This window comes from Nicotiana tabacum, chromosome 15, assembly GCF_000715075.1.
Source record: "Nicotiana tabacum cultivar K326 chromosome 15, ASM71507v2, whole genome shotgun sequence".
In the NCBI taxonomy this organism is placed as follows: Eukaryota; Viridiplantae; Streptophyta; class Magnoliopsida; order Solanales; family Solanaceae; genus Nicotiana; species Nicotiana tabacum.
In genome coordinates, this window is record NC_134094.1 from 120866892 (window position 1) to 120938980 (window position 72089).

A 72089-nucleotide genomic window follows, 5' to 3' on the forward strand; every position below is an offset into this window, starting at 1 on the left:
CACACACGCAAGTCATAATACATATCATAAAGTTGCACATGACCTTAAGTCGTTGAACGGGAGGCTAATCTTTAAAATGACAAGTCGGGTCGTTACAATGTGTGAGATTCTTCAGGCTAATGTTCTACTTGAAAAGGTTCCACCTTCTTGGAGTGATTACAGGAGTCAACTCAAACATAAGAAGAAAAACTTAACTCTTCAAGAACTAATCATTCATATGAGGACTAAGAAAGCAAACTGTCTCAAAGATGAAGAGTCTGAACGGCTTAAGGATAAGATGAAATCTCTCTATCTTAATTCTTCTAAAGCTAACCTTGTGGAGTCTTCTAGTACTTTTGTGAAAGATATGTTTAAAGGAAAACAGAAGAAAGGACATGTGAAGAAGCAAAATTACTTCAACAAGCCGGAGGGACATATTCAAAAGTCGAAAGGACCTTGCTATGTCTGCGGCAAAATTGGTCACAAGGCTTTTCAGTGTAACCAGAGACAATGACAAAGCTCAGAGCAGGGTGAAAAATCTCCAGTCCAAGCTAACCTTACTGAGGGTGGTGATGTCATTGTTGTTGTGGTCATTGAGGCGGACATGGTGGCTAAAAAGACTGATTGGATACTGGACACAGGCGCTTTAAGGCACCTCTGCGCCAACAAGGAGTTGTTTCACGACTTTGAGGAATCTGCTGATGGCGAGTGTGCTTACATGGGTAACTCCACTACAGCCGGAGTTATGGGTAAAAGAAAAATTCTCCTTAAGTTAACTTCTGGAAAAATCTTAGCCTTGAACAATATTCTGTATGTACCCTCCCTTCGTAGAAACTTAGTTTCTGGTGTGCTTCTCAACAAAGCAGGTCTTAAACTTATTTTTGAATCTGATAAAGTTATTATTTCTTGTGGGGGAGACTTTGTTGGTAAGGGTTACCTTAGTGGGGGTTTATTTGTACTGAACATTGCTCAAGAGATTACTAATAATGCAAGTACTTTAAATTCTGCTTATATTGTTGAGTTTATTGATTTGTGGCATGGTAGACTAGGTCATGTTAATATTTCTTCTATTAAAAGACTTAGAAAACTGGAATTAATTCCTACAGTTAATGTTAATAATTTTTCTAACTGTCCTATTTGTGTAGAAGCAAAATATACCAAAAAGCCTTTTAAGAATGTAACTAGTAGAAAGACATAATTGCTTGAACTAGTGCATTCAGACTTAGCATATTTCAAGAACACTGTTTGTAAGGGTGAAAAGAAATACTACATCACCTTTGTGGATGACTTTTCTAGATACACTAAGGTATATCTTCTTAAGTCAAAAGATGAAGCTGAAAGCATGTTTTTGAAATACAAGGCAGAAGTGAAAAATCAATTTGACAGAAAAATTAAGAGACTTAGGTCTGACAGGAGTAGTGAATATACTACTAATACTCTAGAAGACTTTTGTAAGAAAAATAATATTATACATGAGGTTAATGCTCACTATACTCCCCAACAAAATGGTATAGGCAAACGAAAAAATAGAACCCTTAAGGAAATTATGAATTCTATGCTTTTGAGTTCGGGTTTATCTGATAATATGTGGGAGAAGCTATTTTATCTGCATATTATGTTCTTAATAAAGTCCCTCAAAGAAGTTAGATAAACCCCATATGAGTTATGGAAAGGGTTTGCCCCTAACTTGAAAATTCTGAAAGTGTGCGGGTGTTTGGCTAAGGTTGGTCTACCTGATTTTAAATAAGTAACTGTTGGACCTAAGAGTTTAATGCTATTTTTATTGGTTATGCTCAAAATAGTGTTGCGTATAGATTTATGTATTTGAATGATAGTTCTATTTTATGAATCTAGATATGCAGAATTTTTTGAGCATATTTTTCCATTAAAAAATAATTTGCCTAATGATGTGCCTAATAATGCTTATACATCTATGTCTATTAATTCTCATATGTTGCCTTCTTCTAGTGTTACTACTAATGAGCATGAAAATGAACTTAGAAGGAGTAAGTGACGTAGAATTGAAGCTAGCTTTGGTTCTGACTTTATCACTACTTTCTTGACTGAAAATATTGATCTTGATATTTTGAGTGATGAATTAGTGTCAAGATATTTAACAGAAGAAGACCCTAAGACTTATAATGAAGCAATAAAGTCAATAGATGCTAGTTTTTAGAAAGAGGCCATTAAAAGTGAATTAGACTCTATAGTTTCTAATCACACTTGGGACTTGTCTGATTTGCCTAAAGGTTGTAAACCCATAAGTAGCAAGTGGATATTTAAGAAAAAAATGAGACTTGATGGTACAATTGCGAAATATAAGGCCAGACTTGTTATTAGGGGTTTTAACCAAAAGAAAGGCATTGATTACTTTGACACTTATTCTCCTGTGATGAAGATAGCGACTATTAGAACTCTTGTTGCTTTAGCCGCTATTCATAATTTAGTAATACATCAAATGGATGTTAAAACGGCTTTTCTAAATGGTGATTTAGAGGAAGATATCTATATGTTTCAACCTGAGGGATTTGTGATCCAAGAACAGGAGAATAAAGTATGCAAATTGAGAAAGTCTCTGTATGGTCTAAAGCAGGCACCTAACCAATGGTATGAAAAGTTTAATAGCACATTAGTGGGAAATAGTTTTATTGTTAATGTATCTGATACTTGTGTTTATTCCAAGATGATAGGATCAGATTGCGTGATTATATGTCTGTATATGAATGACATGTTAATATTTGGCCCTAATGTGAATGTTGTTAATGAGACTAAGAAATTTTTATCTTCTAAATTTGAAATGAAAGATCAAGAAGCAAATGTGATTTTAGGGATTAAAATCAAAAGAAATTCTATTGGGTTTTCGTTATCTCAGTCTCATTATATTGAGAAAATACTAAAAAGGTTTAATTGTTTTGATGTAGCACATGTGAGAACTCCTTATGATCCTATCATACACTTGAGAAAGAATAAGGAATCCAGTATTTTTTTTAAAACTGAATATGCTAAGATTATTGGTAGTGTAATGTTTCTCATGAATTATACACGGCCTGATATTGCTGATGCTATTAGTAAATTCGATAGATATACTCATAACCCAGTGAACACTGGAATTCTTTTCATCGTTTGTTAAGGTATTTAAGACGTACTATGGATTGATATTTACATTTTAATAAATTACATGCTGTTTTAGAAGCATTTTGGGATGCAAACTGGGTTACAGACAATGATGAAGTTAGCTCCACTAGTGGCTATGTGCTTTCTTTGGGTGCAGGTGCTATTTCATGGAAGTCTTCAAAACATACTTGTATAGCACGATCTACTTGAATTCACTGCTCTTAAGTTGACAAGGCAAGAAGCCGAGTGGTTGAGAAACTTATTGACAAATGTGCCTTTGTGGAAAAGACAAGCTTCACCAGTTTCTCTACATTGAGACTCACAGGTGGCAATTGGAATTGCCAAAAATAGTGTGTATTGTTATACCCTGTACGTTCCAAGGTGACGTATAATAAATATGAGACTTGTTAATCATTATTTAAATGAGTTTAAAGTCATAATATGACTATATATGATGTTTGGATAGAAAATATAAAGTTGCGGAAAAACCGACTAAGGATTTGCCTTGTAACAGAGCTTTTTGAGCAATATATTTTGTGTGCTATATGGGGTCTATTTTGGGGCATATTATATACCAAATTAAAGGTCTTGGAATGTAGTTTTCAATTCTATTAACCGTTCATTCATACGACATCCGTATAAAAAGATATAAGCGTCGGAAGATGGGCTAATGAGAGGGTGCCAAGCTAGCACCTCTTTGACTTTTCAAAAGTTGATATATAGGTCTTAACTCGCCTCTCTCTTCATTTTTATATAGAACCTGACCAGAGAACACCATAAAACTATCCTCGAGCTCTCTAATAGTATTTCAAAGAATACTAACATCCCGAGTACTAAATCGAGAAGCGATAACATCAGAACGATCCCTACAACGTAAGTATCATTATATCGCCTCTCTTTTTCTTTGTAGTTTGAGTATTGGAAGGTACTTCATAGTTAGGAAAATGTCTACTTTCTGTATTTAAGATTTAATATATCAAAGAAGGTGGATAAATTCATTTTCTAATATTTAGAACTCACGGGACGGTAATCGAAAGCCGTAAGTTCGATATATTTCACTTTTAGTGGACTATTTTTTAGTCCACTCGTGTTGGCCTATTGTGCTGCAGATTTATGGAGTTTGGAAGGATGTAGGGCATAGAGAAATGCCACATGTGGTAGGGTAGTAGGCTGGTCGCTCGTCGTTGCAATTTCAGGTTAATTGATAACTTATTGATTGGGTGTGTTATGGTATATTTGGGGTTTTTGTTGTATTGAAGGTCCTGAATTGTAGTTGGGATATTTTTGAGTTGTTGATTGTATTATGTTTGTATCTCTCCTATAGTAGGCTTGAGGGAGCAGTGAAATCAGGGGAAATACTGTCCGTTTTACTTTAGAATCGAGTTATCATTTGAGATATGTGATATACCACTGCCATCTAAGTTGTACACATATTTCTTTGTTATAGGGTTGGCGCGCTAGTTGTCATAAGCTTGTTATTGATTTGTATTGACGACTTGAGGTATGTTAAGGCTATCCATTTTTTTCGTTTGGCATGATCCATATGATACAAATGAAACATGCAAACGCGAAACTTTCATAAATGACTCTATTCATAAAAGTACTAGGGGTGCCTATGTTCTTGATTCCCCATGTGTCATATTATTATATCTTCTATTAATGGGTATCAGAAAAATACGTAAGTTGCTAAAGTTTATCCGAAGGCATATTCATCTTATGACATTCCAAGAAATTTTACTGACTTCATTATGCATTGCATTCATTTATACATGTACATTGACCCATAACCAGATAGCGTTATATACGTATATATTATATGTATATGGGATATGAAAAAAGGTTATGGCGTTATATACGCACCATCACCTGATCAGCTGGTATACGTTGATGATTTCGCCCACAGTGGCTGAGATGATATGATGGGATGCCCTCAGAGGCTTGATGATGTTATGTATGCATATACCTATGCATGGTATGGCATTTATATGCACATGTATGACATTATAAATTTTTCATGATTCACAAAGCTATTCAGAATTACAGGTTGAGTTCTTTACTCCATGTTTCTTTCATGTCTTTTATATACTACTTTCATGCCTTACATACTCGGTAGACAGGTTGAGAGTTCTCCTACTAGGCTATCAGCTCAGCGGAAGGTGTTTATGCACTCCACTTTCTCCGGAATTGCCTATTTGGTCAGTATAATTTGAATATGTATTGATTGGTATGGAAGGAACCTGTCCCGACCTTTATGATATTTATGTACTCTTAGAGACTTATAGACAAATGTCATGTATATGGATACTTGTATGGCCTTATCGGCCTATGTTTTGAGTATACAAATGATCATGACGGCCCTTCTGGCCTACTTACCCATGACGGTAGGATAAGAAAGATATGTTGGTACTCGGTTGTGTAAGGCACCGGGTTTCCGTCGTGACCCTGTGGTTTGGGTCGTGACAAAAGTTGTATCAGAGCAGTTCTGTCCTAGGGAGTCTACAAGCCGTGTCTAGTAGATTCTTGTTTATGGGTGTGTTGTGCACCACACTTATAAGCAGGAGGCTACAGGGCATTTAGGACTGTCACTCTTTTTTCTTACTCTAGATCGTATGGTAGAGCTCAATTGTAAGAATTCAAACTCCTAAATTTTATTTTATTCGTTATACAACGATATCTACATCTAGAAAGACAATTGGTAAGAGATTGAAAATGGTTGTGGAAGAGTTGAGTAAGAGGAACTCGATTTTGCATCATGCTTATGATGAGTAAATGTAAGGTCTTCAGCAGATCATGCATGTACTAAGATGTGTAAGCTTCTTGATAAGGAACCCTAAGGCATGAATATCTATCCACCCATATGGTAAAAAGAATCGAGAGAAGAGAAAAGGTAGATACAAGTTTCAACAAGTAAAAGAAGCAATGTGAAGAAGGATATGAGGTACCCAATTAATGAAGATTGTCAGTATTTACAATTCAAGAAGAGATATATAAGCATTCTGAGTTACTTTCAACAGTAACGGAGATATATACAATTGACCACACCCATCTCAATTATGCTTTATGGGAGCTGACAGAGACAGTTTGAGAGAAGGATGGTATATTAGGATCCATCTGGGGTTAGAGTAACCCAAAATTATGGATGGATTGTTATCATTAGCTCACATTTTTGAAGGATATTGCAAACGTGGTAATAGTTCTCCTTGTGAGACACCCAGATGGTGCACTCTAGAATAGTACAGTCAGACATGAATACTAGAATGTTCAAAAATTTCAGAAGATAGGAAGTAGAATCCTAGAAGGGATAAATATTTACCTTAGTATGACTTCCTCCCCTAGAAAAAAAGAGAGAATGCTAGGCGATCCGAAGAGCCAGTAAGATGAAGCAAGGGGAGCTAAAAGTGAAGGAATGTTTTGTTGAAGTTTTTAGAATAAAGTGATAGACAAAAATATTTGCAGCAGAATGAGAAGAGAGTAAATGAAGCATTATGAGTAAGATGTGATAAATGGATGATAACGGTAAATCAAAATATGACAAAATTACAGATTCTATAGTCAAGTGAAGGAAAAGACAAGAGTAGACATGCCTTAAGTCAATAAAAGAGTATAAGCCATAAAGTCATGCCCCCATTTAGAGAAATGAGTTGGTGACTCGTACGTGATTACCAGAAGGAAATGTTAGACCCCCGGAGTAATAGAAATCAGTATGGGCTAGTGAACAAGATAAACTTAACATGAATTAGGGATCGAAAGATTTGATAATAGTCAGCATCGTGAGAATTTTAGAGACCGTGTTCCGACAATAATGGACTAAGTGTGCCAGTTACACTTGGTGTCACCTTCGTGCATAAGAAATTAAATTATCCCTAGTACAGAAAGGTTACTGCAAGGCAAGTAAGAGTCCGTGAAGATGTGAAAGGACGCCAAATATGAAGAGGTGAAACATTTATAGGTAAATTTTCATAGCATTAAATGTTAATACTCCCCTAAAGGGGAAAAATGGTGTGATATGGTATTAAGTCAGAGTTATGTGGTTCATGTAACTATGGAATAGTAAAGGAAGAATGTGGTAGAAAGGTGAAAGGAATGAGATTGAAATTATTCAGATCCTACGGATATGATACGAGTCCAGAACATTATGTAAGCATGACGATGGGGAGAGGCAGTAAGGGTTCCATCACTAGATGTTACTGATAAATAAGTGCAAATGAACACTGGATACATAAAGAGCCAGTGTGCGGGGTAAGTTAAGACAAAGGATATAACCCAAGAGAGATTACGCAGAATATAGATATGAGAATGGACTAACGAGTAGTTAGTAGTTGATTTAGGAAGAGCCTAGCCATGGCTAAATAAGAGGATACATACAAATCAATAGGTTGTCAAGATAAACATAGTGAAACCCAACATAGGGAATTCAGTCTCGCAAATATGATGAAATTGTAATCCTTGAAAAATATTCAGATAGGAGTTGGGGTTGTTAAAGGTACCGTATAAGTGTTACGGAAATAAAAATATGAGACTTATAATGAATATGAGACTTATTAATTATAATTTAAATGAGTTTAAAGTCATAATATAACTATATATGATGTTTGGATAGAAAATATAAAGTTTGGGAAATGTCGGAGTTAAGTTGCGGAAAAACCGACTAAGGATTTGCCTTGTAACAGAGCTTTTTGAGCAATATATTTCGTGTGCTATATGGGGTCTCTTTTAAGACATATTATATACCAAATTGAAGGTATTGGAATGTAGTTTCCAATGCTATTAACCGTTCATTCATACGGAAATTTAGATAAAAAGATATAAACGTCGGAAGATGGGCCAATGAGAGGGTGCCAAGCTAGCACCTCTTTGACTTTTTAAAAGTTGATATATAGGTCTTAACTCGTCTCTCTCTTCATTTTTACATAGAACCCGACCAGAAAACACCATAAAACCTATCATTGAGCTCTCTAATAGTGTTTCAAAGAATACTAACATCTCGGGTACGAAATCAAGAAGCGATAACATCAGAACGATCCCTACATCGTAAGTATCATTATATCGCCTCTTTTTCTTTGTAGTTTGAGTTTGGAAGGTACTTAATAGTTAGGAAAATTTCAACTTTATGTATTTAAGCTTTTATATATCAAAGAAGGTTGATAAATTCATTTCCTAATATTTAGAACTCACGGGACGGTGATCGGAAACCGTGAGTTCGATTTATTTCACTTTTAGTGGACTATTTTGTAGTCCACTCGTGTTGGCCTATTGTGCTGTAGATTTATGGAGTTTGGAAGGATGAAGGGCATGGATAAACTCCACATGTGGTAGGGTAGTAGGCTGGTCGCTCGTCATTATAATTTTAGGTTAATTGATAATTATTGATTGGGTGTGTTATGGTATATTTGGGGGTTTTGTTGTATTGAAGGTCCCGAATTGTAGTTGGGTTATTTTTGAGTTGCTGATTGTATTGTGTTTGTATCTCACCTATAGTAGTCTTGAGGGAGCAGTGAAATAATGGGAAATGCTTCCCGTTTTATTTTAGAATCAAGTTATCATTTGAGATACGTGATATACCACCGCCATCTAAGTTGTACACGTATTTCTTTATTATAGGGTAGGCACGCTAGTTGTCATAAGCTTGTTGTTGAGTTGCATTGACGACTTGAGGTATGTTAAGGCTATCCATTCTTTCCATTTGTCATGATCCATATGATACAAATGAAACGTGCAAACGCGAAACTTTCATAAATGACTCTATTCATTAAAGTACTAGGGGTGCCTATGTTCTTGATTCCCCATGTGTCATATTATTATATCTTTTATTCATGGGTATCAGAAAAATACGTAAGTTGCTAAAGTTTATCCGAAGACATATTCATCTTATGACATTCTGAGAAATCTTATTGACTTACTTCATTATGCATTACATTCATTTATACATGTACAGTGACCCATGACCAGATGGCATTATATACGCGTATATATATGTATATGGGATATGGGAAAAGATTACGGCATTATATATGCACCACCACCTGATCAGCTGGTATACGTTGATGATTTCGCCTACAGTGGCTGAGATGATATGATGGGATGCCCTCAGAGGGTTGATGATATTATGTACGCATATACCTATGCATGATATGACATTTATACGCACATGTATGATATTATAAATTTTTCATGATTCACAGAGCTATTCAGAATTACAGGTTGAGTTTTTTACTCCATGTTTCTTTCATGTCTTTTATATACTACTTTCATGCCTTACATACTCGGTACTTTATTTGTACTGACGTCCTTTTGCCTGGAGACGCTGTGTTTCATGCCCGTAGGTCCCGATAGACAAGTTGAGAGTTCTCCTAATAGGCTATCAGCTCAACAGAATGTATTTGTGCACTCCACTTACTCCAGAGTTGCCTATTTGGTCAGTATAATTTGAATATATATTGATTGGTATGGCGGGGCCCTGTCCCGACCTTTATGACATTTATGTACTCTTAGAGGCTTGTAGACAAATGTCATGTATGTGGATACTTGTATGGCCTTATCGGCCTATGTTTTGAGTGTACAAATGATCATGTCGGCCCTTCTGGCCCACTTACCCATAACAGTAGGATAAGAAAGATATGTTATGTTGGTACTCGATTGTGTAAGACACCGAGTGCCCGTCGCGACCCTGTGATTTGGGTCGTGACATGTACAATGGAAAAAGAAGACATATCCGCATTAGACATGGTGTAGTATAACAATTGTTGAAACCTGGTGTTATTTGCTTGGAATATGTAAGATCCAAAAGAAATTTGGCGGATCCTTTAACCAAGGGTTTGGCAATAAGAGTTATCCTTGAAACGTCGAGGGGGATGTGACTAAAGTCCATGGATTGAGGAAGTATGGTGGATACCCGTTTGTGGTCAAATGAAGCCATATGAGACCTCAATATGAAGTATATTTCCTATCCCTATGGCGTGTGGTAGTGCTTTATAAGGTTGAGCTTATTGTGCTCTTAATGATTCCATAGCCTTAAGGTGGTCTATGTATAGATAGACTTGATGGAATCACCTACGTGAGTGTAAAGGTATGGTGGCCTTTTATTAAAGACTTGGGATGTCTTTCTAGAGTACTCATGAGATCCAAGGTATGTGCATGACCATAAAAGCACTTTGTTAGTATCGCGGAGTTTGCATAAAATTAAGGATATAGTATGTGTTGTGGGGGTCTCAACTAATGTCCATTCAGTTCAAGAGTACTTCACTTTGTAGATGTTAGTTGTTGCCTCATTTCACTACGTGTCAATTCAAATTGAAAGATATTGACACTTAAGTACATGTTCCTTCTTTTATCCAGAATTGTTTTATTTTGTTTTTGCATTAGTGGGGAATTGTTGGTATTATTATATTTGATATTGCAAAGCGAAAAATTTCTTTGAGGTCCCTTTTTTCTTCTTTACTTCTTTGTCTTTTGTGAAAGATAAAGTGTCCCTCATTAGTTGTGGAAAGTCTTTTTCTTCTCCTTATATTGAATTGCTCTTTGTTGGGCTTGTAAAGAGCTAGTAAAAGGGAGTGATCTTGCGCACATGAGAAATTGGTCCTAAAGGTAAAACGGGTCAATTTTCCCCCTCCCTACGTGCGAGATATACGTGAGGCCTAATTCAAATCTGGTTTTGCTAAAATTATTTTTTATTTTTTAAGCTTACCAGAAAAGTGTCCAAATACATGCTTACCAAAATTCATTATCTTTGAATTGAATTTTGTAACGTTGTAACAACTATACTTTAAATTGTGGTAACTGCTACTTGAATTCTTGTAACTCCTACTTTAATTCTGTAATAACTTGTTTATTTTCATAACCCCCAATTTAATTCTCCTTGTAACAGCTCTAGCATCTTATCTATATTAGGAGTTGTCTTGTGTAGTTTTCAAACACAGAAAAAACACCATCATTTTCTCTTCTTCTTCAACCGATTTCTGGGCAATTGTTTTGTGCAAATTCTAGACTTCCAGCCCCTAGTGCACGTGTTTGGAGATGTTGTGGAACCTTGGGGAGCGACCAGTCTTAACGATTTACATCCAGTCGGGCCAAAATCGCTTTTAAGGCAGTGGCTTGCCACGGCACAATATTATTCCTTCTTGTTCTTGGTCAATATTATCGACTCATTTTTTCTACACACATCAGTTCTTTCCCCTTAAGAGCTTCCTTGTCCTCAAGGAAGGAAATAAGGAAATTTAAACAATAGGGCATTGTAGTTTTCCCATTGGACTAAGACCTTAAACACAACCTCGTTCTCTTTTTGTACCATCCTTCTATCCAGAACTTTGAGTGGTTAAGGGCATTATAGATTAGAGGGAGCAACTACTGGGGGATAAGCAATTGTTGAAGGTAGAGAGTAACATGGTTTTAATAGTGAGACATAGAATGTAGGATATAGCAACAGTTGAGCAGGCAAGTTTAGTTTATAGGCTACTGATTCTATTTTCTACAAGATTTGGTAAGGTTCATTATGAGTGTTGTGATGTTTGCCACATTAGTTGAAATGTTTTTCGAACACCGAAAAACAAGTTCGTCGACATAGAAGACATCATGCAACCAATATCTCATATATACGCATGACTTTGCAACTTGATCGGCCCAATCGAAGGAATGGTGATAGGTATTGTATTTCAATACCGCAATGCATGCTCTCTCTTTTTTTATCAGATGTCACTTCACCTCCCCCTCTCCATCAATAGTTATTTGCGTCAAACTCGAAAAGCTTCCCAAAATAAAAACAAAATGGCATACTGTTCTCACGATCTCCATCGGCCACTCCAACCAAAGTTATGAAGAAAAGCTTTAAGCACTTTTTGATAGAAGCTCTTTTTTTCTTCAATTGTAGTGCTGAAGTTTTTGTGACTTTCTGGCAACAATTCCCTCATGAGTCGATCAAGAAGATACTGGTTGTTTTATGTCTTTTGAGTGCATTTGCTGTATTTTTTACGCTTATAGGGGACATATTATGTTTTGAAACAAAGAAGATTACAATTGAGGGTTAAAAATTGTGGGCTCAAGGAAATGTAGTCCAAAAACTTATCAAAATAGTGTGAACATATTTAAGCTTCTATATTTCAGTGAAAAATTTAGAATTTCTATTTGCTTGCTCCTAGTATTCATTAGTGCAGTAGAACTACTGATTAGGGATTTTTTATCTGAAGATAAATATTCTTTCCTCAAAAATGACTTTTCATTGGTTCCATTGATTCCATAATTCTTTTGCCGAAGCAGAAGAATATGTAGGAGAACAAAAAACCCTATTATGGTTAGCGCCATCTTAATTAGGGATACGAGAACAAAAAACCCTACTATGGTTAGCGCCATCTTAATTAGGGATACGAGAACAAAAAACCCTACTATGGTTAGCGCCATCTTAATTAGGGATACGATGACTGCCAATCAAGCTAATATGAGCTTAGCCACACCGTCTACACTATTTCATGGAATGCCGACACCCACGACCACACAGGCGGTATCTAACCCCAGATCTGTTTGAACTGAGGGGCTATAATGTTCAACTCAAGCAAGGAGATATATGGTTTAATATTCTCCACATACAAGGCTGCACAAACCAATTGGGAGAATGAAAATTCCCCATTACAGATTTTGTCTTGCTTCACATGGATTTAACGGCTCGTCAAAGCCTTTTGGTTGTTAGAGATGAATGGGCAGATTACGTGAATGAGCGTGCACCGGAAATATCGAAAATACTTGTGGGAAGCAAAAACGTTGCTAGAGATAGAAACATGGACAATGGACTAGATCATGTTGCTATTTCAACCTATGAGTGACTTTGACTAGTCCACCACATTGGAGCAGTGGCTTACGTGAAAGTGCATAATAATATCGGCATCACGGAATTGTTTCCAAAAATATTTGACCTAGCGTCTTAGTAGGAAAAGTGGAAATTAGAAAAAGTTTGGTGAAAACTACTTTTGTTCTTATTAATATCAATTCGGCCTTTTCTACAAGAGGACTTCGTTTTGTTGGTGCCTTTTTGATGGGAGGTACTCATATTTTTCCTTTGATTTCCAAAAAAAAAGAAAACAAATACCGCAATGCATTTTTTAGAAAAAAAAGTATTATCTAAACATATTCTATTGTTAATATCTAATAACATTTTATATGTACAAGTTAAACTTTATATCTATTCGTTATTAATAATAGATTGTATTACTATTAATTAATATTATTCCCACACCCAATTAGTTTAGGAATAACGTTTGTTAACTATCTATTTTATTTATATTGCCGTTGAATTGTAAATCAAAAAAAGTTTCACTTTAACATTTACACTTAATTTATAACGTTAGATTAACTTTTATAAATAATATGTATAAATATATTTTGATGCAATGTATTTTAAAGGATGGATGTTTTTTAAAACATATCTGAAACAATTTGCAACCTCAACTTTGTCCACCATCTCGTTGCTCCTAATTTCCTTCTCTTTATCTTCAACTCCTATATCTAAAATTATACATAATTTAGTGCAATTATATAGTACTTCACAAGATGATTGCAAAAACTTCATTTATTAATCAACTTAAAAATATCTCATTGACTGTGTGGTTGTTAAATCCTTTTGGCAAAGACTTGGTATTACTAGTATTCACACTCTTGGCAATCACCAACATTGGTTGGACACTATTGCAAACCTCCCTCTTACATTATCAAATGCAATCTACACATGGAAAGAATTATTTCCCTTTTGTCTTTGGCATATTTGGATCACTAGAAATAACAAATCTCTACAATAACCTCACAAACTCTGCTTCTTTTGATCTGGTACATATGCGAGCTACATATTATGTTGCTCTAGCAAGAAATGACAGCAACACCAAACCACCTCTAGCTCTCCACGTCAAATGGCATCCTCCTACACAAAATCACTTCAAACTCAATATTGATGGAGCATTTAAAGATGGAGCAGGAGGTATTGGCGGAGTTTTCCGATATAGCAAAGGGGATTGGGTGCTAGGCTACTAAATGCAGATTCCTCAATATGATCATACATATAGCGAGCTCATATCACTTCTACATGGTGTAAAATTAGCTTATGCCCATGGCCTTCCTCCTCTGGAGGTCGATACAGACTCAACAAATATTATTAACATGTTCACAACTAACTCCCACAATATACATCTATCTTACATGATTGCAGGATACTAAGGCAGCAGCTAGGAGATCCGGAATTAAAACATTATTTTTCAGGAGCAAAACTGTAATATGGACATTAATTTGGCTTCTTCTCAAGTGGGGGCCAAATTTTCATGATATTTGCCATGACATATTATCCACTATAATAAAATTTATGGATCATGATATTTGTCATGATATAATATCTACTATTAGGTCAAGAATTTCTTGCTATAAATAGAGGAGTTTTTCCTCATTTGTAAACACACCAATTTAAGAGCTTTTTACTCTTGTCTTTCTTTCTCATCCTTTATTTCATTCTAGAGTATTTTGTAAGAGAGTGAGTGTTAAAAAATACTTGTGCGAACCCTTTCTTTGAAGTGATCTTGTGAGGTTATTCTCTTGGGTATTTGGGACTAATTAGAGTATTTACTCTAATTTTGTACTCTCTTTTGTACTCTTGTTGGTATAGTAAAATTGTTCCTCTCCGCTTGTGAATGTAGGTCACCTTGACCGAACCACGTTAAATTTGTGTCTTCTTTATCTTCTTTAATTGCCGTTATTATCAACTTGCATTGTTTTTGTTATTGTCATTATAACGTTGTTTGGCTAAATTCTGCACTACCCGGTAACCCGATCCTACCAAATTGGTATTAGAGTCAGATCTAATCGGGTTAGTTTAAATAGCTAAAATGACTCCAACAAAGTCTTATGTTGAGAAATTTGACCGAAGTGCAAACTTTAGAATGTGGCAATTAAAGATGAAAGTTATCCTAATTCAGGATGACTTAGATTTGGCACTTCAAGGAAATAAAAAAATGCCGGATAAAATGACGGACGAGAAGTTTACTGTCATAGACAAAAAGGCAAAAACAGGTATTATTTTAAATCTTTCAAATGAGGTTTTGCGTGAAGTTGCAGCAGAAAGCTCAGCCAAAGGTATATGGAAAAAGCTTAAAACCATATATATGAAAAGAACGGTAGAAAACAGGCTTTACCTAAAGTAAAAACTCTACACTTTTCGTATGGCTGAAGGTACCTATATACTTACACATCTTGATACTTTTGATTCTCTTTTTATGGATTTAAGTAACATAGATGCTGAAATCAAAGATGAGGATCAAGCTGTGTTATTGTTTGTTTCCTTACCCCAGTCATTTAAACATATAAGAGATACTATGCTTTATGGAAAGGATAATATCACTTATAAAGATATCAAATCTATTTTGAAATCAAAAGAACAAATAGATAGAGATATTACTGGGAAAACTAGTTGGAACCAAGGGGAAGGCTTATTCATAAGAGGCAGATCCGATAAGAAAGATTCAAGTAGTGAGAAACCTAAATCAAGGTCAAAATCCAGATACAGAAATGTCATGTGCAAATATTGTCATAAGAAAGGTCACATTATTTCTAAATACTTTAAATTAAAAATTAAAGAAAAGTATACAGAAAAGAAAAATGAGCACAAAAATACTGACACTGCCGAAGTAAGTGTAGCTGCTGATGAGACTGAGGGAACTATTTTTTTAGCAACTAATAATAGTTTCAAATCTAAAAATGAGTGAATTTTAGATTCGTGTTGTTCTTATCATATGTGTCCCAATCGAAATTTATTTACCACATATGAATCTATTGGAGGTGGAGTTGTCTTGATGGGCAACAATGCTGCCTGCAAAGTTATTGGAAAAGGTACAGTCCGAATCAAAATACACGATGGTGTGGTGAGAACTCTCACCAATATTAGACATGTTCCTGACTTGAAGAAAAATCTCATCTCTTTGGGCACTCTAGAATCTCTTGGGTGCAAGTACACAGGTGAAGGTGGAGTTCTGAAAATTTCTTATGGTGCTCTTGTGATCATGAAAGCACGCAGATCTGGTACGTTGTATACTCTTTTGGGATCTACTGTTACAGGTGCTGCTGTAGTTTCAATATCAGATAAATCAGATTCTGACATCACCAAATTGTGGCATATGCGATTGGGGCATATGAGTGAAAAAGATCTTTCCATCCTCGGTAAAATAGGTCTCTTATGTGGCCAAAGTACCAGAAATATGGAGTTCTGTGAACATTGTGTGTTCGAAAAGCAGAAAAGAGTCAGCTTCAAATCTCTAGCGATTCATAGAACAAAAGGTACTTTGGATTACATTCATTCAGATCTTTGGGGTCCTTCACGTACCCCATCAAAAGGTGGTGCCAGGTATATGTTAACTTTCATTGATGATTATTCAAGGAAAGTTTGAGTTTATTTCCTGAAAAATAAAAGTGAAGTTTTCTTAAATTTCAAACAATGAAAAGTTTTGATTGAGAAACAAACAGTAAAACAGGTTAAGCGGCTTAGAACAGATAATGGCTTGGAATTTTGTAATGATGAATTCAACGAATTTTGCAAGAATGAAGGAATTGCTCGATATCGTACTGTGAGAATGACACATTAGCAAAATGGTGTGGCAGAAAGGATGAATAGAACTCTTTTGGAAAGGGCTCGTTGCATGATTTCAAATTCTGGGTTGAGAAACGCCTTTTGGGCAGAAGCTATCTCTACAGCTTGTTATATTGTCAATCGAGCTCTTTCTGCACCTTTGAACTTTAAGACTCTAGAGGAAATATGGTCATGTACTCTTGCTAATTATTATGATTTAAAGATATTTGGTTGCCCTGCATACATGCATGTAAATGATGAAAAATTGGAGCCAAGGGCTAAAGAGTGCATTTTCCTTGGGTATGCATCTGGGTGAAAGGATACCGACTATGGTATCCTCATCCCATGACACCAAAATTTATAATTAGCAGAGATGTAACCTTTGATGAATCCTCTATGTTACATTCTAGAAAAAAGTCTTCTAATTCTTGTAATACAGATAAAGGAAAGAGTATACAGAACCAGGTGGAGATTGAGATTGGCATTCCTTCTGAGCCAAGCTCATCAACTTTGGAGCAAAATACAGTTGAAACTCCTGAAGTTGAGACAGAGGCTGAAATTCCTGAAGTTGAGACTCCTGAAGTTGAACCAGAAGAAGAGGAGTATTCTATAACCAAACATAGACCAAGAAGAGACGGTAAACAACCATTAAGGTTTGGAGATTATGTTGCATTTGCTTTTTCAATTGCACAGGAAACTGAAGAAATTAGAGAACTATCAAAATATTCAGAAGCAGTTTCTGGTGCTGACTCAGCCAAGTGGCTGATTACAATGAATGAAGAAATTGAGTCTCTCCACAAGAATGATACTTGGTCTCTTGTGAAGATGCCATCAGGAAAAAGAATTATTGGTTGCAAATGGGTCTTCAAGAAAAAGGATGGCATTCCAGGGGTTGAAGATGCGAGGTATAAGGCACGATTAGTTGCAAAGGACTATAGTCAGGTACAAGGAGTTGATTTTAATGATATTTTCTCACCTGTTGTTAAACATAGCTCTATTCGTGTCTTGCTTGCCTTCGTTTCCATGTATGATTTGGAATTAGAACAACTTGATGTTAAGACAGCTTTCTTACATGGCGAACTTGAGGAACAAATATACATGCATCAACCCGAAGGATTTGAAGTTGAAGGAAAAGAAGATCATGTTTGCTTGTTAAAGAAATCCTTGTACGGATTAAAGCAGTCTCCAAGACAATGGTACAAAAGGTTTGATTCCTTTATGTTGGGTCATGGTTATTCGAGGAGCATGTATGATAGTTGCGTTATTAGCGTAAACTTTTTTTTTTGGTCAAAAGAGAAACTAGTATATAAATTTAAATATTGTTTGTACAACTAGACATGCTCCTCTGAGCATCAAAGTTACCAAAGTTGGCCAAAATATTAGAAACATTACTAGAGATAGATCTACAATATGTAGCTCCAGAAATATCCAACATAAGACTAGGAAAAATAGCAGATGGTGGTAGTACTAAAACAGCAGGACCACCAATTTTTCCAATTTTCAGTCCTTCATTAGCTACCAAGTCAGCCACTTTGTATTTGTTAGGATCGAGTTACCAGGTAGTGCAGAATTTAGCCAAAAACTGTTATAATGACAATAACAAAGACAATAAAATTTGATAAGAATTCGGCAATTAAAGAATATAAAGAAGACACAAATTTAACGTGGTTCGGTCAAGGTGACCTACATCCACAAGCGGAGAGGAGCAATTTTACTATACCAACAAGAGTACAAAAGAGAGTACAAAATTAGAGTAAATACTCTAATTAGTCCCAAATACCCCAAGAGAATAACCTCACAAGATCACTCCAAAGAAAGGGTTCACACAAGTGTTTCCCAACAACCACTCTCTTACAAAATACTCTATAATAAAATAAAAGAGGAGAAAGAAAGACAAGAGTAAAAAGCTCTTGAATTGGTGTGTTTACAAATGAGGAGAAGCTCCTCTATTTATAGCAAGAAATCCTCGGACTAATAGTGGATATTATGTCATGAAAAATGTCATGATCCACAAATTTTGTTATAGTGGATATTATGTCATGACAAATGTCATGAAAATTTGGCCCCGACTTGAGAAGAAGCAAAATTAATGGCCATATTACAAATCTCCACCTTGGCCTAATTTCGACTTATATATAGTAAATTTGATCCACCTTCTCCGCAAAAACTCCAATGGGCAAAATCATTATTCATAAATGCCAATCAAGCTTGAACTTGGACACTGAAAGAGATTTTGTGAACATGTCAGCAGGATTGTCTCTAGTGTTGATCTTCTGAACAGAGACTTTTCCTTCAGCAATGGTTTCTCGGATGAAATGATACTTTATATCAATGTTCTTCATCCTCTCGTAATACATATGATCTTTAGTCAAGTGAATGGCACTTTGACTATCACAGAAAATGATAAGACCACCTTGGTGTGAACTGAGTTCCGCAAATAGACCCTTCAATCATAAGGCTTCTTTGATTGCCTCGGTCACTGCCATATATTCTACTCCGGTAATAGATAAAGCTACGACATGTTGTAATGTAGCTTTTCAACTAATAGCACAACCACCAATGCAAAATACATAGCCTATCAGTGATCTTCTTTTGTCAAGATCACCTGCATAATCTGAGTCTACAAAACTAACCAAAGTGTTAGTATTTATCCCAAACTCCAAACGTGTGTTTGAAGTACCTCGCAAGTATCTGAGAATCCATTTCACATCCTGCCAATGTGCTTTACCAGGGCAAGCCATATACCGACTTACCACACTCACTGCTTGTGAAATATCTGGACGTGTACAAACCATTGCATACATAATACTGCCGACTGCACTGGAATAAGAAATTTGTTCCATGTACCTCTCTTCTTCCTCTGACTGCGGGAACTGAGCAGCTGATAACTTAAAATGAGCAGCAAGAGGAGTACTAACTGGTTTAGCATCTTTCATGCCAAACCTCTCTAAGACTTTCTCCAAGTACTTATTCTAGGTCAGGAATAGCCTGTTGGCTTTTCGATCTCTTTTGATCTCCATGCCAAGGATTTTCTTAGCTGCCCCCAAATCTTTCATCTCAAATTCACTTTTCAGCTGACTTTTCAAATTGTGAATTTCTATTAAATCCTTAGCTGAAATGAGCATGTCATCAACATAAAGTAATAAGTACACAAATGCACCATCATTTAACTTTCAGAAGTAACAATCATTGGTTTGTTGCAGTGTAAATTAAGTATAACAAGTTTAGTCGAAATCTTCTTGGCTTCTACTTAAAGAAAAATGATGAACATGATCGAAGATAAAACATAGCAAAAATTTGGCGAGTACGATCGTGGAGGATGAAGGAGCTGGAGGCAGAGCACTTCCACCGGGAGTGGCAGAATCTGAAGGTTCAGAAACTACTGGTGTATCAAAGCTGGAGACTTTAATGGCTAGCTTCTGACTAGCTTGACAATACCTACCAAATGTACGAATAAGTAGTGACCGCCAGCAGAGTCAAGAGTGACATTTGTTGGTCCGACAAGAAAAGATTTCCTATTGCATTTTGTGAACCACACACATCGAATGAGAATTTTGGTACTTGTAGCACATCATGTTGGTTTGTCACGAATTGTAAATTTTTTAAGAATTTAAACAACTAGAAATCATTAGATAAGGAATGTTGAACTTGATGATAGTTTTATGCATGAGCAGTGGCGGGGTTGATATTTTCACTAAAGGGGGTATAATCCAAGGAGATTCAATATACAACATATATACATAAAATAAATTTTGATCTATCTATGCTGTGTAGTTTTTTGATTGGCAAAGGGTAGCTACGCCACTATCAGCATGAGTTCATAGCTAAAGAAAATTGAAAGATGAATTGTGCAAGTAGCAAGTATTACACAAGAATACGTACCTAAGATATCGCTAACCCTGAATGTTTTTCCAGACGTCCAATTTGTGTAAGTTGTCACACCATTGTTAGGATTGTCCAACCCATGTTGTCTCCAACTAGATGCATAGTTCGGGCTTTTGTGACTTGTAGCAAAGTTACAATGGCTAGAGCACCAATCACAATGTGCAAAACTCTATCCATGTCTTTCTTTTTTTTGTTACGTTTGTAGAATTTAGAGCTTGATGAAGAAGATAACATGCAGAGAAATGGGAGAAAATTAAGGTCTGTGTTTGGAGAGAAACTGTTTTATTGAAAAGTTGAGAAAAATAAAATATACGTGACTTCTTTATACATTACTTATCTATGCTTAGCTGTCAAGGACTAACAAACTTCTTAACTAACTAGTTTATAAATAGTCTAAACTACCCATCAAGTCTTGTTACTCCCAACACTCCACCTCAAGCTAGGTGGTGAAAACATATTTAGCATCCCTAGCTTGGAACAAAGGTATTCATATTGTACTCTACCGAGGCCTTTGGTTAGCAAGTCTATTAGTTGTTCTCTGGTGGAAATGTAATGAGTCTTGGTCAGTCCCTTATGTATTATTTTTCTTATAAAGTGGCAGTCAATCTCTATATGTTTAGTTCTTTCATGAAAGACTGGATTGGCTTCTATTTGCATTGCTTCTCTGCTATCAATGTGGATCTCAGCTGGTAACTGTACCTCAACTCCAATCTCCTTGAATAGTCCCAGAATCCATGCTAACTCTGCAATTGTAGATGCTAGACTTCTATATTCTGATTCAATTGAACTTCTGGATATGGTGCTTTATTTCTTGGACTTTCAAGATATTAGTGAATCTCCAAATTTAACTAGAAAATCAATTACAAACTTTCTATAGTGTGGAAAAGCTGCCCAGTCAGTATCACAATAGGCTATAATTCTTTTATCAGTTTTGCTAGATAGAAGCACTCTTTGTCCAGGCTGATATTTTTACATATTTGACCACTCTTAAGGCTGCTTAGAGATGTGATTTCTTAGGCTGATGTAAGAACTAGCTTAAGGTTTGTATATTGAATGCAATATCTGGCTTTGTTATTATTAAATACAATAACTTGCCTATAAGCTTCTGATAGACACTTGCATCCTCCCCTAACTTGGACTGTTCAAATGATCATTAAATTCCATTGTAGTGAGTCTTACATTTGTTCAAGTGGTGTAGCTGTTGCCTTTGCAACTCCTCTTCCTAGATCAGAGATAAATTTCAATGTGTACTTTCTGTAATACATTAGGATTCCCTTCTTAGACCTAGCAAATTCAATCCCTAGAAAGTATCTTAACTCTCCTAGGTCCTTCATTTTGAAAGTCTGCTGCAAAGCAATCTTTGCTTCTGTGATCAATAATAGACGACTGCCAGTAATCATCATGTCATTAAAATATACAAGAAAAAACATTAGATCACTTCCTGACCTTTTATTTATGAACAATGAGTGATCATACTGACTATGAGTGAATCCAAAATGCAACACAACCTTTGACAACTTTGCATTCCGTTGTCTAGGAGCCTGTTCGAGGCCATACAAGGATTTGATGATTCTTCATACAGGTTGATGTCCTCCCTAACTCACAAATCCTAGAGACAGTTCCATGTAAATCTCATCATAAATGCCACCAGTAGGAAAGAATTGGACACATCCATCTGATGAATATGCCAATGTTGGATAGCAGCAATAGAGAGAACTGTCCTAACTGTAACCATTTTAACAACAGGAGAAAATATCTCCTGATAATCGATTCCTTCCCTCTAACTCTAGCCTTTGGTAACCAACCTGGCTTTAAACCTATCAATTTTACCCGAAGCTTTGTATTTAATCATGTATACCCATTTGCATTCAATGGTTTTCTTCCTAGAAAGCAAAGCAATAATATCCCATGTGTGATTATCCTCTAATGCAACAATCTCAAACTTCATAGCATCTACCCATCTAGGATATTTGATTTCCTGAACATATTAGGCTGGTTCAACGTCAAAAGAAGAAGAAGCAATGAATGCTTGATAATGAGGAAACAACTGGTCATATGACAAATAGGTTGACATTCTATAAGGAATGTTCTGATGTACATTTATAGAGACAAATTCCATTATCCACAATGGTGGATGTTTGTCCCTAGATGATCTTCTTAGAGCAGGAGAAGAAAAAGGAGAGACTGTAGTATCTGTTGGCTCATAAGCTGGTAATTCACTCACATTAGAAGAATCACTATTGGTTGGTGATGAAAAACCCACAAGATTATCAGAATTGTGACTAGAGACTTCTAAAGTATCTTGAGCAGACCATTCCTCAATAGGAGATGGCAATGAGAAAGAAGAAGTGTCAAGAAATAATGGTTGCTTCTTATAGTAGTGCTGTTGAAATGGAAATATATCTTCTATAAATGAAACATCTCTATTAACAAAGAAGGAATTAGTGGAAAGATTAAGAAGAACATATCCCTTCTAAGTACAGGAGTAGCCCATGTGTGCTGCAATAATTGGTTTTGGTTTTAGTTTGTTTGTCTCATTGTTAATTTTAGCATAGCACATACAGTCTAGCACTCTTAGATGCCCAAGAAATGGCTTCTTACCATATAGCGATTCATATGAAGTTCTGTGACCTAACTATGAAGAGGGCATCCTATTAATAAGGTATATAGATGCCAACACACAATGTCCCCAAAATTTTAATGGGATGTGACCCTGAAACCTCAAGGCTCGACACACTTCTAGAATGTGACTATGTTTTTTCTCTCAGCAACTCCATTTTACTGAGGATTATAAACACAAAATCTTTGATGAACAATACCAAGTCTTTTAAATAGTGTATCACAGATAGAGTTAACAAATTTAGCTTCATTATCAGATCTAACACACTTAACTTGTTTGTTAAACTGTATCTTCACATGTACCAAGAAATCATACAACACAACACATACATCTGACTTGAGTTTTAAAAGAAACATCCAAGTCATTCTAGAGTAGTCATCTACCATAGTTAGAAAATATCTATTTCCATCAATACTTACAGTGTTCTATGATCCCCATACATCTAAATGTAACAAGTTGAAGCAAGCTACAATTTTATTAGTACTACTAGGAAAAGATAGTCTAGTCAGCTTGGCACATGGACAAACAGAACACTCCTTCACAACAAAGATACAACTCTCTTGATTTATTGAAAATAACTTATTAAGAACTGATGATAACACATGACCAAGTCTTCTATGTCATAATTTGAGATCCACATTTACTTGTGTCTCCTTAGTAGAAATGTCTTTATTCTTTGTGGCTTCTAGTGAAACTTCTACAGTTTGTTTATTGACAGTTGATGAAATCCAAGAAGGCAATATGTGTAGACCTCTATAGTCTCTACCAATCACCTTCACCCTACCATTGAAGAGATCCTCAAATATGCAAAAATCATGATAGAAGGCAACTAAACACCACAACTCTTTGATAATATTTGACATAGATAGCAAGTTAAACTTGAACTGTAGTATATGAAGCACATTTTTAATTGTACTTTTCTCTGATATGGCACTAGTACCAATATGTTTAATCTATGAAATATCTCCATTAGGTAACAATACCTTCTTAGAGTAAGGAGGATCAATTGTACTAAACTTGGTTAACAAACTGAGATCAGAGACCGTGTGGTCGGTAGCACCAGTGTCAATAATTCATTCTTGTATATTATCAGTAGCTAAGAAGACAGTACTTATACCTGCAGTATAGGCCGCAGATGAGGAACATGATACCTTGTTGAGAAATTGAAGAATTTGATCATATTGATTCTCTATGAGAGTCATTGGAGCTTGTGGAAGTTCCCTGCACTGGCACAGAGGAGGTGGATTGACCTTCTGTAGTAGACAATTGAGATATAGTTGGAATGCAACCTTTAGGCATATACAATTGAGGTGCAGGAGTTCTTAGACCTGGATATTAAGGTGTATTCACATTATGTGTCTTTGAGAAGACATTGCAAGCATCAATGCTAGATGATCCTCCTTTCTTCTTATACTTAAAATCAGGCGGGTAACCAACAATTTTATAGCAGTTTTATTTGATGTGTCATTTAAGTTTGCCGAACTCACACTATATGTTATAATTTTTCCTGAACATCTTATTGCCAGCTGGTTTAAAACTGTCTAATACAGTTGACTCATAGTGTCCAATGTGTAAATTAGATAGAGGATCTAAAATACCAACAGTGGCTGCGACAACTCTTTGACTCTCATCACTGACTAACATAGCATAGGCTTGATTTACAGAGGGTACTAGTTTCATCATAAGAACTTGACTGCGAGCTTGTGAGTAGGAGTCATTTAAAGCTATAAGAAATTGATACAATTTCTATTTACATAGATGCACAATAAAATTCCTAGATTTGACACAATCACAACCAAGACTGGGCACTAGAGCCTCCGCTTCATCTCAAAGGTCCTTAATCTTGGAATAATAAGAAGAAACAAATGAAGTACCTTGACTTAGAGTAGCAATTGCTTTGTGTAAATTTTAGAAACGAGTATCATTTACTTTGTCAAATCGCTCTTGCAAATCCATCTATACTGCATGAGCATTGGTAGCGTAAGAAATTCCACTGATTAGGTTCAGAGCAATTGTATTCATTAGCCATGACAATACAATTGCATTTCACCTTTCCTATTGGTACCAATACTTTTTACGAAATCGCTCCTTCTTCCATCTGTCATCCATAATTCCAAGCTTATAGCGGCCAAGCAGAGCAATTCGCATAGATCGATACCACAGTGAGAAATTGTTGGTGCCAGTTAGCACCAACAATTGTTGGTGAGTAACTGTGACTGTGGCGTCTTTTACAAATTCATCATCAAATGAAACCTGAGAATTTTCTGTTGTAGTCGTTGTGTTTTTTTGCTCTAAATCATCTATCTTCATTACTAATGGTAGGCTAGAAACTCGTATTTTAGCCATAGTATTGCACTCTAATTACACTTATTACATGTGTTTGAGCTAAAATGATAGTAATTTATACTTATTATGTGTTTTATGCCTTGTAAAAAATGACTCTGAGCTATTTAGGTAATTTGGAGCTAAATCGAACAAGTTAGAGCTTTGAAGTCTGAGTAGAAGCCCAAAAAATTAAGTGGGGATCACGTTCGGGTGCCGAGGACTAAGTACGAATGTCAAAAAGTGAACAAACAAATTTACTCTAAGAAAAAGGCACAGCCGCGCCATGTGGGGCACCGCGTGGCGCGGCACAGCAGTGCAAAAGTTGGTCTGACAGGCAATGTGCAAGCTCTCTAGATTTCCTCAATAGCGCACCGCATGGCACGGCGCAGGTGTGTAAAAATGCCAGAGTGATCTCCCAGTTCGGCTAGAAAAGGGTAGTTTCGCCCGGGCTTATTCGTACATGGTATAAATACAAAAAAAAAATATGATTTTGAGGGGACTTTTGACCTACAAAAGATTAGAGAACCAACAAAAGGCAAGAAGACTCAAGAATTCATCAATATTTCAACCTGCAATCGGTGTAATACGGGAGTTTGTATCGAATCATTAGAATTGATAATTTATTTATTTTTGTACCTTATTGAGATGTCATACTCTATTGTTGTGGAATAATTTCTATTAAAGGGTTGACAAATATAATTTTTCGATAACTTGATTAGGGATTCGATTCTTGTTAATTGTTAGACTTAATTGATGGAGCTTTAATTTATATTGTGGAGTTATTTATTATTTTGCTTAATCGAAGGAGGAGTTTGATATTGTATTTCTTCACATCTTATGCTCTAGTTTAAATTCGTGATTCAAATAGATAATCGAAAGAGCCTCTTGAATTGTTAATCGAACTAGAAAATAGGAGAATATTCGTGAGAAGTTACCCTTTAGATCACAACCATCATTTTATTGTTGCAATTGTTTACCGTGCTTCAATTGAATTAATTACTAAGATTAATGTTTAATCGAAAGAGGAACATTAACTTCAAGTGTAATCTGATTATCGGTTGAATTTCTGAGAATCAACCGTATTATAGAGTGAATTAACTCAAGAATTGGATCCCAAGTCAGTTATCTTGCACATGTCTAATCAATTACCCTTATTTCTCGTATTTATTTATTCGTTGCTCATCTGCTGTCTTTTGTGATATATTATTAATTGCTTAACTTTTAGTAGTTAATCATAGTAATAGTCATCGAACCAAAGTGTTAATTCTCCTGGATAGTAATCAACTGAAGATTATTCTAACACTGTTTAAATTCAATCCCTGTGGAGACTATAATTTAATTATACTATCTTTGGCTAGCGAGCATTAATTTTTTGTTGTGTTTTGCGCTCGTCAAATTATTGTATCGTTGTCGGGGATTGGCAATCAATAGTATTTAAAATAGTTTTTAGTACTAATTCAGGAACCAATTTTTACTTTAGTGTATTCATGTTTCTCACTTGTGTATAGGATACATGTTTGATTTCTCTGGTGTGTGACTCAATCCTCTTCAAAGGAAGTGATACCCTACGAACCAGAGTTGGAGAAACACCTGCGATAACTTAGAAAAGAAAGAGAATTAACAGAAAATTTCTTGTGTCAAACTTCGACTCAAGATACCATGGCAAACAAAGAAAATGATGGAGTAGACTTAGCTGCAAGATAGGCAGAACAACAAGAAGCTACCCAGATAGCAGCTCAAGCAGCCCGGAGAATTGCTGATGAGACCGTCAATGATGATGGGGGTCAAAGATTCAATCTAAACCGACCCTTGGTTGAAGAATAGTTCGAGAATGCAGCACTCAGGCATGGAAGATCATTGGGTAACTATGCTAGGCCAGTCTATAATCAAGGACTGTCAAGTGTCAGGCCTCCACCCATAGCTGCAAACAACTTCGAATTGAAGCAAGGCTTGCTTCAAACTATCAAAATAACTGCATTTTTCGAGGGAAGGTGAACGATACTCACTTGAAGAACTTTAAAGAAATCATGACCACCTTCCAATACAATGGAGTATGAAAGGATGCAGTCTACTTAAGGGAATTCTCCTTTTCATTGAAAGATGACGAGAAGTAATGGCTTCGTAGCTTACCCACAGGTTCGATCAGGAGATGGAAAGATATGACCAAGAAGTTTCTTGACAAGTACTTCTCAGCTGCAAAAATAGGGAAGTTCATAAGGGAAATCCACAATTTCCACCAGAAGGAGATAGAAACGGTTTTCGAAGCTTGGGAAAGATTGAAGGAGATAGTCAAAAAGTGTCAGCACAATGGAATTGATTTGTGGATGCAACTCCAGGATTTTTGGGATGGACTAACACCGTCATCGCGATGAACTCTGAATAATGTATGTGGAGGTCTACTAATGAAGAAAACGTCGGAGGAGGTTGTCTTAATCCTTGATGAATTATCTGAGGATGCTAATCAGTGGCCGGCTGAGAGTAATGGCAGAAGAAAATCAGTTTGGGTTCACCGGGTGGACTCTAACACATCCATGCAAGCCCAACTAGACACCATGACCAAGGAGATAAGAAAGCTGACATTGGCCAAGGTACAGAGTGAGCCGCAAGTAGCATGCGACTTTTGTGGATTGGGACACCCTACCTATAAGTGTCAAGCATCAGCTGAGGAAGTCAACGCATTAGGGAACTTTAATAGAGGAAACTACCAATGTGGGAATAACTATAATGCTATGGGTTAAAGACATCCAGTTTTTTCATGGAGTTCACCTACTGGGAGCTTGACCTCATGGCAGCAAAATAATCCCAGACTCCAGGGTCAAGGACCACCAGGTTTTCAGAAGCAGCAGAGGCAGCAATACCAGCCACAATAGTCAAATTAATCTAGTATGGAAGATCTGATGAAGGCATTCATCAACAAATCAGATGAAAAATTTAAGACTCAGGGCACAGTCATCCGAGAGCAAGGCACGGCCATCCGGAATTTAGAAAGAAAATTGGGACAAATTGCAAATTTGTTATCTGAGAGGACTCCTGGGACTTTACCCTCTGACACTGAAAAGAACCCAAAGGAAATAATCAAAGTTATATCTCTGAGAAGTGATAAAATATTTGCTGACCCAGTGGTGAAAGCAAGACCCGAGGTAGTGAACAAGTAGGCTAAGACACTGGAAGAGAAAGAGAGTGAAGAGCAGAAAGGCCAGAGTAGTGTGGTACAAAAGAAAATTGAAGAAAGTAGACATATGCCAGCTCTACCATTCCCTCAAAAGATGAAGCGGGAAAACTTGACAAATGTTTTAGGCGATTCTTGGAGATGCTCAAGCAACTTTATGTGAACATTCCCTTCACAGAGGTACTCACTCAGATTCCTACTTATGCAAAGTTCTTGAAAGAAATCTTGTCTAGCAAGAGAAAATTAGAGAAGATAACAGTGGTCAAGCTAAATATCCAGTACAATGCCATATTGCAAAACAAAATTCTCCAAAAGTGTGGGGACCTAGGAAGCTTCACCATACCATGCTCGTTGGGGAGTGACAAATTCGGCAAGGCCCTCTGCGATTCTGGTGCATCTATAAATCTAATGCCTCTGTCTGTATTCAAGAAACTAGAAGGTGAGATTGGAATGATCAAATCAATACCAGTGTCCCTACAACTGGCTGACCAGGCCACCATTTTACCTGAGGGAATCATTGAGGATATTCTAGGGCGGGTGGAAAAATTTGTGTTCCCCATAGACTTTATTGTGGTGGATATGGAGGTGAACAAGGAGGCGAATCCAATTCTAGGGAGGCCATTTTTATGTACAAGCAGAGCTATCCTTGATATCTATGAGGGGCAGCTTATACTCAGAGTGGGCAATGAAAAAGTGGTGTTCCAGATGAAGAGGATGATGAAATACCCCAGTGATAAAGCGTTTGCCTACTCGTGCTTCAAGCTAGATGTTGTTGGGGAATTAGCTGAAAAATATAAGTTTGACAAGCTTATGAAGGATACTCTAGAGAGGTGTATTACTCAGTCTAGCACAATGGAGGATGAAAATCCTGAACTAAAGAAAGAGGTTGAAGCCCTTGAAACTGAGGATCAAGTGGTTGATGAGGAGGAACTAAAAGAGGAGGTTGTTAAGCCTAATGTGGAATTGAAAGTCTTCCCCACTTACTTGAAATATACTTTTCTTAAAACTAACAATTTTTTTGTGATTATTTCTGCTGACTTGACAGGTACACAGGAGCAAAAGCTGGTGGAGCTGCTGAAAAAGCACAAGAAGGCCATTGGCTGGAGTATAACTGATATTCAAGGAATCAGTCCAGCCATTTGCATGCACAAAATTCTATTGGAAGAAAATAGCAAGCCAGTGGTGCAGCCCCAATGCAAGTTGAACAAAAATTTGGAGGAGCTAGTGCACAAAAAGATCATCATATTTCTAGATGCGGGAGTAATTTTCCCCATCTTTGATAGCCAGTGGATTAGTCCGGTGTAAGTTGTTCCTACGAAGGGGGGCATGACAGTGGTGAAAATGAATTTATTCCCACAAGAACAGTCACTGAGTGGAGAATGTTCATTGATTATAGAAGGTTGAATGATGCAACAAGGAAAGATCACTTCCCACTCCCCTTTATTGATCACATGCTTGAGAAAGTGGTTGGACATGGATGCTACTGCTTGTTGGATGGGTACTCAGGCTACAATCAGATACACATTGCCCTAGAAGATGTTGAGAAGACCACATTCACTTTTTCGTCAGGTATTTTTTCTTACAGGAGGATGTCGTTTGGGTTGTGTAATGCACCTGCCACTTTTCAGAGGTGCATGATGTCTATATTCTCCGATTTGAATGGGAAGTGTTTAGAAATATTCATGGATGATTTCACCCTCTTTGGTGATGACTTTGAGGATTGCTTGAAGAATTTGGAGCTCGTGCTTGAACATTGTGAAGCCACTCGCTTGGTTCTTAACTGGGAGAAGTGTCACTTCATGGTGAAAGAGGGAATTGTACTGGGTCACAAAGTAACTGCACATGAAATTGAAGTTGATAGAGCTAAGGTTGATGTAATTACTAGGCTCCCTCCACCGACTTTTGTGAAGGGCATAAGGAGTTTCTTGGGACATGTTGGGTTCTATAGGAGGCTCATCAAAAACTTTTCCAGCATTACCAAGCCGTTGACTGCATTGCTAGCGAAAGATCTCAAGTTTGTTTTCACTGTGGAGTGCTTAAGAGTATTCAAATTGATAAAGAAAAATCTTGTGAGTGCTCCTATTATGGTAACACCTGAATGGAGCCAGCCATTTGAGATAATGTGTTATGCCAGTGATGTAGCTGTTGGAGCAGTTCTGGGGAAAAAAGAAAAGATAAGATGTTTAGGCCCATATACTATGCAACCAGGACGTTGAATGACGCTCAAGTCAACTACGCCACTACTGAGAAAGAGTTCTTTGTTGTAGTCTTTGCTTTTGACAAGTTTAGATCATACCTGATGGGGAGTAAAGTGATTGTGCACATGGATCACTCAGCCTTGAAATACCTATTGAGTAAAAAGGAGTCCAAGTCGCGTCTGATGCGGTGGGTGTTGTTGCTCCAAGAGTTTTACTTGGAGATCAAAGATGTGAAGGGCACAGAAAACCAAGTCGCCGATCATCTATCTCAACTTGAGAGACCTCCAGTTGAAATAGTTGACGTAAGAGAAGAGTTCCATGATGAGCAGATTTTCTCCATTGTTGCGGCCTCCGAAAGGCCGCCTTCTTATTCTGATGTAGACAACTTTTTGGCTAGTGGATGGTTGCCTCGTGACCTCTCTCGTGATCAAAGAAAGAAGCTTCAAGGTGAGGTAAAAATTTATTTTTTAAATGACCCTTTCTTGTTTAAATTGTGTGCAGATGGTGTGATTCGAAGGTGTGTGCCTGAAAGAGAGATAGCAAGCATTCTTTCTCATTGCCATGATGGAGCAGCTGGAGGACATTATGGTGGAAATCGCACTGCAGTAAAGGTCATGGAATTCGGTTTCTATTAGCCTACTTTGTACAAAGACGCACTGGCGTTTATAGCTACATGTGACAAGTGTCAAAGTGTAGGTAACATTATCAAGAGGGATGAGATGCCACTAAACTCCATTCTAGTATGTGAAATTTTGACGTTTGGGGCATTGACTTTATGGGTCTCTTCCCATCATCTTATTCATATGAGTATATCCTAATAGCTATTGACTACGTCTCTAAATGGGTCGAAGTAATCCCTACTAGGACCAATGATGCTCGGGTGGTATGTGAGTTCTTACAGAAGAAAATCTTTACCCGCTTTAGGACACCTCAAGTGATTATCAGTGACAATGGGTCGCACTTTGTGAAGAAGCAGTCCACTACATTGTTGTCTAAGTATAAGGTCACACACAAAAGAGGAACCCCGTACCATGCCCAAACTAGCGGGTAAGTTGAAGTGGCTGACCGTGAACTTAAACGAATTCTTGAAAATACGGTTAGTGCTTATCGTAAGGATTGGTCTGTAAAGTTGGATGAAGCTCTATGGGCGTACAAAAATGCGTTCAAAACAACCATAGGGACTTCACCATTCAAATTAGTGTATCAAAAATCATGTCACCTACCTGTTGAGATAGAATATAAAGCTTATTGGGCAATTAAGATGCTTAATCTTGATCTTAGTCTTGCAGGTGAACACAGGTTGGCGCATATGAATGAATTGGAGGAATTTAGACTCGACGAGTATGAAAATACGTGAATTTTTAAAGAGAATACAAAGAGGTGTCATGATCGTCTGATTAAACCAAAGGAGTTTTATGAAGGGGACAAAGTCTTACTATACAATAGTAGACTTAGGTTGTTCCCTGAAAAACTCAAGTCAAGATGGACAGGTCTGTATATGGTGAAACACGTCTCACCGTATGACACCATTGAAATACAGGATGAAGAAGGAAATAAAAGCTTTAAGGTGAATGAGCACAGGTTGAAACAGTACCTTGTTGGATGATTTGACAAGCAATCCTCTAGCATCGTGATCAAATGAGACTAAGTGACAGAGTCAAGCTGACGACTATAACTCAGAACTACTTCTAACTCTTTTTCTTACTTTTGTAGAATAGTTGGATAATTGTAGTGTAGGATTATTAGAGTTTAGGAGTTTTGATGGTTGTTTGAATAGGTATGAGCATGAATCGCATAGAAAATAAGTAAATAATAGAGTTAGGGTGTGACCCACTGGCTAAAAACTGAAAAAAATCGGAACTCTGAGAAACGTGGCCTAGCGCGCTGCGTGGGGGTCGGGCTAAGCCAAACGGGAAATTCTGTTAGAAACCCACTCTCTGAATATCTCCACTACTGTGTCGTATGGGACGGCGCGCCTAGCGACACGATAGTGTAAAATTCGGTAGTTAATTTTAAAAAAATGAAAAAACTAGAACAAAAAAATAACAAACATCTTTTAATATATATCCCCCACCCGTTTTTTCCCCTTCTCTCTTACCTCTCATTTTTTCTCTCAAATATTTCCTCTTTTAATCAACCCCAAATCCTCCATTCTTCTTCTTGTGCAAAGTTCTTCCCCTCCAACTTCAAGGTAAGTTCTTCTTCTCATCTCTTCTTTTTGTTTTAGTAGTTGATCGTAGTATTTAAGTAGTTATAGTTTATTTTGAACCAAACCCTATGTAGTTGTAGTTGTGCTAAATATTTTTAATTTTTTTGCTTTTTGTAGCTGAAAATGGTGTTTTACCTTGTGGGGTTTTCATTGTTCTTAAGACTGTGGAGGAGTTTTGGTATGCCTTGGTGCTTATTGAATAATTTTATGGTGAAGTATGGTGGGGGTGACTTTTTGGCCGAAAATAGGAGGAAAGTTTGTGCAAATTTGGAGCACTCTGTGCTATTGCTACTCTATTGTAGTGTTTTGGTTGTTGTTGGGAGGTTAATTGGTATGTTTGTGTAGTAATCTTAGATTAATTGAAGTTGAAATTATGAGGTAAATTTGGTGACTACCATGTGCTTGATTAAATGCCTCAATGACATAGAAGGTGACAATGTAGCTTAATTGGAGGATAATTATTATGAGATAATGTGGTGCTAGATGATAAGTGTGGGGTGGAAGATCATGTTTGTATGTTGTAAAACTTTAACGTGTTAGCCCCGAGTGTTAATCGATTGACCACCCTATGCTAATGTGTTTCTAGGTGCTAATTGGGATGTCTGATTCATGTTATGTACTTGTGTAGTGTTGTATTGTAACTTCTGATTTTGTTAGTAGTGAATTAGTATAGCTTCTTCTTTTTCTTTTCTTAGTTACTAGTTTAGCTTTTTGATTTTGTATTTTACATTAGTATAGTCCATGGTTATGTTGTTGTACTAGTATGTTAGTGGTTGGGTGGGACATTGAATATGTGTGGAGTACTTTCAATGGGGTAGTCTGAGCCCCCGATATATATTGTACTTGTGAACTTGCTAATGACATAAGTGTGGGATGGTTACCCCGTTTGGTCTTATTTCTGTTTTAAGTGTTGTGGCTAATATTGTTCGTCTTGTGCAGGTACAATGTCTCTCCGCCCTAGAAAATGCTCTAATATAGGTTCCTCAGAGGTTATCTCTAGTAGCCGTCGAGGAGGTAGGCGGGCACCTCCCCCCACCCTAGTGGAGGAGGAAGAGGAGCGCATTGACCCAGATGCGGATGTAGTACCAGGCTGAAAGTATGGCATCCGGGCTGTGCCTGCTCATACTAGGATGTGGTACTAGACCTTTGTTCCGGCAGTAAGTCCCGACTCGAAAGTCGGTATTGATGATGGTAAGCTACCCACGAAGTACTCGGGGATTTACAACAATATCAGATTCTTGGGTTTTGAAAGCTTGTTCCATCCGGATGAGTCAGTGAATGTGAACATGGTCAAGGAATTCTATGATAACTAGTAACATGAGGCTAATTTAGATGCAATGCATGAAGTGGAGGTGCGAGGCAAGATGATTCCATTTTCTTCTTGGGTAATAAATCAAATCATGGGATTCACGGAGCATTCGCATAAGTTGAACCTGAGGTTGCTGCGCCGGCCCCTTATCCTGATATTAGACGCCAGCTGTGTGGCGCGGGGTCTCTTGCTACATGGACGCAAGATGCTAATGAGTTCCATAAATACATGAAGAGGTGCTATTTCCAACGTCCTGCCAGAGTCATTCTCCGATTGATTAAGGCAAAGATCATACCTACCCAGAACGACAATGACGTCTCCCGGTTGAAGGTGTGTCTCATTTATGCTATCTTGACTCGGATGAAGTTTGATATGGGTAAGATTATGCTTGAGCATATGTCTCGAGTACGACCACTTGGGGCCCGACGCATGTATTTCTCGAGTATGATCACACGACTAATGAGGACACACCATGTGGAGGAGGAGTACCATTATGACCGGATGATTCCGGTTCTTGCGGCCTCTTAAGCCTTTTGATGTAACAGCTATGACCCCCCCCTTTCCCGCTATTGTTTGCTGATATGCGCCTTCGTACTGCTCGGAAGGAGGTTGACTTGGTAGAGCTACAGGAGGACCATCCCTTTTCCGCAGTCACTCAGTATTGGTTGGGCTTGGCCGATGGAATACAGATGCCACCGGATGAGGACGCCAACTCTATTCCCTCTTATGATGAAGAGTACATGTGCACCTTTGAGGGTGTTGATGAGGTAGTAGGTCACGGGCCTCAGAGAGTTACCTTTTCACTCTTGTTTTACTGTTTTGCATTGACGACAATGCAATTTCTTAAGTGTGGGGTGGGTGCTCCTATTTGATTATATTTGTATTTTACTTTGCTAGTTGGTTTTGTTTGATTTGGTTCTTGATTTTTAGATAATATGGTCTGTAATCATAACTCTAAATTATATTGGCCTGTAATAGTTAGAAATTAGTTGTTTAGTTTCGACTCTTACTGACGATGAATTTCGTCGACTGGCTTCTTGAGGGATTTGAAGTCGAACAAGAAAAATACAAAAAAAATTGAAAATCCAAAAATATGTCTTTTATTTTATTTTATTTTACTTTCTTAGGTAGTGTAGTAATTCCCCCTTGATTTTTCTTTGTATCACGATTCTTTTCCAAGGGTTTTACTTGAACCGGGTGTAGTTAGTTTTCTGTTTTATAGGAATAAAGAATTTTGAGTCATAGTGCTAATTTGAAGCAATTTTCCTTGACTGCATATGCCTCGAGCGTGGTGAGTGCCTTAGTTGTGACAACCTAGGCTCAGTTTTTCACTTTTAGATAAGTGCCTTAAATTGGTTGATCGTAACTTTGCTTAATTTCTTTGACTAGAGAGTCAGGAAAGATCCGATCCTAAGTGAGTTATGTGCCAAAGTGTGAGTGAGGATTTTGTTGATATTCTGTGCATTTCAGTGATGTCTAGAACTTGTCCCGTGTGTTTGCAAAGCGAAATAGTAGTCTTGTTCAGTCTAGGAAGTGATATAGGTATTTTTTTGTTGAGCCAATTATATGTCTATGACCCGCCTAATTGTTGTGCATTCTAGTTAGCTCTTTTGAGCCTGTAATCCTATTTTCTTTGGCAACCACACTACAAGCCTGACCTCTTTGTTTGAATTGACTATCTGTTTGAACCGTTTACCTCTCTTGAGCACTTGATATATTTATGTACTTGTTAAAAGTTAATTGGAGGTATGGTAGGATTTTTGAGTGGAACTATAGAAAAGGAGAAAGGTGCACAATTTGAAAAAAAAAATATTGTGAGAGCCACTTGTAGGGAATTGAAAAAAACGAAGAGAAAATCGGAATCTAGAAAAAGGAAAAATGTTGGTGTTTGTATATATTATAAATAAAATCATTCCTTGCTAGTGGTAAACCTTGCTTTGTCTGTGCTTAAAGAAGTGGGGAGTTGATGTTAATATGATATGAAGGTTGGAATTTGGTTCAACACAAGTGTGGGGTTTAAATTATTAATTTGTAAGTATTAAAGTGCTGAGGGAGGTGTAGCCACTATATCCATATGTATCCTACCTGTCCCGCAACCTACATTACAACCAAAATAAAGTCATACTTGATCTTTCATTGAATTAGCTCAATTAGTAGAGTACTACACTACGGGCAAGCCTATGGTACATTTTCTGTGGCACATGAATTTTATTTCTGAGAGCGAGTGAATCCTTTCTATCTTGAGTTCCTATTTGTTCTTGAATTTTATTGTGTGTGGAACTACTCTCTATTGTTCGTGTGAGGGCACATGACTTGTGAAGGTAAGGTAAAGTCATTGACCTCTGTGTTAGAGTAAGTGAACAAGTTAGTGAAAAATGCGTGGTGCTTTTGAGTTGAGTCTTGAGGTTAGGATGTTATGATAGGGTGCTTAGTCTATTTTAAATATTCTTGGCATGATGTGTTAGGGAGGTTGTTTGATGAAAAGGTCATCCCTATGTGAAGTGTAGTTTGATTGCTCGAGGACGAGTAATGGTCTAAGTGTGAGGTGTTGATGGTAGGCTAGAAACCCGTATTTTAGCCGTAGTATTGCACTCTAATTACTGCATTTTACGTATGTTTGAGCTTAAATGATAGTGAATTATATTTATTACGTATTGTATGCCTTGCAGGAAATGATTCCGAGCTATTTAGGTAATTTGGAGCTAAATCGAGCAAGTTGGAGCTCTGAAGTCTAAGTAGAAGCCCAAGAAATTAAGTCGGGATCACGTTCGGGGGTCGAGGACCAAGTCCGAATGTCAAAAAGTGAACAAACGAATTTACTCTGAGAAAGGGTACAGTCGCGCCACGAGTCGCAACAGTGCAAAAGTTGGTCTGATATGCAATTTGCAAGCTCTCTGGATTTCCTCACAAGCGCGCCACATGGCGCGGCACGGGTGTGCAAAAATATCAGAGTGATCTCCCATTTCGGCTAGAAAATGGTAGTTTCGTCTGGGCTTGTTCCTACATGGTATAAATACACCAAAAATACGATTTTGAGGGGACTTTTGACCTACGAAAGATAGGAGAACCAACCAAGGCAAGAAGACTCAAGAATTAATCAATATTTCAACCGGCAATCGGTGCAATACGGGAGTTTGTATAGAATTATTAGAATTGTTGTTTTCTTTATTTTTGAACCTTATTGAGATGTCATACTCCATTGCTATTGAGTAATTTCTATTAGGGTGTTGACAGATACGATGTTTCGATAACTTGATTAGGGATTCGATTCTTGTTAATTGTTAGAATTAATTGATGGAGCTTTAATTTGTATTGTGGAGTTATTTATTATTTTGCTTAATCGAAGGAGAAGTTTGATATTGTATTTCTTCACATCTTTTGCTCTAGTTTAAATTCGTGATTCAAATAGATAATCGAAAGAACCTCTTGAATTGTTAATCGAACTAGAAAAATGGGGAATATTCGTGAGAAGTTACCCTTTAGATCACAACCATAATTTTATTGTTGCAATTGTTTACCGTGCTTCAATTGAATTAATTACTAAAATTAACGTTTAATCGAAAGAGGAACATTAACTTCAAGTGTAATCTGATTATCGGTTGAATTCGTGAGAATCAACCGTATTATAGAGTGAATTAACTCAAGAATTGGATCCCGAGTCAGTTATCTTGCACATGTCTAATCAATTACCCTTATTTCTCGTATTTATTTCTTCGTTGCTCATCCGCTGTCTTTTGTGATAAATTATTAATTGCTTAAATTTTAGTAGTTAATCGTAATAATAGTCATCGATCCAAAGTGTTAATTCTCCTGGATAGTAATCAACTAAAGATTATTTGAATACTGTTTAAATTCAATCCCTATGGAGACGATAATATAACTATACTATCTTTGGCTAGTGAGCATTAATTTTGTGTTGTGTTTTGCGCTCGTCAAATTTTATTAAGGCTTGAGAGAGAAAAAATTGAGCTACAATTTGAGTCAGATCGATTTTGGAAGAGAAAATTCGAAGAGTACAAGCAGAAGAAGAATCAGATCAATTTATGAGACTATAATCCATAGCTTCTTGCTCTAATACCATGTAAAATTTAGAGCTTGATGAAGAAGATAACATGCAGAGAAATGGGGGAAAATGAAGGTCTGTGTTTGGAGAGAAACTGTTTCATTGAAAATATGAGAAAAATGAAATATACGTGACTTCTTTATACACTACCCATCTATGCTTAGATGTCAAGGACTAACAAACTTCTTGACTAACTAGTTTATAAATAGTCTAAACTATCCTTTTAAGTCTTATTACTCCCAACAACGTTTCGTTTGAAATGAATGAAGATTTAAGGGTTATTGGAAAAAGAAACTAAGTCAGGAAGTTGTTAATTTCTTGCTTGCTAGAGATGGATGAGATAATTATGTCTACATAGTTTTATATAAGGGAAGGAATTTTGAGTTGATCTTAACTCTTCTGCATGGTGGGAAAGTTTCAAAAATAGGAGGTCTTCTAATTCAATTATACTAATGGTGGGAAGTCAAGGGAGTACGTTTTCCTTGTGGACACTGGATCATTTTTAAACTCCCTTAATCAAAACCATCAGAAAAGTTTATTTCATTTTTATGGATAATTTATAATTTTCTATAATCTTTTAAAAAACTAGTCCAGACATATTTGTGTCCTCGCTTGAAATGCTATATTTAATATGACTATTGGAGAGAATCATTACTAAAAATTACCGAATTTCTGACGGAAAACAATCTATCGAAACTGATTGACATGGTATTGAAACAGAAGGAATTTGGTCATTATTCGAAATCAGATTAGGTAAGTTCAATTTAAAAACCAAACCTAAGGAATGACTAACTCAATTCAGGAACTGATTCGCCTATAAGAAATTTTAGAGTGGCTTACCAAATTCTACCTGTTAGTCAAGTCTCATATGTAGATGCTAAAACAAGAATATATATAACTTAGTACTAGAGAGTAAATAGCAGTCATATTTATTAACAAAAGCAAAAGCTCACACATAACTTACACCTAACTTACACATAGGAACATTACAACATGTGTACTGATATTACTTTATCGAACAAAAAAACCTCACATAACTTGAATTTCCTTGACATCTTTCTTAGGTATCTCAGTTTTAGGAATAAGGATTGTCAAAACACCATCTTTCATTTCAGCCTTGATCTCGTGAACCTTAGCATCTTCAGGTAGCACAATGCTATTATTATAGTATCCATAGCTTCTTGACGATGACCAGAACTCGTCATCTGAACCTTCTTCTTGTTCTTCCTTGTGCTCACCTTTTATTGTTACAACTCCATTTTCCACTGTGATCTTCACGTCCTCCTTGCTTAGCCCTGGCAAATCATACCGGATTTTGTAGCTCTTTTCGTCCTCCTTATATCTTCCCATTAATTGCGTGGGGCTTAAATTCAGGTTCTCCAATATCCTGTTGATATTCTCTGTGGCTTGCAACAATGCATTTCCAAGTCCTGAAGGTAAATTTTCTGTGCCAACAATGAACAAATTTAGAATTTAGACAACTAAATATACTATATATATGCGTCATATATACACGATTTGTTTTTTGGGATCTTTATACAAATAGCTGGTGATATTCATTGTTTATTTTTCTAGTTATACATTGATTATACATAATTATATACATATAATACATAAATTATGCATATATTATACCGCATTCGATTATTTTTAATTTAAGTAGTTGGGTAGACAACTATTAAGTTTAGTTCTTCTTCTTCTTTTTTTTTTTTTTTTTTTTTTTACGTATAAATGATTTGAGTCAAAAGTTATAAATTGAGTTCCGCTCGCTAAGAAAGCTATACCATTCGCTACCCAAAAGACCACAATTAAGTCAAAGTAAATAAAAACGTGCTTCCTAGATGGGGGGATAAATAAATTCAAGTTTGTCTTTAAAGAGGGACTGAAACGTGATTCAAACTTTATGAGTTCAACTTTTAAAATTTTTTAGTACCGAACCCCTTATATTATTAAAATTTTGGATTCATATCAACTATTTAGTACAAGTTCAGAGAATTTGTACCCATAAATTTATATTGGGTCCCAGGGCATGTCAATGATATGCTACTCCTATTTTTTTATTAGTCTGTTTTAAAATAATTGACATCTTTCAATATTTTTTTTATAAAAAAAATTTATAGTCACACAAATATTATAACATATTTTAGATCACAAGATTCAAAAGTTTTATAATCACACAAATATTATAACTTATTATCAAATATTTGAAAAGTCTTCAATTCTACAAATCAAACAAAATCATTTAAATTGAAACTGCAGAGGTAAAGTATAATATGTGTTATTTGTGGAGAATACTGTTACCCCAAAGAGCAGGTGCAAAGTCAGAGTTGTTGCGCCTCCAAAGACTGCCACTGCCACGGCGGCGTCTCCTTGGAAATAGCTTTGATTTCTTGCCACCTTCGGAGACTGCAACCTCTTGGGTCTCGGAATTTTCTTTGCTACCTGCAGCTTCGGTGGAGAAGCGTCGTACAAGTTGAGAGCACCATCTCTGTTTCTGTACGTTATTGAGGTTCCTCTGATTAACACTTGAATTCAGCAGAGGAGGAGCAAGAACCCAACTTTTGCTGCAAATTCTTCAAAGCTAAACGTGACAAAGCCATTTAATTTCTAAGGGTGATATCCGTCAAGGTTAAATTAAAGTTGTTACTGATGTATATATGCCGATATGAACTTGTAGTTGTTCAGCAATATTATAGAGGAGGCTATTTAAAGGTGGTTTCAAAGGATAGATCTGATACCTTCTAGCAGCAGCTTGAAAAGAAATACAGTATAAAAGCTTTGAGAAGTTTCTTCCTACTTCTTCCAACAATGTGCCGCCTTTACAGCAGAAGAGTGTTCCAGAGAATGAACTATTCCTATTTCCTATTCCATGCCTGGTGCCACGAGTTCTCCACTTCTGGCCCCACATTTACTTAAGTCACTAGTTTGAGTTGATCGACTTTAACATCATTTACCTTGACCTGAAGTTTAAGTAAAAATAAATAATTTCTGTTAAACAGTCTTAGATATCTATAATTATTTTATTAAAAGTACAATAACAATAAGTTAAATTGTTTTAAATGAAGAAAAGTGATATTTTCTTTAGGACTGATTAAAAAAAGAAGGGTGTCATATAAATTGAAATGGAAAGTATAAGTTATGTTATTTGTTATATATTAAAATACAATAATACTAAAAAATATTTTGTTTGGTAAAGAAATAAATTTTATTACTAAAATTGGAGTGCAAGTACAAAACTAGTACTGGACAACAAGCCCCAGTATTAGTGTAAAACGACTAGTACGAGACAATAAGCCCTGTACTAGTAAAAACACCTAACATTATCTGTAGTTCATATAAGCTAATCAGGGTAGAAATTGAGTCTTTTCAGCCAACTAACAAGCTTTCATTTCATAGTCCCTCGACAATGCACTTTTTGGAAAAATTGCTAAATAGTAATAGGATTAGTATTCTTCTTTGTACCTTGGAATATCCTGCGATTATTCTCAAGCCCAGGGGCGGACCCACATGGAGTCAAGAGGGTTCATATGAACCCACTTCATCGCAAAATAATACCGTGTATGTAGGTATATTTTTTCTGTCTTCGAAAACGTAATGGTATAAAGATTATTTTGAACCCACTTTAAACAAGTAAAAGTGGTAAAGAAGGTTTAAATTTTCCACATGGTCCTGAGTTCAAAACCAGTCAGTTGCATATGCCCTCTATTTTTGATTTTTTTAATATAGGTCTCTTTTCCCATAAAAACGACAAAGGGCTTCATCTTGGTATTTAACTAAAAGTTCAGGTGATCAATAACAATAAGAACCATTTCTAGTATTTATTCCTCTTTTGCATAAAGATTTAATTCCAATAAATTTCCTTCACCTCTATGTGCTTTCTTCTCTTTGTTGTAGTTCAATTTCAAAGAACATTGCTTCATAGTCGTCTCCACCATTAGCCATAAGCCACTGCCGCTTCTTGAATCTCGTTGGGTCGCCTCTCTCCGTCTCTCGCCGTCAGCCCGTCAATTGTCACTATCAGGTTTTTCACTTGCTTATATTGCAGATTTTTGTAATTTATGCTTTGGAAAAAAATACAGATTGTTTTAATGGGTTTTGGCGGAGAAACTCAATTTCAATTTGAGATATACCATGTTAAATATTTTTTTTAATATAATTTTTAATCTTAATGAAAAATGGGGAAAGGTGAGAAATTGAGAGTAATAAACTTGCTTATATTGAGAAGTTAAGCACCTTTTCTCTTTAGTTATGGAAAATTTCAGATTGTTGTTGTTAAATCCTTTTTCGGTTTGAATATACGTATACGTACACATTTGAGGTTGCTTTCATGTTGCACCTAATGAGAGATGTTTTGGGGATCACAAATGAGCTTAATACATCCTTACAAAAAAATAAGCAAGATATTGCAAATGCTATTCTACTTGTTGAAGTGGCAAAGAAACGGTTGCAAAAGCTAAGAGAAGGAGAATGTGATTCACTTATTGATAAGGTGTCTGCATTTTGTGTCAAGTATAATATTTTGATACCAAACTTTGATGACTTCTATGTTAACTCCGGAAGATCTCGACGTAAAGTTGTTGATTATACTATTTTACATCACTATCATGTTGATATATTTTTTAAGATTATTGATTGGCAAGTTCAAGAACTCAATGCTCGTTTTAATGAGGTGACAACGAACTTGCTTGTTGGAGTAGCTTGCTTAAATCCAGTTGATTCATTTTTCAGTTTTGACATAAACAAGATATTGATGATGGCTGAATTGTATCCTGACGATTTTGATGAGAATATAATGGTTACGCTCAAGAATCAACATGAAACTTATATTGTTAATATTCGTGATGTTGATGAAAGGTTCTCAAATCTACAAGGACTTGTTGATCTTTCTGAAACACTAGTTAAGACAAAGAAGCATTTGAATTATCCATTTGTGTTTCGCCTTGTGAAATTTGCTTTTCTTCTACCAATTGCCACTGCTACAGTTGAAAGAACTTTCTCGGCGATGAAGTTGATCAAGAGTGAATTGCGAAATCGAATGAGTGACGAATTCATGAGCGGTTGTTTGGTACCTTATGTAGAAAGAAAAATATTTAACATCATTTCTGATGAGACTATTATGAATACGTTTCAGGAAATGAAAACTCGTAGAGGACAGTTGTAATAATATATTTTATTAATATATAGTTTTTGTTGACCTCTTTGTATATTTGCTTCTTTGCATTTTGAACCCGCTTGATAAAAATCCTGGGTCCGCCACTGCTCAAGCCATATATGGTACACCAGGTAACTTCCCTTTTGCATGTGATTGTGCCCAGGATATCTTTGCCTCCTAGCCCATAGAATCCCTGTCAATGCCTTGCCACACTAGTAGCTTCTTCCAGATTTCGTTTGACAACCCACCGGCAAAGAACAAGTATGCCACACTTTAATCTGCAACCTCACATTGTGAACATACTTTGCTAACATTCATTCTTCACTACACTAGTATGTTCTTTGTATATAACTTACCAAGGATAGCCAATCTGAGAATGAAACTCCTTTGGACATGCCATGGTTATTACATACCAAATTACCAATCTCCTCCATGTAACCTTTGGAAACTAGGGGCGGAGCTAACATAGAGTTTACAGATTTGGCCGAACCCAGTAGCTTTGGACTGAATCCTATTTTACCTTAAGGAAACCATTGTATGTACATGTCAAATAAGTTGCCAAACCTTAAAAAATAGTTTGAACCATGTAAACAATCAAAAGCCTTTTTGTTCATCTTGTAAAGAAAAAATTAACAAAAGTCTCCCACTTAGGATGAGAGAGATGGGTGGGTATGGGTAATATGAAAGGCTGGATACTTAGTAAACTTAAATGACGACATAAATATAAGTAAAAATCACATTACAGGCTACAAAATCATCAGATCCTCCAAAAGATTTGAGTGAATATTTTCATCATCACCGTACCTAGTGACTGGGGAGAACAATACCTTACCCGAAGGAACATGTTTCTAAATTTTTGGAGGATTGTTCTATGAACTGGTAACCACCTTTTGCAATTTCCCTTCCTGGTCAATTCCCAAGCAACCAACATGCCATCACATCTGCAATCATAGACTGATACGACACTTCTGAATCACATTACCAGCAGCTTTGATCTAGTAACTTCACAAACTAGAACTACAATAGATAGCAGAAGCAGCACATTCACTAATTATGCGTCTGCGTCTCCTAAAAAACCCGGATTCAACATTTACTTCTTTAGTTCCAACAAAAACACAGAAGTATAGTGTAATTATGGCCAATATTTTGGCTAATGGAGTCCATCTCACATAAGCATAAGCATCTTTGCAAAATGTAGACTTTGTTGGCAATATTCTTTGGGACCCAAAAATATTGCATTGTGTGGTAGATATCATTTGCACAAGTTGTATCTCTTCTTTTACACCTAAAGGGCCAAGACTTTTTTGCCTATAAAAGGGAAGATCATTAGTTCATTTTATACACACCAACAAGACTTGAGTTTTCATTTCTTGTTTCTTCCTTTCCTCCTTTATTAAGAGTGTTTTGTATGAGAGTTGAGTGTTGGGAAGCACTTGTGTGAACCCTTTCTTTGGAGTGATCTTGTGAGATTATTCTCTTAGGGTATTTGGGATTAATTAGAGTATTTACTCTAATTTTGTACTCTCTTTTGTACTCTTATTGGTATAGTAAAATTGTTCCTCTCCGCTTGTGGACGTAGGTCACTTTGACCGAACTACGTTAAATTGATGTCTTTTTTATATACTTTAATTGTTGTTGTTATCAACTTCAATTGTCTTTGTTATTGTCATTATACCGTTGTTTGGCTAAATTCCGCACTATCCGGGTTCCCGATCCTACCAAAAAAGTATCAGAGCCGGATCTAACCGGGTTAGTTTCAATAGCCAAAATGACTCTAACAAAGACTTATATTGAGAAATTTGACCGAAGTGCAAATTTCGGAATGTGGCAATTAAAGATGGAAGCTATCCTAATTTAGGATGGCTTAGACTTGGCGTTGCAAGGAAATGAGAAGAAGCCGGATAAAATGACGGACGAGGAGTTTGCCATCATAGACAAAAAGGCAAAAGCAGGTATCATTTTAAATCTCTCAAATGAGGTTTTACGTGAAATTTCTGTAGAAACCACAGCTAAAGGCATGTGGAAAAAATTGAAAACCTTATATATGAAGAGGACGGTGGAAAATAGACCTTACCTTAAGTAGAAGCTTTACACAGTTCGTATGGGTGAAGGTACATCTATTCTCTCTCATCTTGACACCTTTGATTCCATTTTTATGGATTTGAGTAATATAGATATTGAAATTAAAGATGAGGAGTTACCGCTTTGTTCTCTACCCCTATCTTTTAAGCATATAAGAGATACTATGCTTTATGCAAAGGATAATATCTCTTATAAGGATATTAAATCTATCTTAAAATCAAAAGAACAAATAGATAGTGATATTACTGGGGAAGCTAGTGGAACTCAAGCGGAAGTTGGCTTGTTTGTTAGGGGCAAATTCCGACTCCATATCCAGATACAATAATTTAGAGTGTCGCTATTGTCATAAGAAAGGTCACAATATCTCTGAATGCTATAAGCTGAAAAATAAAGAAAAGCGTAAGAAAAGGAAAAATGAGTACAAAAATACTGACACTGCCAAAGCAAGTGTAGCTGCTGATGAGACTGAGAGAACTATTTTTTTAGCAACTAATAATAGTTTCAAATCTAACAATGAGTGGATTTTAGATTCAGGTTGTTCTTATCATATGTGTCACAATCGATATTTATTTACCACATATGAATATATTGGAGGTTGAGTTGTCTTGATGGGAAACAATGCTGCCTGCAAAGTTTTTGGAAAAGGCACAGTCCGAATCAAAATGCACGATGGTGTGGTGAGAATTCTCACTGATGTTAGACATGTTTTTGACTTGAAGAAAAATCTCATTTCTTTGGGCATTCTAGAATTTCTTGGGTGCAAGTACACAGGTGAAGGTGGAGTTCTGAAAGTTTCTCATGGTGCTCTTGTGATCATGAAAGCACACAGATCTGGTTCGTTGTATACTTTATTGGGATCCACTGTTATAGGCTTTACTACAGTTTCGGTATCAAACAACTTGTCTGATTTTGATGGCATTAAATTTTGACATATGCCCATTGGGGCTATTGAGGAAAAGGTGGAGCAAATTTACTATATCAGCCAAAATTAGGCCAAGGTGGAGATTTGTAATTATTGTCAATATTTTGGCTAATGGAGTCCATCTCACATAAGCATAAGCATCTTTGCAAAATGTAGACTTTGTTGGCAATATTCTTTGGGACCCAAAAATATTGCATTGTGTGGTGGACATCATTTGCACAAGTTGTATCTCTTCTTTTACACCTAAAGGGCCAAGACTTTTTTGCCTATAAAAGGGAAGGCCATTAGTTCATTTTATACACACCAACAAGACTTGAGTCTTCATTTCTTGTTTCTTCCTTTCCTCCTTTATTAAGAGTATTTTGTATGAGAGTTGAGTGTTGGGAAGCACTTGTGTGAACCCTTTCTTTGGAGTGATCTTGTGAGATTATTCTCTTAGGGTATTTGGGATTAATTAGAGTATTTACTCTAATTTTGTACTCTCTTTTGTACTCTTATTGGTATAGTGAAATTATTCCTCTTCGCTTGTAGACGTAGGTCACTTTGACCGAACCACGTTAAATTGGTGTCTTCTTTATATACTTTAACTGTTGTTGTTATCAATTTCAATTGTCTTTGTTATTGTCATTATACCGTTGTTTGGCTAACTTCCACACTACCCGGGTTCCCGATCCTAACAGATAGCATTTGAGCATTTCAAAGATGCCTTGATTTACAAACAATAAAGGAAACTCTTAAAGGTGTCCTCGAGCAGTGGTTGACAGGCTAATTTAAGTAGCTAACAATCTTGCTGCCCTTGTTTATTCTTGTAAAGTGATCGCTCTTCAGCCAAGTGGCTTAACACAACATTTCATCAGAGCCCAATGTTTACCTGGGATTCCAAGTGATAACTACATGTCCGTCATTCCTTTACTAAGAAAGCCAGTTGTCCAAATCCACATATCCACTCATAGAACCTCAATAAGCTCGTTATGCAACTTGAGGTCAATATTCTTGCAAACCTGGTGCTTTTCTGCTGCACCACATCTAGATCCTTTACAAGCAAATAGAGTCATTTATTTGGGTACGGATCAAGAAACTCATCACAGCACCTTTTTTGCTACAGCTTGCTATAACAAAGATCAGTTAGGAAAGTTTTGCCGCTTAGGCTACAGTTTTCCATCTCTGCGAGAAGTAGCCTCCAAGAACGACCAAGTCAGCATCACTAGCTGCTACCAGTAAAAGCAAACAGAGAAATGTCAAGCATGCAGCGGCAAACAAACAACAGGCATTAAGAATATGTATCACCTTGACCAAAGGAATTGAGGCTATTCTACTTCTCCGGCACATTGAACTCTTTTACTCATCACTATCAGAGTTTCTTCTTCACGTCTCAATCTGGCACGGGCCTTGTTTCCTCTCATTATGTTTGTTAGCTCTTGAATTAAACAAGAAGTACTTCTTTCCATCTTATCCGCAAGAATCTCTTTTTGCTCTGCAAATCCTAAACCTATAAGTCTATTCCGCAATAATTCACAGGTTTCACCATATGGCGGGATCCCTTCATCTATCATCATTTCAAAATATTTACATGCTTCCTCAAGTTTGCCTTTCTTCTGACAGAGACCATGTATCATAACAGCGTATGTTGAGACCGAAGGATAAAATTTCCTGCCTTCCATACTCTCCCATACTTTCTCAACTCTATCAAACCTTCCGACCTTTATGAGCATTTTAAGCACCATGTTATATGTATGCCGATCTGGCAGGCAACCGTTCTTCTCCATTCTTGAGATCAGCCTAAGTGCCAAATTGACTTCGCTATGATCACAATGACAAGCAACGATTGTATTATAACTCCAACAATCAGGTTTTACCCCTCGTTCAATCATCTCATCTATCAGTTGGTAAGCATCCTCAACCTTGTCACTCTTGCAAAGCTTCTTGATGATAACATTGTACGTAAATACATTAGGCACAAGCTTGTACCTTTTCATCCGATCAAGGACCCTAAAAGCTGAATGAATATCATCTTTTACACAATAAGCACGAATAAAAACTGCATATGTAAAAGCATCAGGTTTTAGTCCCATGGACCTCATCTTCACGAACAAGTTATAGGCATCATCCATTTTTTCAGCCTTACACTGAGACTCCAAAATGCTGTTATAAGCTAACAAATCAACTGCAAACCCTCTCTCAAGCATTTCATCAAACAGTTTCTGTGCTTCAACTACTTCTCCCATTTCTCCCCATCCCCTCATCATAATGCTGTAAGATTTCACACTCAGCATGTACTCATCTTTAACTATATCAAAGAACTGTTTCGCTTCTTTCATATGCTTTCTTTTACATAATGCAAGCAAAAGCTGATCAACATCCACTACACTCGGGGTAATCCCAAAATCAATCATTTTATCAAAACTCCTAATTGCATCAACAGGCAAATTAGCTCTACTATAAGACCTAAAGACAATCCAGAAAATATCTTGACCTAATTCACAAGATTTGTTCCTTTTTAACTCAAAAAGAAAGTCCCATAACAAAGAAAACTGTTTGCTATTTCCTAAAATATCAACAAGAATGTGATAGCTTTCTTTACTATGATAAAACCCCGATAATTTATTTGCCCATATGAAGAATCTGTGAGCTGAAAACCCAAGATTTTTGCAGCGTTTAAGGACTTGTTCAACTATATTAGCCGAAATCTTGTCGGAGAAAGGATTGAGAGCTGATTCAATGTCGTTGTGGGGATTTCTGTAATCGCTTAGGATGCGAGAGAGTTCACTTATTAGTAGGTGTGAATTAGAGTGTGGGGCGTCTGAAATGGAAGTGAAATTAGTTTTGTGCAAAAGGGATGTGAAGTGATGAGCAGAGAATAATGGAAGGGGATGATGTGGGAAGATTTTGGATTTCGTGGGTTGTGTGTGATTGTGATGGAGGATTTTGAGGGGGAAATAGTGAGTACAACTTCTGGCGCGAAGAAGAGTTCTTATCGCCATTAGTATGGAACTTGGGCAAGTTTCAAAACTTGGGATGTGTATCTACAGAGTATAGACCCAGTCAGAGCATCCAGTAGGCTTCTCCCTCTGTCTTTTGGCCCTGCAAAAAGATCATTTTTGCATTTCGATGCATAAAAGCATCTTGTATTTATGGTCCGAAAAATAGTCATTATGTAAACATCATACCCTAATACAAATATTAATAGGTGCTTTCACGACTCAAATATGTGACATCAGCTCGTTCGCATAACATATAAGTCAAGACAACTTTACCTTTGATCCAAATTCTTATTTTCTCATAAAACATACAAAAATGCTAGCTAAATAGTAGTAGTGGCTATGGCTGTCCAACGGGACGGGACGGGACAGAATTAACGGGGCGGGACGACATTTAGCCGGGACGGGACAAACGGGACGAAACGATAGGCACATCCCGTCCCGCTAACAAACGGGACGAGACGGGACGGGACGAAACGATAGGCACATCCCGTCCCGCTAACAAACGGGACGAGACGGGACGGGTTCGCGGGCCTTAAGTGTCGTTTTAAAAAAAAATATTAAAGCATTGAGTTTGGAAACCGCTATTCTTTTGACAATGACTAAATTTTTAAAGTTTGCAACAGCTAGTTTTTTGAGTTATTTAATAAACTTAAAAATTAAACGAAAATTAGAAAACTAAGTAAAGAATTATAAAATATTAAAACAAAAGACTTGTAATGAAATATTCTAGTAATTATAAATTTATAATAGAGTTATAATTTATTTAATATAATTTCAAGTCATTAAGTAACTAAGTAAGAGTGTACAATTCATAAAAATAATTCAACGCTTAAAGCCTTTTATTTTATTAATAGAACTTTCAAATCTCACATACAACTATAATTCTTTTGAATAGCACCTAATCTACGCAGTGACCTTCTAGGAAAGGTTATGTTTAAACTAGGCCTCTTAGTAGCCAATTACAAATTATCATACTAATATTTGTAAGCTCCTATATAACTTCATTGTAACTTATCTATAATTTCTCTCGGACATTGTTCTAGAATTGGCAATGTTGATTGATGTTCCATGAATTCCATGCCGTCATAGCTCCCGGTGCTAAGTATCTCATTGTATTCTTCTTCTTCCCTAGTTTCATCACTTGTTGTTTCCATAGATTTATATTTATCAAACATTGATCTAATATAGAATATATATTAGCTTGGCAATCTTCGAGAGATGGTTGTTCATTTTCTTGAATTGCTAAATTCTCATAAATTTTGCGAACAAGTCCATTTGCACCTCTTAATTTTAAAGATGGGTTAAGTATAGTAGAAATTAAATAAACTTGGGGAATAGGGAAAAAATACTTTTTAAATTTTGCAATTATTTCATTAATGGCCGGTGCATAAGTTGGATTAATTTTGCAATCATTTCATTAAGCTAGTTGTTGCAGTTGTGTTAGCACTTAGCAGAAGCATTATCTAAGGTGATAGTTAAAACTTTATCAATGAGTACATAAAAATCAACAATTTGTAGAACAATAGTTGCAATATATGCTCCACTGTGTTTTGAATCAACAAATTTATAACCAATAATACGTTTTTGCATGTTCCAGTGATGATCAACCCAATGACATGTAACAGTTAAATAATCACAACCATTAGGACTACGACCTATATCAGATGTGATAGACACTTCACAATCTAAGTGAAACAATACACAACGAATATACTGAAAATATTCGGTTTGAAATTTAAAAACATCATTTCTAACCGTGGTCTTAAGAAAACCTTGAAAAGCGGGATTACAAGTTTCTTGTATATAATGCACAAAAAAAAAGACGCGGGACAGGCAGGACAGGACGGGACGGGACGAGACAGGATGGGATGGGACGGGACAGGCGGGACGGGACGGGATGAAACGGGACGGGACAAACGGGACGAAATGGTCATCCCGTCCCATCCCGTGTCCCGTTTAACATGGGCCCATCCCGTTTAGAATTAAGTAGGACGGGACGCGGGACGGACGGATCGACCCGTCCCGTTGGACAGCCTTAGTAGTGGCTACTAAACTTTCAATTTCTTAAGAAACAAATGATTTGAGACAAATTTCTGAACAATTCAGTACATACAAGATTTACCAATTTATCAAAGATTTATAAACAATTAAATAAGATAGGTGCAATGAAAATTATATTAAAGTTATGATATGCCGGGATAATTTGTAAATAAGACAAAATTTGAGCAGAACTTGTAAACAATTTAAGAAAATAGGTAGAATGAAGATTATACTAAAGTTATATCCGCCCTGCATCACTTGTAAACAAGGTAAAATTTGTCAATTGATAAGACTTGTTAATGATTTAGCAACATTAGTAGAATTATAAAAATTATTCCAAGACCATGCCCCGATCAGCAAATCTTATGAAAGATTAATTTTTCACTCTTCGGGATGTCTAGTGCCGCCGACATTATTTTGGTATATTCCTTAAACGGGGACAAATTTTAAACAGTCGGACAAAATGATACTATTTTTGCAAATCTTCCGAGCCGAACTACGCAGGAAAAGGTGTATTTATGATTAGTAATAAGATCAATGTTTTAGAGACACGATTGAATTGCTTTCTTTAAAAGTTGTTTTCTTCACGTTCATTTTACTAACGGGTTAATATAAGAACTTCACTCTTTCATGATATAAAAGATCTTTATAAATTATGTTGTTAGTAATACCTAAATTCTCAATGTTTTTCTTGCTTAAGTTTTGACCATTTAACCTTTTTTTTCTAAAGGTTATCGCAATTTCACAACACATGAATATTAGTACTAATTGGTACTGATATTCATATAGACCAACAAAAACGCAGTTTTATGGCAGTGACGTCTTTAATGCACACATCATTTCATAAAATGTCATGCCATTGTAATGACTAATGACATACTTCTATGAAAGGACTTATCCTTTTGTTGTCATCAACAATCTCGATAGTTCTGCATTTGGGACTAATTCGAAGCCTGACGAGGAAATTGGGGCTAACTTGAAGTATGTCTAGGCATCTAGACTGAAGACTAAATACTTGTATATTGGGTCACATGCTAAAGAGACTTTATGTATTGAGCCACAAGGTTTGCTGGTTCAACACAGCCCAACACATAATCAGAAGAAGACAAACTATTTATTTCAAATACAAAATAGTTGTAATACAACTTTAGATTCCTGAATATACCTCTAACGGTATACAAAAAATTGTACATAGTACATTGGTACACTGTATTTTTGTTTATATTAGATAGCCAATACATAGGAGACAAGTGTAGGTTTAATTTTTTGTCCTTATCTATTGAATACTTGTATAAATATCCTTGTACAGATTGAATGGAACACAGAGAAAAATTCTCAAAATTTTTGTCACGATCCGAAATTCCCACCTTCGGACCGTGATAGCGCCTAACATTTCACTTGCTAGGCAAGCCAACGTTAGAATAATATTAACCAATTTTTAAATAATTTTTAAATTTATTAATAACAAAGAACAATTGCGGAAGTAAAGTCTGAAATATAGTGAGTAATCCATAAAAAATAATGGTGTCTAAATACCATCCCAGAATTTGGTGTCACAAGTGCACGAGCTTCTAGAATAATACAAATAAAGGTCTGAAATAAAATAAAGCTGTCTGGAAATAAATACACAGCTAAAGTAAAATAAATGGGAATTTCAGAACTGCGAACGCCGTGTAGTTATACCTCAAGTCTCCTCTGAGTAGCTGAAATTCGAGCAAATTTATGATACGCCGCTGGGACCAACTCCAAAATCTGCACAAGAAGTGCAGAGTGTAGTATCAGTACAACCGACCCCATGTACTGGTAAGTGCTGAGCCTAACCTCGACGAAGTAGTGACGAGGCTAAGGCGGGTCACTTACATTACATGTACGCAATATTAGTAACAATAACAATAATAGAAATAAATCAGGTAATTCATTTATAATAATTGAAACCAACTCATCAGTCATAACCAATTGTCATTTCCATCAATTCTGTTGCAGCGTACAACCCGCTCTCACAATATATTCACATTCAATTCTGTTACAGCGTGCAACCATCTCTCACAAGATATTCACTTTAATTAAGTCTGTTGCGGTGTGCAACCCGATCCCCCAATATATATATGTATATGAATTTATAAATTTTTCGGATAAAAATCCAAAATTCATTAAAATATTCAGCAGTAGGACCCACGTCTCAAATTCCGAAAAAACATACGAAATCCAAACACTCATTCCGAGACGAGTCAAACCATACAAACATTATCCAATTCCGATGTCAAATGGACGTTCAAATCTTAAATTTTTTTATTTTTGGAAGATTTTATAAAAATTTAATTTTTCTTCCAAAATGTCACGGATTAATGATATAAATGAGGATGGAATCATGAAATATAATTAATATAGGATAAGGAACACTTAACCCAATATTTTTCCGTAAGAATCGCCCAAGAAACACCTTACCCGAGCTCAAAAATGAAAAAGGGTTGAAAATGGGATTTTCCAGAACTTAAGTTCTGTTTCTGGGACTTTTACCCTTCGCGAACGCGGTCAGTGCCTCGCGTTCGCGAAGCACAAAATTTGTGCTGCCCAATTTTACTCTTCGCGAACGCGAGGGATACTTCACGAACGCGAAGCTTGCCCGGCTTGGCCTTTGCGAACGCGAGATGCCCTTTGCGAATGCGAGATGCCCTTCGCGAACGCGAAGGCAATTTCCTGGTTAGCCTCTTTTCCTTCGCGAATGTGAGGCTTCGATCGCGAACGCGAAGCTTTGAACCTCAAACCTTCGCGAACGCGGTCACTCTATCGCGAACGTGAAGCACAAAACGTGCCAGCCCAATTTGCTCTTCGCGTTCGCGAGAGTACCTTCGCGAACGCGAAGAAGAACACACCAGAAGCCTCAAGTCTGCAGAAAACCAGATTTTCTAAGTCCGAAATCATCCTGTAGCCCATCCGAAACTCACCCGAGCCCTCGGGGTTCCAAACCAAACTTGCACACAAGTCCTAAAATATCATACGAACTTGCTCACGCGATCAAATCGCCAAACTAACACCTAGAACTACGAATCGGACACCAAATCAAAGGAAATTTTCAAGAAAACTTTAAAACCTTTATTTTTACACCCGGACATCCGAATCACGTCAAATCAGCTCTGATTCTCACCAAATTCGGCAAACAAGTCATAAATATTATAGTGGACCTACACCGGACTCCGGAACCAAAATACGGATCCGAGGTCAATAAATTCAATATCAGTAATTTTTTAAAAATTATTAAGCTTTCAAGCTTTTAATATTTCATCAAAATTTCATATCTCGAGCTAGGGACCTCGGAATTCGATTCCGGGCATACGCCCAAGTCCTAAATCATGATACGGACCTACCGGAATTGTCAAAACACTGATCCGAGTTCATTTTCTCAAAATATTTAAATTCATATGAAATTAATTCCCATGATTCGTTTTGAGTATATCGAATTGTTTGTGAATAGATTTGAAGTTTTTGGAGATAAATTTAAAAGGAAAAACTGTGGTTGAGTAATTGATTGGAATTTGCAAAGCGAGGTAAGTATCCTGGTTAACTTCGACTTGAGGGAACAGAACCCTTAAACTATTTACTATGTGAAATTGCATGTAAACGACGTACAGGTGAGGTGACGAGTGTCTATACGTCGTCAAATTAATTATTTGCCTGCTTACTTGAAAAATCATAAATTATTTTTAATTATAAATTAATTATTATAATAATTATTTCTCTCTTATTCTTTGTCAAATATTAATTCTTGAATTCCTGCATTAATTGTTACATGCTATTTGAATTATGTGTCTTAATTGTTATTTGACATTTAGCATATTAAATATTAAACTGCCTATTTTCTCTATGATTTTTATAATAATTTGCTATTTGTCTTTGTTTGTTTCATAATTAAATCATAATTATTGTATGCTTGTTGTCTTATAATTTTATATTAATTGTTGCATTTATTGTGAAAATTTCTTCTATAAGAATTGGTAAAATGAATATATTGGAGGATCAGATTGCACGCCGCAACAGACTTATTAAAAGTCTATATTGAAGGATCGGGTTGCACGCCGCAACAGACTTATTTAAAAATCGACATACATATATATATTGGGGGATCGGGTTGCATGCCGCAACAGACTTGATTAAAGTGAATATATTGTGAGAGATGGTTTCATGCTACAACAGAATTGAATGTAAATATATTGTGAGAGCGGGTTGCACGCTGCAACCGAATTGATTGAAATGACAATTGGTTATGATTGCTGAGTTGGCTTCAATTATTATAAATGAATTACCTGATTTATTTCTATTATTGTTGTTGTTACTAATATTGCGTACATGTAATGTAAGTGACCCGCCTTAGCCTCATCACTACTTCATCGAGGTTAGGCTCAGCACTTACTAGTACATGGGGTCGGTTGTACTGACTCTGCACTTCTTGTGCAGATTTTGGAGTTGGTCTCAGCGGCGTACCATAGACTTGCTCGGATTTCAGCTACTTAGAGGAGACTTGAGGTATGACTGCACGGCGTTCGCAGTTCTGAAGTCCTTGTCTATTTTACTTTAGCTGTGTGTTTATTTCCAGACAGCTTAATTTTATTTCAGACCTTTATTTATATTATTCTAGAAGCTCGTACACTTGTGACACCAAATTTTGGGATGGTATTTAGACACCGTTATTTTTTTATGGATTACTCACTATATCTCAGACTTTACTTCCGCAATCGTTCTTTCTTATTAATAAATTTAAAAATTATTTAAAAATTGGTTAATATTATTCTAACGTTGGCTTGCCTAGAAAGTGTAATGTTAGGCGTCATCACGGTCTGAAGGTGGGAATTTCGGGTCGTGATAATTTTGTAGCTCACTATTTCTACATGATATCATAGCACTAGCTCTAAGATCGATCCTATTGTGTTTCTCTTCATCAGTTTCTCTTTTTTCCTTCATTTTCATTCTTCAATCTTCAATATTCAATCTTCAATGGGTTCTACACCTGAATCTACTGAGGCCACTTCAGCAAACATCACCACTTCTGGGAATAATGGAGGTGGAATAAAGGACTCAAGTCATCCCTACTTTCTTTACCCCTCTGATTCACTAGGAATGAACTTGGTAAACACAAGCTTTGATGGTCGAAGCTTTGGAGGGTGGCGCAGATCCATCCTTATAGATCTTTCTGCCAAAAATAAGGTAGGCTTCATTGATGGAACATTCCTTGAACCTAGCTCAGAAACACCTGACTTTAGGCTATGGAGTAGGTGTAATGACATGGCGATATCTTGGCTATTGAACTCTCTTTCAAGAGAAATAGCTGATAGTGTCATATGCTCTCAAACAACCAAAGATCTGTGGGATAATTTGGAAGACAGATTTGGTCAGCCAAATAGTGCAAAGATGTATCATTTACAGAAGGAATTGAGTGATTTAATTCAGGGGTCAAGTGACGTAGCATGCTATTTCACTAAGATAAAGAGATTGTGGGATGAACTGGATACCTTGAACACTCATGTCAAGTGCTCATGTGACTGCAATTGTGGAGGAAAAGTCAAAATGGCCAAGTCACTTCAGGATGAGAAGTTGATTAAGTTTCTCATGGGATTGAATGACACCTATGCTTCTGTGAAGAGCAGTATCTTAATGTTGTCACCCCTTCCAACTGTGGGCCATGCTTATTCCCTCTTGATGCAAGATGAAAAGCAGAGGGAAGTCTATGTGAACTCTCAGTTTCCTAGAGACTCTTCATCCTTTATGGCTGCAAATCAGAATCACACAGGTCAAAAATTTGAAAATTTTGTCTTCAAAGGAAAGAAAAACAACCTGGTTTGTTCCTACTACAAAAAACCTAGGCATTCAGTGGATAAGTGCTACATGATCATTGGTTTTCCAGCAGATTTCAAATTCACCAAGCCGAGGAAGTTTCATGGATCTGTTAAGAGCAATGCAGCATACTCAGTAAGTGGAACAGAGGAACAAAATGCTATTGAAGAGTAAATGTTAGCAAACATCTCACACAGGAACAGGTTTCTCAATTTATTCAATTGCTTTAGCAGGTGAAAGGTGCACAACCAGAGTGTTCAAATTCAGATGTCAGTTTTAATGTTGCCAATTGTGCTGGTATAGCTCCAAAAACCTTTTCTAAAGACTCTCATTTTAAACTAACTTCCTGGATCTTGAATTCAGGAGCCTCTGAGCATACGTCTTCAGATCCTTCAATTTTCTCAACTATTAGACCTCTTCCTAGACCTTTAATAGTAAATCTACCTAACTCCTATAGAATCAAAGTCACACATATTGGAGATGTATTTATAGCTCACAATCTGACTCTTCAAAATATTCTTTATGTGCCTGCATTCAAATACAATTTGATGTAAGTTCATAAGATTTGCAAACATTACAATTGTCTTCTAATTTTTTTCTGCCTATGGATGTATGATACAAGGCCCTTCTGTGAGGATCCCTCAGGGTCTTGGTGATGCTAAAGGGGGAATTTACTTGCTAGGATCTTCAAGCCATAGGTCTAGAAAATCATCATAATGGAGTGGATTTTCATTTCCTAAAGCAAGATTGTCTAATCATGCTTGTTCTTTTTCAGTTTCTTTTCTTGTAAAAGTTAATTCCAATGTAACGTTGTGGTATCTTAGGCTAGGTCACATGCCATTTTCTGCAATGAAAAATATTAGTGTTCAATATATTTCATCTTCTGTATCTAATATCAATTATCCATGCAGTATTTTTCCTTTAGCTAGGCAAACAATTCTAGCAGAATTTCCACTAAAAATATCTTTGAATTAATTCACATTGACACCTGGAGACCCTATAAAACAATTACCTATAATGGATATAGGTATTTCCTCACCATAGTGGATGACTATAGAAGAGGAACTTGGACTTTCCTTCTAAGCACTAAAAGCAATGCATTTTCTGTATTAAAGAACTTCTTAGTTATGGTAGAAAGGCAATTCAACACAAAAGTCAAAGTCATCAGATCAGATAATGCATTAAAATTAGGAACTTCCTCTACTGCTTGTGATTTCTTTCTTTCTCAAGACATCATTCACCAAACTTCATGTGTTGCTACCCCCCAACAAAATAGAATTGTAGAGAGGAAGCATAAGCACATGTTAGAAACATCCAGAGCTTTGCTGCGATAATCCAATCTTCCCATCTCCTACTAGGGAGAATGTTTGCTCACTGCCATATTTTTAATCAATAGATTTCCATCTAAAATTATTCAAAACAAGACACCCTCTGAAATTTTGTCTGGAAAAGTACCAAATTATGATTTTTTAGGTCTTTTGGTTGTTTGTGTTATACTTCTACCCTTTCACATAACAGAGATAAGTAAGGACCTAGGGTCATTGCTTGTGTGTTTGTAGGTTATCCTTGAGGGAATAAAGGATACAAACTCTTAAATATCAATTCAAGAAAAGTTTTTATTTCTAGGGATGTACAATTTCATGAATCTGTCTATCCCTTTTCTTCTCAATCAAACTCTCTTCCTTTATTTCCTAGTTCTATTTCCATCACTGACATGCCTGATCACACTTCTGATGCTATTGATTGTACACCTAGTGATGTGATTCCGAGTTTACCATCTATTTCAAGTTCTGATCCCAATATTGAATCTCCCATTTTTTTTACACAAGTGTGTCACGACCCAAAATTCAACTAGTCGTGATGGCACCTAACCCAACCCGCTAGGTAAGCCAATTAACAACTATCCAATTCTAATAAAATTTAATAAGACAATTAAGTGAAAGAAAATATCTTAATCTTATACATCCCCCAAGGACTAGAAGTACAAATCATGAGTTTCTAAGATTAGAATTTACTAAGGCTGGCAAGTGGGCCGGCCCAGGACCGGACCGGCCCGGGACTGCAACCCATGTGGGTAGTGGGCCTAAACGGGCTGAGCCGTTTAAGACCGGGACCGGGGGATGTGGGCCTGGCAAGTGGGCTGGTCCTTAGCATGAGGCCCGCGAGACCGGACCGTTTGGGACCGGGACCAAACCGGTCCTAGCGGGACTAAACGGCCCCAACTGCCAAATTTTTTTTAAAAAAAAATTTGTCCGTTTGGGCATTTAAAATCTAGCCGTTTCCTCTGCCAAAATAGTCGTTGACTATTTACAAAATAGCCGTTTAACCTCCCAACTTTATTTTAACTCCAAACTTTTTATAATTACACTTTTTCCCTATTTTCAACTATAAATACCCCCTCATTCTTTTATTTTTCTCACAAAATCATCAATCTCTCTTATATTATGATCCAAAAAAAAAATTGGAAAGAATTGGCAAAAATGGTTACTGTTATGTGCTTACCCTATAATTGATTTAACATCCTAAATTTTAATATTCAATATTTAATATCGAATATATGAATATAGCTTATATATCTTAAGATGTATATATAGTATAGTATAGTATATATATATATATAAGCTTATATATATATGTATATATAGTATAGTATAAGCTATATATATAATATATAAGCTATAGTATAGAATATATATATATATATATATATATATTAAAATTTAGGATGTTAAATCAATTATAGGGTAAGCACATAACAGTAACCATTTTTGCCAATTCTTTCCAATTTTTTTTTTGGATCATAATATAAGAGAGATTGATGATTTTGTGAGAAAAATGAAAGAATGAGGGGGTATTTATAGTTAAAAATAGGGAAAAAGTATAATTATAAAAAGTTTGGAGTTAAAATAAAGTTGGGAGGTTAAACGGCTATTTTCTTATATTCGATATATGTATATATAGTATAGTATAGTATATATATAATATACATCTTAATATATATACTATACTACTATATATATATATATATATATATATATATATATATATATATATATATATATATATATATATATATCGAATATAGCTTATATATTATACACTTAGTGTGTGTGTGTGTGTGTGTGTGTGTGTGTGTGTGTGTGTGTGTGTGTGTGTGTGTGTATACTATACTACAACCGGAAAGCATGTACGTATTCAAATCCCGCTCCCGTCGATCACATCAACATCAGCATCCAATATCTGCACGCAAGATGCAGAAGTATAGTATGAGTATAACCGACCCCGTATACTCAATAAGTAACAAACCTAATCTTAGGTTGAAAGTAGTGACGAGTTGGAACACAGGTCAAGGTCCGACACCAATAGCCAACAACATCTCATAACAATATAATAAAATTGGTAAAGGAAATAACTCAGAAATATAATGTTTATCCCGTTCACAGTTCCAGATAATAGACATATTTTTCAAGTATAACAGTGAAAACCCAAATCTCTTACCTAAAGTACCAAAATATGAGTAAGTTTGCAAAATCGTGGTTTTCCTTCCAAAACTTTTCAACAGGTAAATGTTTCATTATCAAATGGCACAAGGAAAAGTACATCTCTAAGCCTACATGTCAATGTGTATGAGAAGTCATGAATGACGTGATACCATACAACATGAGGAAAAATGCATCTCTATACTTATATGCCAAGTGTGTATGTCGAATGCAGTACAACATAGTGAACAACCATATGCATACTCTCAAAGTATCAATTCACTTAGTCCTCCCAGTCACTCAATTATCCCAATCACTCGGCACTCGCACTCAGTAGGTACATGCGCTCACTGGGGTGTGTGCAAACTCCGGAGGGGCTCCTTCAGCCCAAGCACTATAATCCGCACGGACAACTCACGTGCTAAAGTATCAATATCTGGATCCGCATGGACAACTCACGTGCTATAGTATCAATATCTGGATCCGCACGGATAACTCACGTGCTATAGTATCAATAACCTCACAATCAGGCCCTCGGCCTCACTCAGTCATCAATCTCTCCAGTCTCTCGGGCTCACTATGTCATGAAACTAGCCCAAAATGATGATGTGATGTATCAACAATTAACAACAGGGACTGAGATATGATATGCAATGAATGTATATGACTGAGTACGAAATTATAATTTAAAAATATAATTCGACATCAGAAATGACCTCAGTGAGTCCCAATAATACGAGCATTTGCCTAAGCATAGAAAAATACAAGTTAATTGACTACACAGATATACGGAATCGACTGAGTCTCAATTTCTACGGTGCGTCCCCACACGCCCGTCACCTAACATGTGCGTCACCTCCAAAACAAATCACATAACACGTAACTCGGGGTTTTATACCCTCAACACCAAGTTTAGAAATGTTACTTACCTTGAACAAGGCAAATTCCAATACCGAGTAAGCCAAGCGATGCTCCAAAATGCCATCCCGCACGAACCGGCCTATGAACAACTCGAAACTAGCCAAAAGTAACTCAAATACGTCAAATAAAGCCTAAGGAAACAATTCCGATTGATAAAGGTCAAATTTTTACTCAAAAGTCCAAAATCAATGAAAAAGTCCAACTCGGGCTCGCACCTCGGAACTCGGCAAAACTTTTAAAATCCGATAACCCATTCAATTACGAGTCAAACCATACTAGTTTCACTCAAATCTGACTCCGAATCGACATTCAAAACTCAAACACTCACTCTATGAAGCTTTAGGCTAAAGTCCCCAATTTTCTCTTTCAAACTCATAATACAATTACCAAAAATAAAGATAAAATCACGAAATATAATCAAAAACGGGTGTAGAACACTTACCCCAATCCTTGTAATGAAATTTGTCTCCAAATATTGCCTCAATCCGAGTCCCACATGTTATACCTTGTGCGCCCCAAGGTGATGTAATGAATATGAGACTATTTAATCATGATTTAAATAATTTTAAAGTCATAATATGGCTATATATGATTTTTGGATAGAAACTATGAAGTTTGGGAAAAATCGGATTAAAGTTACGGAAAAACCGACTAAGGATTTGCCTTATAACAGAGCTTTTTGAGAAATATATTTCGTGTTCTATATAAGGTCTTTTTAGGATATATTATATATCAAATTAAAGGTCTTGGAATGTAGTTTCCAAGTCTTTTAACCGTTTTTTCATACGACACACAGATAGAAAGTTATAAGCGTTGGAAGAAGGGCCAATCATAGGGTGCCAAGTAGCACCTTTTTGACTTTTAAAAATATGGGATATTTACATCCCATCTCGTTTCTTTCTCTATTTTTCCAGAGAACACGCCCAAATAACACCCCTTACTTTACTCTTAATCTCTTTACAAGGTCTTCAAACATGATTATCATCCCGGGCATGGAATCAAGAAGCGATAACATTAAAACGATCCATACGACATAAGTATCGCTATATCGCCTCTCTTTTTCTTAGTAGTTTGAGTTTTGGAGGGTACTTCATAGTTAATAAAACGTGTACTTTCTGTATTTAGGTGTTTAAATATCAAGTAATATTGATAAATTCGTTTTCTAATAGTTAGAACTCACGGGACGGTGATCGAAAGCCGTGAGTTTGAGTTATTTGACTTGTAGTGGACTGTTTTGTGGGTTTTTTCGTGTTGCCATTGGGATGTATATTTTTCTACTGTTTAATGGAGTTTTGGAGGACAAATGGTGTGGATAAACACCACATAATGACGGAATGGTTGGTTGCTCGTTTGTCGTCATATTCTTTAAAGTTGTTTGACACTACTTTGGTTGCCGTTTTATGTATGAAGTGATTAGGGTGTGTGGGCTGTTTTGTGGTATATTGTGATGGAGATAAGGTTGTAAAATGATTCTTACATGTTGTTATTGTTGTGTTCTTTTTGTTGTTGGTATATGGTATTGGAGGTGGGCCTAGTTACAGGGGAGATGCTGCCCAAATTTACGTAAACGAGCTACTAGTTTAAGTTGCGGACTTAGCCTTTACTCAGCACTGATTTTGAATATCCTTATGATGTGGTAGATTGAATTGAGTTGTTTGAAGAATTTCTTGGAAGGTATTAAGGACTCAACGGAGTTAAGGTATGTTAAGGCTATACCTTCTTTCCTTTTGGCATGATCCAAATGATACAAAAGAAACGAGCAAAATACGCAACTTTCATAAATGACTCTATTCATAGAAATACTAGGGGTGTCTATATTATTGATTCCCTATGTAAAATATTATTATTATATCCTCTGTTCATGGGTCTTAGAAAAATACGTATTTGATAAAGTTTGTCCGAAAGGCATATTAATTTTATGATATTCGAGAAATCTTATTAACGTATTTCTTATGCATTTCATGCATTTATACATGTACATTGACCCATGACCATAAGGTGTTATATATGCGTATATTATATGTATATGGGATATGGGAAAAGGTTATGGCGTTATATACACACCACCACCTGATCAGCTGGTATACGTTGATGATTTTGCCCACAGTGGCCGAGATGATATGATGGGATGCCCTCAGAGGCTTGATGATGTTTCAACACATATACATATACATGGTATGACATTTATACGCATATGCATGACATTATAAATTTTCTTGATTCACAGAGCTATTCAGAATTTCAGGTTGAGTTTTTTACTCCATGTTTCTTTCATGTCTTTTATATACTACTATTATGCCTTACATACTCGGTACTTTATTTGTACTGACATTCCTTTTGCCTGGGGATGCTGCGTTTCATGCCCGCAGGTCCAGATAGACAGGTTGAGAGTTCTCCTAGTAGGCTATCAGCTAAGCAAAAGGTGTTTGTGCACTCCGGAACCTATTTGGTCAGTATGATTTGAATATGTATTGTTTAGTATGGCGGGGCTCTGTCCCGACCTTTATGATATTTATGTACTCTTAGAGGCTTATAGACAGATGTCATGTATACGGATACTGGTATGGCCGTATAGGCCAGTACGTCATATGTATATGTCAGTATATCAAGTTGGGTCACCCTATATTGAGTATTTCCTTATATTTTATTCTACTTATCTCACGACAGCCTCTCCGACTCAATTACCTATGATAGTATGATACGAAAGATACGTTACATTGGTATTCGGTTGAGTAAGGTACCGGGTGACCGTCGCGGCCCATCGGTTTGGGTCGTGACACCACATCTCAAAATATGATAAAAGAACCCAAAACCTCGATATATAGCTTCTGCCCAGCATTTCCGCAAATGCGGTCACATTGTCGCATCTGCGACCTCTGCTTCTGCGAACAATGCTCGCTTATGTGAAGCTCTCTGAAGGCTAGACTTCTGCACCTGCGGAGCTTTCCCCGCTTCTGCGCACACGCTGGTGCGACAAACAACTCCCGCTTCTGCGCCAAACGCCGCATCTGCGGCTCAAATTTTCGCTTCTGCGGATGCGCAGATGCGCCCTTACTACCGCTTCTACGGTCTTCCTCACTATCTCGCACCTCACTTCTGCGGTCTTCCTCACCATCTCGCACCTCACTTCTATGATTCTTCTGTCGCTTTTGTGACCATCGCACCTGCGCAACCCAGCCGCAGGTGCGATCACACCAAATCTGTCGCCAGCAATATTTAGCCAAAAATGATCCAAACAAATCCGAACCTCGTCTGAAACTCACCCGAGCCCCTCGGGACCACGTCCGAATATACCAACAAGTCCCATAACATAATACGGACCTACTCGATGCCTCAAATCATGCATAACAATATCGAAATGATGAATCGCACCTCAAATAGAACTTAATGAACTTTGAACTTATCAACTTCCAAAACTCGCGCCGAAGCATATCAAATCAACCCGGAATAAACCCAAATTTTGCACACAAGTCCAAAATGATATAACGAAGCTATTACAATTCCCGGAGCCACAATACGAATCCGATATCCTAAAATTTAACTCTTGGTCAAACTTATGAACTTTCCAAACCTTCAAATTTCTAACTTTCGCCAATTTGGTGCCGAATCCTTCTAGAAATATCCAAATACAAATTCGGGCATACGCCCGAGTCTAAATAACCATCCGGACCTAACAAAACCATCAAAACTCCATTCCGAGGTTAAATTCAAAAAAGTCAAACTTGGTCAACTCTTCCAACTTAAAGCTTAAACCATGAAAATTCATTCTTCCAAATCGATTCCGAATAACCTGAAAACCAAAACCGACGATTCGCATAAGTCATAATATATCATATGGAGCTACTCATGCCCTCAAAATACCAAGCAAAGTGCAAATGCTCGAAATGACCAGTCGGGTCATTACAAAGTGCCAGATTGCTCACAGTATGATGCATCTCCAATGCCTCTAAGAAGATCTGACAGACCACATACTAGGCCAACTTAATTGAATGATTATGTGTGCAATAGTGTGCTTCTCACAAATTTATCTGATTCTTGTTTTAATCAACTATCCAACCACCCATTTTCCCTTTTGCTGGTCTATCAGTTCCTATTCAACACCTCATTAACTCTATTTCAAATATAGTTGAGCCTACCACTTTTTTCCAAGCTAATATGCATCCAGGTTGGCAACAATCCATGGAATCTGAATTCAAAGTATTGGAAGCCAACCAAATCTAGAAGTAGTTGAGCTTCCACCAAAAATAAAGGCTCTCCCTTGTAAGTGGGTGTATAAAGTGAAACATAATACAGATGGAAGTGTAGAAAGATTGAAGGCACGACTGGTTATTAGAGGTGATGTTCAAAGGAAGGGATTGATTTCAATGAAACCTTTTCCCCTGTTGTTAAGATGACGACTATAAGATGCCTTCTAGCTGTTGCAATCAAAAAAGGGTGAAAAATTTCACAACTAGATGTTAACAATGCATTCTTGCATGGGGAGCTACAAGAATAAGTGTACATGAAGTTCCCAGCATGAATGACACCACCCAGTCCTAACCATGTTTGTTTACTTCGCAAATCACTTTATGGTTTAAGGCAAGCCTCGCACAAATGGTATGCAAGGCTTATAGCAGCCTTAAACTTCAAAGGTTTTTCTTCCTCTCTTAACGACTACTCTTTTTTATAAGAAATCATGGGACTCAATCTCAATTGTAGCAGTTTATGTTAACGACATACTTCTCACTGGAGATAACGAAGAAGATTTAGCTTAATTGAAAAGTTTCCTTCATCATGAATTTCAAATCAAAGATCTAGGTGAATTACATTATTTTCTGGGACTTGAAACTCTACGTGAGACCCAAGGTTTATTTATTAGTCAAAGGAAATTCACCTTCGAGGTTCTCAATGAGTTCGATTGTGACCATTTGCCCTCTGTCTCATCTCCTCTGGATCCTTCATGTAAGCTCAGCAGTGAATCCGGGGATCTCCTTTCAGATCCTTTTGTGTATCGACGGCTTCTTGGAAAGTTGAACTATTTAACTCACACACGACCAGATCTTTCATATCCAGTGCTTTACCTAAGTTAATTTATGCAAAAACCTCTCTTTCCACACTTCAATGAAGCTCTTCGAGTGGTTAGATATCTCAGATCAAATCCCGGACAAGGACTTTTTATGTCTGTTGATCCTTCTTTAAAACTTCTAGCATTTTGCGACGCAGATTGGGGGTCTTGTGTCGATTCTCGAAAATCAATAAATGGCTATTTTGTGACTCTAGGAGGGTCACCAATTTTGAGGAAATCTAAGAAGCAAGCTTCAGTTTCTTTGTCGTCCGCAGAAGCAGAATATCGATCTATGAGACGAGTAGTTGCCGAAGTCACTTGGTTAACTAGGTTTCTCACAGATTTGTCAATTTCTCTGACTCTCCCTATTCCAATTCACTTTAACTCACAAGCTGCAATTCACATCGCTCGTAATCCAGTATTTCACAAAAGAACAAAGCATGTTGAGCTTGATTGTCACTTTGTGAGGCAACAATTCCTTTATGGTTTAATCTCCCTATCTTTTGTGCCATCCCCTTCACAACTCGTCGACATCTTCACAAAATTGCTTTCCGGGCCTTCTCACCACTCGATTCTTGGCAAGTTGGGGATCGCTACACTCTCCCCCAACTTGGGGGGAGGGGTGTTGGAATCAACAATCTCGAGAGTTCTGCATTTGGGGCTAATTCGAAGTCTAATGAGGGAATTGGGGCTAACTTGAAGTCTGTCGAGGCATCTAGACTAAAGACTAAAGACTTGTGTATTGGGCCACATACTAAAGAGTGTTTATGTATTAGGCCACATGCTAAAGTGAGTTTATGTATTGGGCCACAAGGTTTGCTGGTTCAACACAGCCCAACACATAATCAGAAGAAGACAAGCCATTTAGTTCAAATATAAAATAGTTGTAATACAGTTTTAGATTCCTGAATATACCTCTAACGGTATACATAAAATTGTACATAGCACATTAGTACATATAGCTGTATTTTTGTTTATATTAGATAGCCAATATATAGGAGACAAGTGTAGGTTTAATTTTCTGTCCTTATCTATTGGGTACTTGTATAAATATCCTTGTACAGATTGAATGGAACACAGAGAAAATTCTCAAGATTTTGTAGCTCACTATTTCTACACCTTTTGAGAAAGATATAAGTATTCGACCATTGTATTGATTGGTTTGTAGATCAATAGTCATTTCTACCAAAATGGCCCTGAAATTTATTTATTGTGGTATGAAAAATTAACATGGTTGGACTTGGACGCATATACTGTTGGGATCTTTATAGAAATAGCCGACCAAATTCATTGTTTACTTTTCTTAATCGGTATATATAGTTATACATTGATTATATATGATTATAAATATATTATACATAGATTATACATATAATATACATCCTCCAACTATTTTTAGTTTATGCAGCAAGATGGACAGTTATGTAGTAAGGGATTGTTACACAAATAGTCGGCCATATTCAATTCTTATATACTGAATTCAAATAATTTTCCTTTAAAAAGCAAACTATTGACCTCAGGTCGCAACTAAACTTGTCGCTCGTTTCATAGGCCGATTGTCAGACTGGGCTTGACACTGTACTTCAAGCCCATTATTGTCCTTTGAGACCTATTGTTGGGTCCAAATGCACGTGCAAGTATACGCGGTCGCACGTAATAAAGTGATAAGAAAGTATCATTACCACGAGAATTTATGATCAACTATTTTCCAATCTAAGCTATTTTTAAATTTAATGCTCAAGTGAGTGCGAAGAAGATGATTGTGATTTTTATAACTAAGTTACTACGAACTAATAAGCAAGCAAGAAAATAAGATCGCAAGTAGCAAATAAACACTTAGGAAGAATTCAATGAGATGGGGGTATTCCAGGGTGATGGGATTGGCGTCTCTCCTATTACATTTTTTAAGTTGATGTAATCACTTAACTTATCTAATTTGTTGATTAGCAGGGTTTATTATGCTCGCGATTCTTTTGACGCATCGCTCACCTATTCAATCCAATCTAAGACTATATGTCTATAGAATCAAACTTGACAAGAACGCATGTATGTTTCCTACAAAAATAACCAAGTAAGGCAACTAGAATATGTCTATCCTAATCGTGAATCTAGTCTACAATGCCCGGATTCAAGAACTTACTCTATTCAATCATATATACAATCTATAGTTCCCACTTTCGAGTTCAACTATAAATTCGTAGATAGTACTCTATTGTTAGCTATGCAATAGAATAATTAAATGCAAGATTGAATAAACAAATTAATATGATAGAGTCAAGAAACAAAATCAACCGTCAAACTACAATAATCAATAACTACCCATAACCCCAGAATAACGATGTTCTTAGCCACTCATGTTCATGACAATAATCAAAATATTATTTTTAAATATAAAAGCTATAAATACTAGATAAAGGATGGAAGAATTGATGAATTTCGTGCTCCCGCGTGTTCTATGCTTGTATCTCTCTCTCAAAGTTGTGTCTCCCCCTCCAAAATAGGTTTAGGCTTGCTTTTATTCGAGTTGGGGGCGTCCTGGGATCGAAATAGCCATATTCCGGGAGAAATAAGACAAGTCCCCATCACCAACATCCAGGGTAGCATGGGGCACTAGCCCTGGCGCTGGGATTTTTGAAGGGCTATTTTCTGCGCCATAGGTAGCGCCCCACGCTATCCTAGACGCTACTTTGTGGCTTTTTTCCATTTCGTCCCCCTTTTACTTCAATCATGCACCTTCATCCCAAATTACCTTCGGATGATTCCTACACATAAAAATACCACAAATTATTACATTACACATCCAAAATCTGTAAAAGATGAGTAAAATGCGAGGCAATATGCATAAAAATATACATACTTTAAGCTGAATATCATCTATCCTCCACATTATTAGCCCACAAGAACGTGATTTACACAAGGAAATATTACGCGACACATCAAATATTTAAACTGTATTTACCATTCGTAGTTATACTTTCAGCAAATTTATCATTCGTAGCTATATTTGAATTTTATAGCAAATCTATGAAAAAAGAGAGTAATTGTTTTGAACTTAAACATGAGAGCAACAAGCTCTCATAGCTTAGTTGGTTAGAGCACCTGTTTAGCTAGCGAAGGTCGCACAATGAATACAACTAAGGCGAAATACAGAAAAAAAAATATTCTTGTTGAGATTCGAACTCAAGACAAATACAGTCGATACAAGTTGTATCCTTTAAATTTACCCCTGTATACAGTTGATACAAGTTGTATCATTTGTATACACCCTTGTATTTTGACTTAGTTACTGTTGATACATATTGTTTACACTAATGAATATAATTCTGCGAACGAATATAGTTGATACAAGTTGTATTCGTTGCGCGAACGGATACAGTTGATACATGTTATATTCGTTGCACATTTGAATACAAGTGATACAAGTTAGTAACAATTGAATAGTAGCTGCAAATGGTAATTAGGCAAATTATAGTTATTAGGCTCTAAACTAGTAATGACCCGGCCAGTCATTTTGACCATTGCAATTCCGTTCCCCTATTTACTGCTTAAATTGTGAATTACAGTTGTTATTTCGCTTGCCGGGATAATTGGTTTGGGTTCGGTGAGGCTTTGAAATGATTTAGAACGCTTAGTTCCAAGGTTTAGAATTTAAGTTGAAAAGGTTGACCAGATGCTAACTTATGTGTAATGACCTCAGAGAAATTTTGCTAAGGAAATTAAGTTTTGGTGGTGCCGAGGTAAATCAATTAGTACAAAGATTATAGAAATTTCTCGCGGCTCGGACTTTTTGGGTTGAACAATGCACCGAAGTGTATAGGAAAATTTTGTCGGAAAATGGTCATTTTTGCGACCACTATGCGGTCGCAGAATCACTCTGCAGACTGCATAATGGTCGCAAAGTGGTTCAGGAGAGGGGCAAGATTTGAGGAAAATATGTGATACACTATGCAATCACAGACCTATTCTGCGGTGCATTATGCTACCGCAGAACAAGTATGCGGACCGCATAATGACCACAGACCGGGTTAGTAATGCCCAGCTTTGGAGGCCAAATTATGTGACCGGTATGCGGACCACATACCTGTTATGCGATCGCATATGCGACCGCATAACTGCGTCGGAGCTTCCATTCTTTCTAATTTTTTACCCGACCCAACTTCGATTTATAGCCCTTGAAGCTCATTTTTGAGCCAAAATTTGTTATTTTAGAGAGATGTGAGAGCATTTTAGAGAGAGAAAGTGAAGACTTAGTCATTTATCCATCAATTCTTGTTCAAGGTTTGAAGATTTCACAAGGATCTTGCTAGGGCTTCAAAGTGGTAAGAATTTCTTTCCTCAATCCTTCAATTTCGGGTTTGGAATAAAAATGGGTGATTTATAGTATGATTCTTGGGTGTAAGAGTATTATGTATACATACCAATAAGGTTGTGGAAGGATTGTTAAGTTCAAATGGGTAAGGATTGGGTTAAAAATGGTAGAAATCTTCATAGATTTAATTGAAGATTTGAGGGTCGAGTTGATGTCGGATTTTGGTGAAATTTATATGGTTAGACTCGTGGTTGGATGTTCGTTCATATTTTGTAACTTTTTTCAGGTTCTGAGACGTGGGCCCTACGGGAGATTTTTGAGTTAATTTCGGATTTTATTGGGAAAATAAGTATTTTCCTTATGGAAATAATTACAATAATTTGTATTGACTGATTCGAATTAATTATGGCTAGATATGAGGCTTTCAGAGACCAATTCTCGTGGCAAGGGCATAGCGGAATAAATAAATACACAGGTTGAGGTAAGTAACAGTTTTAAATCTGGTCCTGAGGGTATTAAACCCCAAATTTTGGTATCATGTGATTATTTTGGAGGTGACACACATGCTAGGTGACGAGCGTGTGGGCGTGCACCGAGGGGATTATGACTTGGTCCATCCCGAAAAACTGTAAAGTTGAATAATTTGTTGTTAGTTGTATGCACGTGAGTTGGCCGTGCAGCACGTGAGTTGGCCATGCAGATCGTTATATTATTATTGCACGTGAGTTGGCCGTGCAGCACGTGAGTTGCCCGTGCAGATCCAGATATTTATATTATAGCACGTGAGTTGTCCGTGCAGCACGTGAGTTGTTCGTGCTTATAGTGCTTGGGGTATAGGAGCCCCTCATGAGTCTGTACATCCCCAGTAAGCACGGGTACC

General features: G+C 36.7%; 4 protein-coding genes and 2 pseudogenes across 4 annotated transcripts; 3 read left to right on the forward strand and 3 right to left on the reverse strand.

Annotated features, from left to right (window-relative positions):
- Positions 1-19899: 19899 nt before the first annotated feature.
- Positions 19900-20737, reverse strand: LOC142169830 (umecyanin-like; annotated as a pseudogene).
- Positions 20738-28815: 8078 nt separating this feature from the next.
- Positions 28816-29979, forward strand: LOC142169831 (uncharacterized). The gene has a single exon (XM_075231751.1). The coding sequence runs from the start codon at positions 28816-28818 to the stop codon at positions 29977-29979; it is 1164 nt and encodes a 387-aa protein (XP_075087852.1).
- A 9380-nt stretch (positions 29980-39359) lies between these two features.
- Positions 39360-41185, reverse strand: LOC107765678 (26.5 kDa heat shock protein, mitochondrial-like; annotated as a pseudogene).
- Positions 41186-42792: 1607 nt separating this feature from the next.
- LOC142169832 (uncharacterized) lies at positions 42793-43614 on the forward strand. Its single transcript, XM_075231752.1, has one exon. It carries the CDS (start codon positions 42793-42795, stop codon positions 43612-43614), a length of 822 nt encoding a protein of 273 aa, XP_075087853.1.
- A 3157-nt stretch (positions 43615-46771) lies between these two features.
- LOC107765676 (pentatricopeptide repeat-containing protein At1g52640, mitochondrial-like) lies at positions 46772-49809 on the reverse strand. The gene has a single exon (XM_016584346.2). It carries the CDS (start codon positions 49588-49590, stop codon positions 47917-47919), a length of 1674 nt encoding a protein of 557 aa, XP_016439832.2. The 5' UTR covers positions 49591-49809; the 3' UTR covers positions 46772-47916.
- A 6810-nt stretch (positions 49810-56619) lies between these two features.
- LOC142169833 (uncharacterized) lies at positions 56620-57630 on the forward strand. Its single transcript, XM_075231753.1, has one exon. The coding sequence runs from the start codon at positions 56620-56622 to the stop codon at positions 57628-57630; it is 1011 nt and encodes a 336-aa protein (XP_075087854.1).
- The last annotated feature ends 14459 nt before the right edge of the window (positions 57631-72089 follow it).

What these genes read in the sequence shown, in the direction of transcription:
- LOC107765676 (XM_016584346.2), bottom strand. Translation starts at nt 49,590, where the DNA reads ATGGCGATAAGAACTCTTCTTCGCGCCAGAAGTTGTACTCACTATTTC.
- LOC142169831 (XM_075231751.1), top strand. Translation starts at nt 28,816, where the DNA reads ATGCTCAAGCAACTTTATGTGAACATTCCCTTCACAGAGGTACTCACT.
- LOC142169833 (XM_075231753.1), top strand. Translation starts at nt 56,620, where the DNA reads ATGGGTTCTACACCTGAATCTACTGAGGCCACTTCAGCAAACATCACC.
- LOC142169832 (XM_075231752.1), top strand. Translation starts at nt 42,793, where the DNA reads ATGAGAGATGTTTTGGGGATCACAAATGAGCTTAATACATCCTTACAA.